This window comes from Scyliorhinus torazame, chromosome 13 (genome assembly GCF_047496885.1).
Source record: "Scyliorhinus torazame isolate Kashiwa2021f chromosome 13, sScyTor2.1, whole genome shotgun sequence".
Taxonomy (NCBI): domain Eukaryota; kingdom Metazoa; phylum Chordata; class Chondrichthyes; order Carcharhiniformes; family Scyliorhinidae; genus Scyliorhinus; species Scyliorhinus torazame.
This window is the reverse complement of record NC_092719.1, coordinates 23,419,950-23,492,038: the sequence shown is the minus strand read 5'-3', so window position 1 is coordinate 23,492,038 and position 72,089 is coordinate 23,419,950. Positions and strand designations below refer to the sequence as shown.

Here is a 72,089-nt window from a genome sequence, read left to right as displayed (position 1 = left end):
TGGCTTCTGCCGTCCGGGGGTCACCCGGTTCTTCCATTTCATCAAGGCCCGCAATCTGCCCTACTCCATTGAGGAGGTCAGGACTGTCACCAGAGACTGCCAGGTCTGCACAGAGTGCAAGCCGCACTTCTACCGGCTAGATCGAGCGCACCTTGTGAAGGCCTCCCGCCCCTTTGAGCGCCTCAGCATGGACTTCAAAGAGCCCCTCCCCTCCACCGACCACAACACGTACTTTCTGAATGTGGTCAATGAGTAGTCTCGGTTCCCTTTCACTATCCCATGCCCCGATATGACTTCTGCCACGGTCATTAAAGCCCTCCACAGTATCTTCACCCTGTTCGGTTTCCCCACCTACGTCCATAGCGAGCGGGGATCCTCCTTTATGAGTGATAAGTTGCGTCAGTTCCTGCTCAGCAAGGGCATTGCCTCGAGCAGGACGACCAGCTACAACCCACGGGGAAACGGGCACGTGGAGAGGGAGAACGGGACGGTCTGGAAGGCCGTCCTGCTGGCCCTGCGGTCTAAAAATCTTCCGGTCTCCCGCTGGCAGGAGGTCCTCCCCAACGCGCTCCACTCCACCCAATCGTTCCTCTGCACCGCGACTAACAAAACCCCCCATGAACGTCTCTTTGCCTTCCCCAGAAAGTCCACCTCCGGGGTCTTGCTCCCAACATGGCTGACGGTTCCTGGACCCGTCCTCCTTCGCAAGCACGTGCGGACCCATAAGTCGGACCCTTTGGTCGAAAGGGTCCATCTCCTACACGCGAACCCGCAGTACGCCTACGTGACGCACCCCGACGGGCGCCAGGACAGTCTCCCTCCGGGACCTGCCACCCGCTGGATCCCCACCCACGGCCCCTGACCCGACATCCCCCCCCCCCAAGCCCCCCCCCTCTGGTTGCCTCATTCACCTCTGCGCCACTCACCCTTCCCCCAGCGAACCTCACCGTAGCCCCCGCCCCAGGAGGATCCGTCCTCCCACTGGTTCCACCCAGGGGTGACGAAGACGAGGACAACACGCTCCTGGAGTCACAGGTGACCAAATCGCCGCCCACATCACCACCAGGACTGAGGCGATCACAGAGGAGGATCAAGGCCTCCGACAGACTGAACTTGTAAATTTTTTCCACTGAACCCCGCCAGACTCTTTTTTTAACAGGGGGTGAATGTGGTAGTCACCACTAGCTTTATTATATGTATTACGGTAAGTCACATATACTAGAGGTACATGGGTAAATCCCTGCCTGCTGGCTCCGCCCAGTAGGTGGCGTATAAATGTGTGTGCTCTCCGGTGCTGCAGCCATTCTGGTTCCAGCTACAGGAGGCACCACATCTTTGCTCAATAAAGCCTTGAATATTCCACTACTCTCGCCTTTGTAGTAATTGATAGTGCATCAGGTCTCACCCTCACAACCCCAAAAATGCATAGGGTAGGTGAATTGGCCATGCTAATTTGCCCCTTAATTGGAAAAAATAACAATTGGATACTCTATGTTTTTACAGAACAAAATGGGCTAGAACCGCCACCACCTGGAACATAATCGATTCCAATGAAAAACGGTGTCCGAGTCACCAGACCCGGGATTGACACCCAAGAGGCTGACAAGCTGCAGCCACATATAAGTACCCTATTCCCCACACACACACTCATCGCAGCCAACAAGATTGCAGCAAGAGCTGCACCCCAGTTCACCGATGCTACACTTGAGACACTGTTGAATGCCATGGAGGAGAGGCGGGCCACACTGTACCCCGCGGTGGGAAAGAGGCTGCCACCCCCTGCCATGCCACGGGCCTGGACACAGGTGGTAGATGGTTGTGACCGTCGTGGACAACACTGCCAGGACATGCCAGCAGTGCAGGCAGAAATTGAACAACCTCGTCGGGGCAGCCAGGGTGAGCAGGCAGATCTGTGCCACTGGCACTAACACCCATCCCAGACACCCATAACGCCCACACCCCCCAACTCGGAAGATGACCTAACCCTGACCCTGGGCCTCATGCCAGCATCCATACCGGCTGCCATGGCCAGGTGTCCTGGCCATGAAGGCGAACAGCAACCCATCCCCTGTGCTGCATGGGTCCGACTATCTAACACTGCATGTTCTTTCTCCCCCTCCCCAACCCCCAGGAGACGATGGCCCGCAATAGCCAGCAGAAGGAAATGACTGAAGGGAGAGCGCTGGACCTGTGGCCCCTCGCTGCAGCAGAACAGCAGGCACTTGATCTGATCAGTGGGCCCTGAGAGAGAGCAGCCACCAAGGCAGACGTCTTCTTCGGTATAGCAAGTGAGACACCGCTGGGTTGCGGTTCCCAAATGGCACGTGTGTCACCACCCCCTCCATCATGGATGTCATGGCTCCGACATGCAAACACCTCAAGGTCAGCAAGGGAAGTTTGGCAACCACCATGGATACCTTGGTCTATCAGATTTTGCTGGATTTGCACTGAGCCCTGGACTCCATGGGCACACGCACTAGTCGGCACCATCAATGTCTGGGTGGGAGAGAACGAGGCACCTTGAACTCCCTCCAGGTGCCCTTCTCAAGGTGTCGGGATGGGGCTCTCGGGCATCTACAGGGAGGATGGACATCAGTTGGACACCCCGGGGGACCCCACTCAGGACACCGAGCTCCTCTTATTCCTGTCTACCTGTGACCCCATCCATTCCAACTGCACAGACCCAGGAGGGTGCATCTGAGCGGAAGGCCATTATCGGGCCAAAGTCCTCCAGGCCTTGGGCCACCTGAGGATGTCCACCAAGGTCATCACAAACATCGGGACGTGGGAGTCAGCAGGCTGTCTCCACCTCTGGTGCGTGTGTTGGGTTGCACCCAGGCACAGTGGTACAGTAGGAAAATTAAGAAATATTGAAATCACTTTTGGGCCAAGGTTGTGCATCCACTGTGTAAATATTGCACTTTCTTTAATACATTAGATGTTTCTGTGAATGGTTTGGACGAGTGGCAGTGTGATTATGTACATAGGCGTCCTTGCATTTCGAGGTATAGCCAACCTCCCTCACAGTGATGGTCTCCCTTTGTGAGATTCACATTCATGTGATATCGACCTCACTGAAGATAATTTCTGCACTATTTTATTAAGTCATTGAGATGTAATAAGACATTTTTGGAAGTCTGTGCTTAATGTGTTTGTAACTCTTTTTCCTCATGACACTATTGAGTTAGGGTAGCCCAGCACCCTGGAGTGATTAGCAGCAGTTGCATCTCCTCAGTGTTAGCACCAAAGGTCAAGACTTGGAAGGGAGGATGAAATCCCAAGCATGACCTCATCTGCCTGGCCGCTGGAGTTTCTCCTTAGTGTGTGGCGACAACTGCATCAAGTAAGTTGCTGCAGCGTTCTCGCAGTCAGTTGTTTCAGCGTTCACTTCCCAGAGCGAGTGCAGACATGTACCGCTGTCCTTCTTAGATAGCCTAGCTGGTCAGCTCAGTCATGTGGCAGAACTGTGTCAGTCTGAATGCTGAACTTGCTTTCGATGTCACTGCTTGGACATCCCTTTTAATGTAATAGAATGGCATGGGGACACGCGAAATGTTGCCATTTCCTGTCGCTTTCACTTTACTTTTCCTGGAATCTGGTCGCAATTAAAGTAGCATGGACATTGTGCATCCTCAATGGCATTGTCCCGTGGAAGCATCACCCTCTTCAGGTTCCTGGCCCTCCTGCTCTTCATTCTCCACTATTCCGTCTCCTGGTAAGTGATCTCCTCTTTGAAGCTCCAAGTTCTGAAGGACACCAAACACAGCAATGATGCGGGAGACCCTATCTGGAGTGTATTGTAATGCCCCACCTGATCCAAACATTGGGAGCACATCTTCTGAATGTTAATGGTTCTGTCGTGTTGTGAGCTGCAGTGTACCTCGTTTCCAAAGCTTTCTGAGGCCAATGCACAGGTACCATGAGCCAATGTTTCAATGGTACCCCTTATCCCCAGGCAGCCATCCCTGTAGATACTCAGGTCCTTTGAATATCTGAGGCACTTGGGAGTAACTCAGGATGTATGAGTCATGGGAACTCAAGGAATACCAGGCACAAATGTACATTGTGTGCTTTTGATAATCACACACCACTTGAATATTGATGGAATGAAACCCTTTACGGTTGATAAACATAAGTTATGTGGGGGCAGCTGGTTGCACCCTGCACTCTTGCATTAACACTGCAATGAGGTTACTGTGAAAAGCCTCTAGTCGCCACACTCCGGCGCCTGTTTGGGTACACTGAGGGAGATTTCAGAATGTCCAATTCACCTAACAGCACACCTTTCAGGACTTGTGGGAGGAAACCAGAGCACTTGGAGGAAACCCATGCAAACAAGGGGAGAACGTATAGATTCCACACAGACAGTGACCCAAGCCGGGAATCGAACCTGGGTCCCTGGCGCTGTGAAGCAACAGTGCTAACCACTGTGCTAACGTGGTAGATGTGATCCACAAGAGCTCAGGAGTGTCAGACAAGGTCAGACGAGTGCAGCATTATCTCTCATTCATCTACAAGTAGTTTTCTGTTCTCGCTGTGACTCTCCTGCACTCAGGACTACAGGCGGCACCTCCTCCTGAAATTGCGCTCATCCTAGCGGCTCCTTCTTCTCCTCCTCCATTCTATTAAAACCCTAAAAAAACCTGCATTGATCCATAATTGCTTTGTCCTCTTCTCTGAAATGACAGATGGAATATATTCATGAATAAAGGGTGAAATGAAGCTCACAATCTTGAACCACAAGCAACTGCAATGTTCCATAGTGGCTTCTGCCCTACTGGCCTTGTTGCTGATACAGCCTTGTATCCGAGACAGCAAGGTGACCAAGATGTCTTCCCTGAGACTTGACATCTGAATATCAAAGAGGCTGGAGAAGGTTTGAATGACATGTGCAATTTGACCTAGCTCAGTGCTCCAGTTTCAAATCTGAAATACTGGTTAACAATAATTTGCTCATGTTGAATGCTTGGATGCCCTTTGGCCCATTGTGAATGCCAATTCTGGAAAGTACATGAAAGTATCCTATTGATGGATGCCATATATGCAGCACCTGTGCCTGTTTAATGGTTGGCTGCATTCTCAAAGTTTACATTCCTCTGTTTTAATGTTGAAATGTAGCGGCTGTGATGGAAAACAGTGACTCCGACATTTCCCTGTTATTGCGTGGCAAAAAGCATGGCCACAATAGCTAATTTCTTGAGGAGTTCTTCCAACTTTCTCTCAGCGCTGACTCCATTTTAATCCAGTGGCACCAACAAGTTCAAGGGCTCCCCCAGAAAGGGTCCCTCAGTCCAGCTGCCTCAGAGCCTTCCATGCAGACTCGCTTCTACTTTTGATTTATAACTGCGTCTTTAGTTCGAGAATGCAAGTTATTGCAAGACCTGTTTCGCTGCTCGCTGTGGTAGCATGGTCCCTTTAAGGAGGCAGACTACACAGACCATGTGACCAGCTTGGGACCAATCGGATGAGAGCATGCGAACTCCGGCCAATGGGGAGTTTGTGGGGCCCTGGGAGCAGGACTCCAGGCAGTGTGGACCAGGGAGCAGAAGTGTAAAGACCTGTTATATAGTGTTCTGTACCTGCTATCTAACTGCCTTTGCTTTCATTGACGAACCCCTTTGTTTATTACTGGAAGCCTCAGTGTATGTCTCGAGCCACCACACTCCCTCTCTCACTATCCGCCTCCCAGACATGGAACCTCATGATGTGCAGGTGGAGCTCCTTCCTGTTATTTCCCAGCCTCCCCCAATAATACTGGATCCCATTGTTTTTATGGTCAACATTCTTACCCTTCCCCCGAAACTTTTGATATGCCCATTTGTCATGTGGACCTCTACCCCCCCCCCCCCCCCCCCCCCCCCCCATCTAGAGGCCGTGGGCACAGTCACCTACAGAGGAGAATATTATTTCCCAAATACAGGTTGCAGATGCCTCTCATAACCATTAACATTCCATCTGTGGACTAGTACAGAGAGAGAAGTTAATGGAGACAGACTGTGAAAACACACTGCACACCCAGCTGTGCATTAGCCCAATTCAGCACTCAGCACTTATCTCTCCCTGGAGCAGAAGTACAATGTGGATGCCATGTCTAACCCATGTAGCATGGATTGTTGAATCCAAGGAATGTCTGTACACCTGGCTGTGAGTCCAAGGGCTGTCTGTACCCTCTGTCTCCGAATGGTGAGAGCAAGGACGATCTGTACTCTCTGGGTGCGATTCAACACCTGCATTGCACCCGATCCGGGTGTGACGGGTGAATCGTGGGAGAGGCCAAAATTGAGATTTTCACCAGGCATGAACCATGTTTTAAAATAATAATCTTTATTGTCACAAGTAGGCTCACATTAATACTGCAATGAAGTTACTATGAAAATCCCCTAGTTGCCACACTCAGGTGCCTGTTCGGGTACGCAGAGGGAGAATTCAGAATGTCCAATTCACTTAACAAGTATGTCTTTGGAGAACGTGCAGACTCTGCACAGACAGTGACCCAAGCCAGGAATTGAACCTGGGACCCTGGCGCTGGGAAGCAACAGTGCTAACCACTGTGCTACCGTGCCAAAGACAGAGATGAGGAGAAATTTCTCACACACACTCTCCCCTTCATGCCTCAGTGGCCTAAGTGGTGAAACCCCAATGTTTATAAACATGGACCAAATCAAAGAGATGTAAGTGTACTAAGTGCATTCCAATAACCCAAGCATGTGATTTCACTGCACTTATCTTTCTTTGATGTGGTCAATGTTTGCAAACACTGGGGTTTCACCACTTAGGCCACTGAAGCGTGACGGGATTTTATTATGGGCCAGGGTTTACAAACTCCAAAGTAGATTATAGAGTTCACCTGACCTATAACTTTTTGTTGAATTTGGCGAGGATGAGCACAAGAGCCTTCCCTTCAGGTGTGATTCAACAGTCTTCCCAGACACTTCATCAAAATGTGGAGATGCCGGCGTTGGACTGGGGTGGGCACAGTAAGAAGTCTTACAACACCAGGTTAAAGTCCAACAGGTTTGTTTCGATATCACTAGCTTTCGGAGCACTGCTCCTTCCTCAGGTGAATGAAGATGTGGGTTCCAGAAACATATATATAGACAAAGTCAAAGATGCAATACAATACTTTGAATGCGAGTCTTTGCAGGTAATTAAGTCTACAGGTCCAGACGGAGCAACTGGAGAGAGGGATAATCACAGGTTAAAGAGGTGTGAATTGTTTCAAGCCAGGACAGTTGGTAGGATTGGCGAGACCATGCAGATGCTGCGACAACGGATGAATGGACATCGCGTGACAATTGCCAGGCAGGAATGTTCCTTCCAGTCGGGGAACACTTCAGCAGTCAAGGGCATTCAGCCTCTGATCTTCGGGTAAGCGTTCTCCAAGGTAGCCTTCAGGATGCCCGAAAACGCAGACTCGCCAAGCAGAAACTCCGGGGACCGATTTCAGCGCGGAAGCTCGGAAAATTCCGCCCATACTCTCTCACCCACTCTCACATACACACTCTCTATCTCTCGCGCACTGTCTCCTTCTAGCACAATCTCTCTCTCTCACACACATTCTCTCACACACATGCTCTCTCACACACTCACACACACACTCTTTATCTCTCTCGCGCACACTCTCTTTTGCACAGTCTCTCTCACACACACTATCCCACACACTCTCACCCACTCTCAGACACACACTCTATCTCTCGCGCACTCGCTCCCTCTAGCATAGTCTCTCTCTCACACACACTCTGTCACACACCTGCTCTCTCTCACACACACACTATCTCTCTAGCACACTCTCTCTTTTGCACAGTCTCTCTCACACACACTATCCCACACACACACTCTCTCACCCACTCTCTCACACACACACACTCTATCTCTCGCGCACTCTCTCCCTCTAGCAGTCTCCCTCTCACACACACACTCTCTATCTCTCTTGCACACTCTCTCTCTTGCATAGTCTCTCTCTCTCTTGCACCCACTCACACACGCACACTATCTGTCTCGCATACTCTGTCTCGCACAGTCTCTCTCTCTCTCACACACTGTCACACACACTCACAAACACACTCTATCACAGTCTCTCTCTTGCACAGACTCTCTCACACACACACATTATCTCACACACACTCAAACATTCTCTCACACACATACACACATTCTCTCACACACCCATACTCTATATCTCTTGCACACTATCTTGCACAGTGTCTCCCAAACATTATCTCAACACACTCTCTCACACACAGTCACTCTCGGATTCCCTCACCCGCACACTCACTCTCTCGCACACTGTCTCATATTATGGTCCTGGACCAGGACCAACAGTTGGTAGGTTTCCGGGCAGAAACCCCAATGTTTTATTTAATTTGTAAGACTGTGAGGAAAGGACATTTCATTCCAGGAATGACTCCACGCACAAAGAGGAATAGGGTAAACTGAAACAAACTTTATTGTGAACACTGTCTTAAAACTAACTGTAACATCATAAAGAAAACAGCTTTTGATTACCAGTTAAACAATGCTTCTTTTTTTTTTATCCCTATTAAGGAGCAATTTGGCATGGTCAATCCACCTACCCTGCACATCTTTGGGTTATGGGAGTGAGACCCATGCAGACACGGGAGAAAATGTGCAAGCTCCACATGTACAGTGACCCGGGGCCCAAGTCGAACTTGGGGCCAGGATCAAACCGTGAGATATCCGTGCTAACCACTGCGCCACCGTGCCGACACCTGTTAAACAATGCTTATCAATGAAATTAAACACTAATTCCTAACTGCTAGCTTTTATCTCCACTCTAGCAAAACCCATCTCAAGTTAAATTCCATTTTTAAATATAGTTAGCAGACCCAGGAATACTTGCTGTAAATAGATGTCTTGGATGAACCACTTTGAGAGAGAGATCCTTCAGGAACCCACTTACAGATTATTGCCTGCGTCAAACTATTGTTTAGCCTGCCAGCATTTTCATAAACTGTTGTTTGTTCAAAGGCAAAATCTTTTCATCTAAGCTTCTTTGAGAGGAACTGCTAATCTGTTCACAGTCACATCTTTAATTGAACTCAAATTCAACACCTGACTGCCACCAATTAAGTACATCATCTTACTAAAGTTAAACACAATGGGCAGGATTCTCCGTCGGCTGACGGCGGAATCACAAAATACGATCGGGCGGAGAATAACACGTCAGTCGAAAATCAAGGTTGGCACCAGCCGCCAAACAGAATGCCATGCTCCGATCCCTCAATGGGCCCCATCAACAGGATGGACATGCTCCAGCACAACCATTGCCATCATCCTGACTGGGATGAGGGTCAGCATGCATTGGAATTGCATGAGTTCTTCGTGGCACTGGTGCTAGCTCATTAATGGGACCTGAATCACTCTGAGACCGGCACTGCTTTTGTCAACATAGAACACTCGTAATTCAGTCCCGGCGTTGGCACGTAGCCTCTGAAATTGAGAATTTAGGCCATGTGTCTAGTTATCTACTCCCCAGCGAATCTTCTTAATATCAACAGAATTCCATTAGTCCAACGTTTACGATGCTTTAATTATCCCTTGTAGAAAAGTGTCCACTTGTCTTGTTGTGAGTGTGTGAGAGAGTATGTGCAAGAGAGTGTGTGTGAGATTGTGTGTGAGAGTGTGCAAGAGAGAATTTGCGTGTGAGAGAGAATGTGCGTGTGAGAGAGAATATGCATGTGAGAATGTGTGTGTGAGAATTTGTGAGCGAGAGTTAGTGCAAGAGAGAGTGTATGTGTGAGATTGTGAGCCCCGAGGGGGTTGGAGGACCAGCGGCAGGCAACAAGGATTCTTTTTAAAAACATGACTGCAGCAGCCACACACACTAACCCAGGCTTTTAACTCTTACTGCACCAAATACATATAATACAATATATCTGCAATTCCTGCATTCATCACACTCACACACTCATACGCTTTCTCTCAGTCTCTCTCTTATACATACTGTCACACACATTTTCTCTCACACACTCTCTCACACACATACACTCTCACACACTTTCTCACACAGACACTTTCCACACACTCTCACACACGCATTCTCTCTCTCACATGCACACTGACTCTCTCACACACAATCTCACACATACACTCCCTTTTGCACACACTCTCTCACAAATTCTCGCACACACATTCTCACACGCACATTCTCTCACACGCACATTCTCTCTCACACGCACGCTCTCTCTTGCACACTCTCACACATAATCTCACACACACTCTTGCACACACCCTCTCACACACTCACACACACATTCTCTTTCTCACGCACATTCTCACATGCACACTCTCTTTTGCACCCACTCTCACACTCACATTCTCTCATAGCACACTCTCTCTTGCACACACTCTCACACGCACATTCTCTCTCTCAAAGCACACTCTCTCTTGCACACTCTCTCACACACATTAGGCGCAATTTAGCAGAAAGATTTCTAAGTGCCATTTTGGCCGTGATTGGCAGAGTGTTTCTCGACGGCTGCATTGGTGAGATCACGGCACGTATTCAACGGCACTTAGTTCTGGAAATGAGCCTCCACGAGCTTCTTGCCATTACTGGCTGTCTCACCATCTGATTCGCCAACTTGCACTTCAGCATCTTGCCGCTAACAAGGGGGACCTGCATTTAAACCACTCACTCCAGTTAACACACGAGCATGGCAGCGCACAGACCTGCTCCTCACTTCATCAATGCTGGTGTGGATGCAAGATGGGGTTGGAGGACCAGCAGCAGGGTCAATAATACCTCCTAGGAGGCAGTGGCAGCGGCTGTCAGCATGGGCAGCATGACCAGGAGGACCACCGTCCAATGAAGGAAGAAGACCAACGGACTCCACCGAGCTGCAAGGGTAAGTTACCACCTCTCTCCTGGCAACAGTACCCCCTGCCACCCCTCAAATTCCCAACCATCACCCCCCCTCCCCGAACCCACCCAATCTGGCACACCCTCTCCACCTAGTCCAGCCCAGCCCATCCTCACACCCTTCAGGTAGAGGACCGAGACAGTTCGAAATGTTGCTGCACAGGTGTTTAACAGTGCAAGACATAAGTATTGTGCACTAGCATCTAATCCTTTCCTGGGTGCTGCACCCTTGTCAACTTAATTGGTGTCTCACTTTCTTGTCTTATGTACCCTACTGCTCCTTCGAGGTGGGTCCCCAGGTGGCATATCAGTCATGGAGCGGCCTGCTGCTTATCTCACCCTATGACCCGGACGTCCTTTGGCAGCCATCCTTTGGAGCACCTGAACCTGGATGGACCAGGCAGTCTTCAGGGTGGTGGGATCTCACCCTGCTCTGCCCACTGCCAATGAGATGTGCCACTGTCAGGTGAGGGGGATTCCGAGGCGCAGCGGTTTTCCAGCAGCTCCCCAGCCTGTCGAGCTCTCCAGTGCCAATTCCAGCCCCAGTGAATCTGATGGCGGCGTTGGTTGGAATTGCAATCGTTTCATGTGGTGAGAGTGCCGCCCCGTTAGCATGTCTAGTATGGCTCCGTGAACGGCGCTGCCATCAGGACTGAGGAACGTCCAGATTCTGTCCTGGCATCAGCACTTTGTCTCTCAAAGGGAGAGTCTCTCCCACACTCTCTCTCTCACACACACATTCTCTCAGCAGTTATCCCTGACACACTGTCTCAGACACACGCCCTCTCTCTAACAGTCTCACGCACACACACCTTCTCTCTCACACTCTATCTCTGACACTCTGTCTCAGATACACGCCCTCTCTCTAACACAGTCTCACGCACACACACCTTCTCTCTCACACTCTATCCCTGACACTCTGTCTCAGACACACCCCTTCTCTCTCACATGGTCTCGCTCACACACATACACTCATACCGTCTCTCTCACACCTTCTCTCGCACACTCTCTATTTCTGACACTCTGTCTCAGACATACATCCTCTCTCTCACATGATCTCGCACACTCACACCTTCTCTCTCTCATGGTCTTGCACACACAGATATACTCAAACTCTCTCTCTCACACCTCCCTCACATGGTCTCACACACACACCTTCTCTCTCACACTCTCTATCCCTGACACTCTGTCTCAGACACACCTTCTCTCACAACGTCTCGCACATACACACACACTCATACACAGACACATATGCACACACTTATTTTTTTAAAAATTATTTCTTCAACTCTCTCTCTCAAAAGGATTCAGGGTCAACTCAGCAGACCATGATAAGAAACTTATGAATTGCAAAGCGAAGGATAAACCCACATGAGATAGAAACATGTGGAGCAGATCTTTACACTTCTGCAAGAACCTAGAACTGGGGTCACTATTTAAAAAGAAGGGGTCGCTCATTTAAGACAGAGTTGAGGAGAGATCTTTGCTCTTAGAGGGCTGTGAGTCTTTGGAACTCTCTTCTTCAAAAGGCAGTGGAGGCAGAGTCCTTGAATACTTTTAAGGCAGAACCAGATAGATTCTTGAGTAACAAGGGGGTGAAAGGTTATAGGGGAGTAGGCAGGAATGTGGGGTTGAGGTTACAATCACATCAGAGATTATCTTATTGAATGGCGGAACAGGCTCGAGGGGCCGAGTGGCCGCCTCCTGCTCCTAATTCATGTGTAACATTGGATCAATAGAGGCACAACAGCAAGGAGAGGAAAAAGGGAACAACTCTGTATCCAGATGGGGGAAGCATCCACTATACATTTGGAAGAGTCAGATGTCGAGATGCAAACTGACAACCCCCCAGGAACTGTAACTCTGACCAGAGGCCAACCAAGTCGAAGCAAAGGAGTCCAAATGGAGACTAAAGGGTTAGAGGAACACAATCAGAGAGCGTGGAACCTCCAAACTGATTGAATCTATGCAGTCAGAAACTTGGGGGGCGGGGGGGGGGGATAGGGTCGTATTTAAATATAAATGTATAATATATTCAGGCCAGGATTTGGGGAAGATGTAGGGTGGGATTTTACGGCCATTTCCGCCAACCTCAAGTAATGATCTTACTTGTCTGGTGGGACAGTGGCTCCTTTGAAATTATCACAACAGCCATTTTTATTTTGTTGTGATGAAGACGGCTGCAAGCCTAAAGTAGGTGAAAGCCATGTGTGCAGAGCACCCAGGGGAACTCTGAGAGACATCATCAGAGGGGGTTCTCAGCCAAGGAAGAGAAAAGAGGAAGGTATCCAGAAAGTAACTACTGTTCTGTTGAAAATAATTAAAACAATCTTCAAGTGTCATAACCAATGAGGGACAAGAACCCTTCTCCCTCTCCCAAAACCTGCTTCAACGACTGAGTACGCTGAAAAGACAAATATCAGCCCATTGACTGCAGAAGCTATCACAGCTGCTGAACACAACTCTTCAACTTCCCCCCTTCACTCCAGAGAGTGAGCCTTCAACTGCAACAATATCCTGAAGGACCAAACTGAATCTCATCTTTATACATATATTCATCTGCATGTATTTAGTTAATAGCTCTTCTACTTTTACTAAATAACTTTCAGCACCTTTTCTGGTTTAAGACTAAAGTCTCGATGAGGGTTATTTTTACGTTGAATAATTCACAATATCACAGCACATGGACCACTTTAAGGAAACATCTTTTATGTGGTCAAGACACTTACAATCTTGATTTGAAAATTCTCATCCTGGTTTTCAATTCCCTCCATGGCCTCAACCCTCCCTATCGCTGTAATCTCCTCCAATCCCCACAGCATTCCAAGATATCCATGGTCCTCTATTTCTGATCTCTTAAGTATTAATTTATGCCATCATATTATTAGCATGTAGCCTCCAGCACATTGTTGGTCTTGAAAGGGTGCGAGTGTAAGCAGCAGAAATGATTCCAATCACCCGGAATTTATTTGAAGTGGAGAGTTTTTTTTAAAGTTGAGATTGTTCTCCTTGGAAGCTTTCTGGGGTGATGAATAGGTTAGACCATGATCATTTAGAATTATAGATTCCCTAAAGTACAGAAGGAGTCCATTTGGTCCATCGAGTCTGCACCGACCGTCCGAAAGAGCACCCTACCCAGGCTCACGCCCCTATCCTTTCCCTGTAACCCCACCTAACCTTTTGGACCCTTAGGGGCAATTTAGCATGGCCAATCCACCTAACATGCACATCTTTGGACTGTGGAAGGAAACCGGAGCACCCGGAAGAAACCCACGCACACACAAGGAAAATGTGCAAACTCCACACAGACAGTGATCCAAAGTCAGAATCAAGCACTGTCCCTGGTGTTAGGAGGCGGCAGTGCTAACCACTGTGCCACCCATTTGTTCCCAGAACATTGTTCAATGGGGAGGATCAGAACTCAGGTGGCAGGACAATGTATAAAAATTGTGCGTTGGGAACAAAAGCATGTTTGCTTTATAACCCATAGGGCAATGATAAATAGTTAAGATATCAGATAAAAGGGCAGCACAGTGGCGCAGTGGTTAGCATTGCTGCCTCAAGGCACCGAGGTCCCAGGTTCGATCCCAGCTCTGGGTTACTGTCCGTGCCGAGTTTGCACATTCTTCCCGTGTTTGCGTACATTTTGCCTCCACAACCCAAAGATGTGCAGGGTAGGTGGATTGGTCACGCTAAATTGCCCCTTAATTGGAAAAAATGAATTGGGTACTCTAAATTTATTTTTTTAAATGATATCAGATAAAGTCATTGATGTGAACTATATGAATGGTATGGTATAAACTCTGTTACCCATGTCTACACTGGAGCTCCACCAAACACCACAGATGATGAACCTAGGAATGCGAATGAATGGAGAGGAAAATGGGATGTGACTTTCTGAGTATGGTGGGAATTGGGGTAAGTGGGGTTGAAATGGGGACTGTTCGATGGCCTCAGACTATTATTCTTTAAAAAATCCTTTAAAAAATGTGACATGTGGAGATGTGATTATCTTGAGCAGTCATAACAATATTTATTATTGTTCCGAATCTAGTTTTCTGAGTACTATTCCATACAGTCTATCTATAAAAGAGTGAAATTATGAGGGTCTGTTTTAGATGTTGTCATATTTCAGAACCAAACACCGTCATAGCAGAAAGTTGCTACAGAAGAGTATCTATGTTACATCGAAATGATAGAATACTCCAGCTCATCATTCAAAATTCACTAACACCAAAGTTTTAATTTTCTGCAGTGTAACCCAAAATTCAAATGTTCATTTTGCAGTGCAAGCAATATATAAATAGTAAGTCGCAAGAGAGGGAGTGGAGAGGGCCTGAAAGAGGAGTATTGAGCCTTTAGATAGGAAAATCGAATCAATGAAAAAGGCGCAGAGGAACCGAGAGCAGTGAGAAAGGGGAAGAAAGAGATGGAGCAAATGGTAAGTGGATGATTGTGATTCGAAGACAGGATGGGCGGCGGCTGAGAGTTAGAATAGCCAATAGAGAGTAAATGAGAGCGGAAAGAAAAGATCAAATGTGAGAGGGATGGGCTAAAGAGGAAAATTGAAAAGGGGCAAAAGGAAGAGAATGATGTCGACAACAGGGAATGAGATTTGTTGGCTCGTGAAAAAGTGGGAGTGAATGAAGGATGAATATTGCAAAGGAAGCCAGAGGTAGCTAACAGTGAGGGAGCAGGGCTGGGGGATAGAGAGACAAATACATCATTGACAGGAGTTTCCAAGATGATGTGAGGGGAGATAAAGGGTCGATTTTTTTTTCTCATAAGACTGTTGATAATTCTCCATGCCGCCCTCTCAAAATAACACTGGTGAAAGCAGGTCTTATCCCATCCGAATGAGACACAGCATTTGGAAATCAGATGACCGGGCGGTCTCTGAAAGTCTAGAATCATTGGAGAGGAAAGAAAACATTGGAAAGAGGGCGAATCCCACAAACCCCAAAGAGCAGGAGCGAACGGGATTCTTCCTGACACAGTTACAGATCGTTAGAGAATTATCACTACCCTTCCTCGTTTCTCACTGTCACTCCAGCTGTAATGCATATCAGAATCATTTGGTTAGAAATGTATCGATATTTAGACACATTAAAAAACAGTAATCGATCAATGGACCACTGCCAATTCTTGCTGCAACTCTTGAAGATGTTGCATTTTCAAAATATTTTGCATTGGTCAGTGAAAATAAACTGCTCAATTATTCTGAGAGGGATAAACGTGGTCTCAACTTTATGCAGCGGGAGAGGAAAGAATGGACTGTTTCTTTTGGGGGGAAGGTGCAGCCTCGCTTTAAGCGCGATGCTGCCTCTGGTACCCAAGCGGAGTTACCAAGGCAAGCTGCTGGCTCGCTTCTCATTCCGCGCGGTCCTACAGCCCTCTGCGTCCCTCCCACACCTTCCACGCCAGGCTGCACTCCAATATCGGGGCAAGGCAGGAGGAGCTTCGGACAACTACCGAAGCAGCAGAAATCTGTCCAAGACACAATTCACTGGCAATGACAAAGTGAGAGAAGGCAGTGTTTCGTTTACAAAACAACTCAGAATGTGATTTGAAGGGAAATAAAGGGAGCCCGATGTGGAAAATGTTGGAAATTTTGCGCACTCAACTCGCTAATTATCTCAAATAACGAATTGAGTGCATTTTATTGCCTGTTTGGGACATTATTGAAGTTGATAAATAGATAGGCACTCATATCATGAAATGAGAGTTGGAGCTTAAACGACATGGTCTCCAAACAATTGGATGTTATGGTGACAGGATGCTATAGCTCCTTCTGGCTCTCACTGGCAGATTGGGCGCAGATGGATATGCTGAAGCCTTGAAGATGAATACGAAACGCAGATCCTCCTGGTTAATGTATAATTTACAACATATGCTATTTAAAATTCAGCCCATGCTTTTGTGAAGAGGGTACGACTCACTAATGATCCCCAATTATTCATTAACAGTCTCCAAGACCAGATCTCTATGGATTTTCATTTGCTAATATTTGCTCTTCAAATATTTTGTGAAACGTTTACAACATATTTTATCTACAGACTCGGCTGAGAACATCTGTGACCCTTTTCACAGCAACATTTTATGAATAGGGAGCTGAATGGCCCATCCGCCATTGGCCATATTTACCTCTCGTGCACACACACACAAAAACCGTAATAAAACAGAATAATAGGAGAGATTTATGATTTGTCCCATGCAGGTTCACGTGAACATATGGCAGGCGTTGCTCCAGAAAGTAATTGGCTCTTTTATCACTGGAGAGGGGAACAGATCCGAGAGTCAGTCAGATACAACCTCACTCTCTGTACCATGGACATATCAGTCACGTGACCAGACCTGGGCATGATGTGAACTCTATAATAAGTATTAAATCCCTGTCCACACAGATACCACCCCCCCCCGCCCCACCCCCCACTCCAAACACTTACCACCCAATACTAAAGCAGAACACCTTTATCGCCTGAGCAACGCCAGGGTGATGGGTACAGATTGCAAAGTGGAGTGCTGAGTGTATAATTTCCAGGCTTTTGGTTTTTCCATATATATATTTAGAAAAAGGCCCCATCAGTATCCTCCCATTCATCACACTTGCTTTTTGATTTGTACCCTGGGAAGATTAGGCTTGTTTTTAGGCGGGTGAATCCTCTCGGGAGATCATTCGCTGCACCTTATCCACTGGGTAGATAGTCTCTCTCTCTCTGTCCCCACCCCCTCCCTCTGTGGCGTTACTGTGACATCTAGACTAATGAGCAGAGATTGAGTGTTTCACCCTTGTGTAACCTGGCTTCTCTATTGGGACACCAGCTCTCTGTGAATCTGTCACAACAACTCCCGTTCATCGGCAAATCTCATTCACCAGCAGACACGTTAAGTGCCTCTTCCCAACGTGGATGTTGAAAGGGAATCCCTTTGCTGATATACTCCAGCCCCAGCATCATTTCACAGCCACCTGCCTCTTCAAATATCCTCGGTGTGCAGAATTATTGTGCTTGAATCTGTCACTTTTACATTCCAAGCTCACACCCTCAAGTCGAAATCAAAGCGTCTCAAAGAAAACCCCAATGGCGCTTACATTGCGTTTGGATACAACCCAGGAGCTGGGGATGTCCTGAATGTTTTCCTATCAAACCTCATTCTTATTGGTCCTGGAACAAACAGCTCGTTGTACTTTCCGCCCGAGAGAACCTGGTTAACACCCCAGGCTGCCCAATAAGGGAACATTTTACTCCTCATCCCTCACCCAGTGTGTTACATTCCCAGCCACAGTCTGCCCGGGAAAGGGGAGCGCGCCACTGCCCAAACGCAAGGCCCGCTTCTCAAATGGCAGCAACCCCGGATCAGAGAGCAACATGCCCACATTTGCTGAGCATCTTTTGAAGGGTCGGCATTAAATCCCCCGCTTTGGTTCGGTAAGGTCCCCCCTCTCCATTGCCAGTTTGAGAGGGATTGGTTGTTTTATTCAACAGTAGCCTCGCTCCCCATGTTGGGAAATCTGAAGACCTTTATTCCCCATGATCCCGAATTCACCGAATAACCTCTTATTTCGGTGCTGGGGTATCTGTGGGGCATTTGTAAATTGGCCAGAAGGCGAGCAGGGGGTGCCCAGGGCATCTGTCAGGAGTAGCACCACTGGGAATCCAAACCACTCCCGTTTGCAAATGCACCCCTACTCACACGCACCAGCCTGTCACCGACAGCCCGGATATTATTGAAGTGAGTCGGTTTATCGATGAAGAACAGGAACTATTATTTGAACAGGACGAACAAAACTTTGATTCAATGGTTGCTTCCTGCATTTAAAGGTGAACTCTCTGTTGGGAAGGTGTGTGAGGCCGTTAACTCTGTTTGAATTCCGCTCTCCCTATCCGGATAACATTGCCACAAGCTGCTCATCGAGCCCCTCTCAGCGGCTGGAGGCGAGGCGGAGCCGGGTCCCGGGAGAGCGCAGCTGGAACCGCAGCTGGAATCGCAATGAAGACGCTTCACTGGAGGCATGGCGCAGTCAGTGGACAGAGGGAGGCACTGTTCTGCTTTAAGTTTAAATCCAATAAATATTCACCGTTACACCGGACAAGAAATTCTTAAACGGCGAAAGGCAAAAGCAAAACGCAGAAAAGATACGTTCGAATAGAAAGCTAGAATATAGGAACAGGAAAAGGACATTCGGCCCTTCAAGCCTGCTCTGCTATTCATTATGATCAGGACTGATCATCCAACTCGCTTTCCCCGTATGCTTTCATCGCTTTATCTCCAAGAGCGATATCTAACACCCTCTCGAAAACAATATATTGGCCTCAACTGCTTCCTGTGGTAACGAATTCCACAGGCCCATCATTCACTGGGTGAAGAAATGTCTCCTCATCTCTGTCCTAAATGGTCCACCCCATATCCTCAGACTGTCAGACTGTGCCCCCTGGTTCTGCCCCCCCCCCCCCCCCCCCCCATCGGGAACATCCTTCCTCCATCTACCCTGTCTAGTCCTGTTAGAATTTCATAGCTTTCTATGAGACCCCCCTCGTTCTTCTGAACTCCAACAGGAACAATTCTAACCTAGTCAATCTCTCCTCAAACATCTGCCCCGCCAGCCCAGGAATCAGTCTGGTAAACCTTCGCTGCACTCCCTCCAGGGCAAGAACATCCTTCCTCAGATAAGGAGACCAAAACTGCTCACAATATTCCAGGTGTGGCCTCACCAAGGCCCTGTATAACTGCAGCAAGACATCCCTGCTCCTGTACTCGAATCCTCTCGCTATGAAGGCCAACATACCATTCACCGCCTGCTACACTTGCATGTTTAGCTTCAGTGACTGGAGACCCAGGTCCCACTACACACTCCCCTCTCTGCATCCAGAACCATTCAGACAATAGTCTGCCTTCCTGTTGTTGCTATCTGGGTGGATGCAGCTTCAAATCCCACCATGGCCACTGGTAAGACCTGAATTCAATGAATAAAACCTGTGATTGAAGGCTGGTCCCAGTACGGCTGACTGTGAAACGATTACATAAAATCCTATTTGGTTCAATAACCCTTTAAAATCCAGGAGGGCATGGGTGGGGGGTGAGGGGGAGGGGGGGGGGGTCTCAGACCTGCATTGGGGGTGGGATTAGTGAGGGTTAACTGTGGGTCTGTCAACCCCGCCCCCCCTCCCCCCGAGCTTTCTATTTTTCTATTTACCATCAGAAATTCTCCCCATCGCAGTCTCCTCCTCCTGAATCTGACCTCAACCGCGTTCCCCTATCACCGCCTCCTTGTTTGAGAGTTAAAATCAACAGGAGGCAGGGACAAAGGGTTAAATAAAGGCAGGAGCAGCCGCGGAAAGGTTGCACGAGTGAGCGGGGGAAAGAGGAAGAGGGACGGAGTTAATAACGCCCCATGCCAAGGTAACGCGCCGCAAAATCCATTCTGTTTATTTTATACACACGGGAGAGTCAGAAATGAGAAACTGCAAATCAGTAGTTATTCAGTGGACAGCCGCCTTGAGCGATTTGAAGTTCTATAGTAACAAAACTTTGGAACTGAGTCAGTTTGCTCCACAGACAGTGGATTTAAATCTTTTCACTTGCACACTGACTGACCCTAAAGGCTCGGACCCTTTTGTACAATATCCAGTCGAGGGGCACCCACATTTTAGGCAAAACACACTCAGTAAATCTATTTTGATGTGTGGGTTCTTTGTGTAAAGACAGATGTTGCCACGGATTTCGGGAGGGAAAGTGAGGGGAATGTTAGGGTGAACTTAAATCAGAATTTCATATCAAAAACGTTTCCTGAGGAGACTGGGTTCATCCTGTGCGCGAGGCAGTCAGTATTAAAAAAAACATCAAATCAATGCCAAACATTAGTGAAACGATGGAGTGGAGTTTGACTTTGTGCAACAGTGGAAAGTAGACGGGAGCCAATGACAATTGAAAGTGGGAGGGGTGTCAAACCTGCTGTCATTAATCTGCTTTTCACCAGTTTGAATCTGGGCGTCTTAACATTCAGGGTATGTTTTAAACAAGTGCTTGTTTTAGCTTTTCCTGCAGCTTATTCTGCCCAGAAGAAACATTTTCTGTCATATTTCGCATTTTAAGACATTTATTGTAACAAACAAATTAAAGTATGCACAATCAAACAATAGGTAACAGCAACTAATACATCAAATTAAAGAAAAGGTATTTTTGTATTAACTAACCAACTCATTAGAAATGTGTCATTTGCTGGCACCATACTTCTGGCAGATATGTAGCATTACAAGAACAAGTCCAAAGTTTCTTCAAGTTCTCCAGCAGGCTTACATCTCCCTGCCATGCTAGGTCAAAACTACGGTGTCATTCCACTTAGCCGTCATCCTCCAGATCCAACTTCCACCACCAACTCCTTGTTCCTTAAATCCCCAAAAGTCCGGTCGGTTTTCTCCCCTTTCTTTCGAACAGAAAACAAACTCTTGCAAGAATGCTGCTTCTCCACAGCTGTAATTTTCTTCCCCTTTCCGTTGCCTTCTCTCGCCCGCATGCCCCACAAAGCAGCTGTCCCTGTATTGAGAGTTACTGTGTACAAGTGTGAAAACTGTCACTTAATTTCAATAGGATACTGTTTGAGTTTCACGTCCATGCCAATCAGACCATATAGACAAGTTTCTTAACTTGGGTGGTTCTGGAATTCACAATTTTATCTTAAGTTAAAGGAGACATTTTAAAACATAACTGTCTTGTAACATCCAGAATGTGTGATAATGTTGAAATTCATGTACCACTACTTTCCCCATTTGTGATCATATTAACTCTGTTTGATCTTTAGTTAGGTTAGATTGCTTACCTACTTTACTAACACCTGAGATTGTTAACTATTTGTATTAAGTTGTTAAATCCAATACCTCGTTATTTTGATGCCTGTGCAGCTTACTGATTGACTTTATATTCTATAGGTTAAAGTTGATGGTACAAAACATCAGACAAGAGTTAGAATTAATTTCAACTAAACCGGCTGATAAGGATGCAGACAATGAGAAATATTGCTGGGACTATCATTAGCAGTGATCATGAGTGTTACAATCCCAGTTGATGTTATAACTGGATGGGAAGGGCAGCGCAGTGGCGCAGTGGTAGCACTGCAGCCTCATGGCGCCGAGGTCCCAGGTTTGATCCTGGCTCTGGGTCACTGTTTGTGTGGAGTTTGCACATTCTCCCTGTGTTTGCGTGGGTTTCGCCCCCACAACCCAAAGATGTGCAAGGTAGGTGGCTTGAACACGCTAAATTGCCCCTTAATTGGAGTAAAATTAATTGGGTACTCTAAAAAAAGTTTTTTTTAATAACTGGATGGGAAGATCCCAGAATGGAACACTGGCTCAAAGGACTATAAATGTGACTTTTTAAAATAAAACCTGGATGAGCAGAGTCAAAGGACTGCTAATAAATGTTAACAACAAAAACATTTTTTTTAATCAAACATGACAAATTGTATTATGATACAGCACGCTTTTGCTCCCCCTTAACTTAATGATTACACACAGGTTTTAGGATTAACATGGATTACAAAGTACATTTTAAGATCCAATGATCCCATTAACACATAAAGCCCCTTTTAAGCACACAAGATAACTGGTCAAATACACGCACTCTGAACCAAGGTTAGTGTCTGGGTATTTCTCCTCAGAATCCCCCCAGATGATTGTCATGAATGAAATGAAAAAATGAAAATCACTTATTGTCACAAGTAAGCTTCAATGAAGTTACTGTGAAAAGCCCCTAGTCACCACATTCCGGCACCTGTTCAGGGAGGCTGTTATGGGAATTGAACCATGCTGCTAGCCTGCCTTGGTCTGCTTTCAAAGCCAGCGATTTAGCCCTATGCTAAACAGCCCCTGTCACGCATGTGAGAGTTTTCAAACTCTACTCCCAAAAGCACGCTTTAAAATCTTATCTCATAAGCAAAATGTGAGGTAATGCATTTTGGTAGAAGAAACAATGGTACAACTTTGAGGGGAGGACAGGAGCAGAAGGACTTTGGAGTTCTACTGCATAATTCTCTGAAGGTGGCCAGGCAAGTTGAAATAGTTGTCAAGAAGGCTTATAGGGTCCCTGGGTTTATAAATAGAGGCATCAAGTATAAAAGCAAGGGAGTGATGCTACACCTCTACAAATCATTGGTCAGACCACATTTGGAGTATTGTTATCAGTCTGGGCACTTTATTTAAGGGAGGACATTAAACCCACAGAGAGTGTGCAGAGGAGATTTACTCGAATTATACCAGGATTGAGGAATTTTAGATACAAGGAAAAGTTGGAGAAATTAGACTTGTTCTCCTTGGAGAAAATTAAGAGGTGACCTCATTGGGGTGTTCACAATTATGAACAATTTGGACAGAGTAAAGAAGGATATTCTGTTTCCACTAGTTGGTATGTCAGTGACTAGGGGTCGCAATTTCAAGATGGTCAGCAAAAGAGCTAGGAGTGAGATGAGGAGAAACTTCTTTACTCAGAGAGTTGTTGGGATTTGGAATGTGCTGCTGGGAGAGGGGTAGAGGCAGATTCCATAGGAGGTTTTAAAAGAGAGCTGGATACATATTTGAAAGTGATGAATTTAGAGGGTTACAGAGGTAGGGCTGGAGAATGAGACTAGCTCTTTTGGCATCCAGTGTGGACATGTTGGGCCGAATAGCCTCCTTCTGTGCTGTAACAAAAAAAGCTATGCTTTCCCTTAGCAGTGTGCTTACAAAATCCAGACCACGTTTCCCAAATGACACTTTTAAACAAAGCTTCCACTCCACTTATAACAGTGAATCCAGTCCAGGATTTTACACCACACACTTTTACGTTTCCTTTTTCTTAACTGCTTTTACACAAACTCAGAGCTCCAACCACTGATTTCCATAGTTATTTCAACTCACGCTCCACAGGCTGTAAAATCTCACAAACCTGAAAATCACTTCTGGTGTTTCAGTCTTCTTCTCAACTCTGTCTGTCTTTACCGAACAATTCTCTGTTCTAGTACACTTAACCTCAAACTTCTTGGAAATTTCTCTTCAGGTCTCTGCACTTGTTTTCTTAACCATTGCTCCATGGGATGGCTTTTCTTCTCGAAAAGCTGAGAGAGATGTTCCATCTCAAGCCTTTTAGTAGAGCTGTGAGAGCTGCCTTCCTTCTCACTACCAAACTTCAACTGCCAAAACATTCAGCTAAATTGTGTTTATTTTTTTTAGATTTAGAGTACCCAATTGTCTTTTCCCAATTAAGGGGCAATTTAGCACGGCCAATCCACCTACCCTGCACATCTTTTGGGTTGTGGGGGCGAAACCCGCGCAGATACGGGGAGAATGTGCAAACTCCACACAGACAGTGACCCAGGGCCGGGATTCAAACCTGGGTCCTCAGCGCCGTAGGCAGCAATGCTAACCACTGTGCCACCGTGCCGCCCACATTCAGCTAAAATTAAAACTTAAAAGCTGTTTTATCCTTACCAGGGCCTTCAGTTGCTAAGCAACTATTGCTGGTTCTATTTATTCTCCAAATATATAACCCTCTCTAAGCACAATAGAATCACAGTTGGAATTGAAACCAACCCACACATACAAACACCTTTACGCGGCAGGAATGTAGCTGTATGTCTTACCCTTCCAGGCACAGGAATATTTAACTTAAACCTATTTAAAACTGTTTACCAATACAAATATAAATTCCATAAAACTACTTTTGTTTTCCTATAACTAAGAAGTACGAAGCATCCTTGCTCAAGGTCAAGTAGGGGATGCTATGCATATGAAATGCCCGAGAGGATGTTCCACGAGAAGATAATTCCAGAAGGTGGTGAACCTATGGAATTCTCTACCACCGAAGGCTGTGGAGGCCAAGCCACTGAATATATTTAAGATGGAAATAGAATTATAGAATCCCTACAGTGTGGAAGGATGCCACAGTGCCATGGACCTGGGTTCAATTCTGACCTTGAGTGGCTGTCTGAGTGGAGTTTGCACGTTCTCCCTGTGTCTGCAGGTGCTCCAGTTTCCTTCCACAATCCAAAGAAAGTGCAGACTCGATGGGCCGAATGGCCTCCTTCTGCACTGTATATTCTATGAATTCTATGAACTCCAACTGGAAGAGCTTGCAATCCAGCTTCTCTGTACTCTATCCTTTAAATTCCCCACCAAAAGGAGAATTAAGTACATAGATAAACCAACAAAGGCCATTAGTTTTGAGTTTTGACAAAAGAATGTGTCGTTATACAGTTCAATCTTTAAAATTCTGGAAAGAATTCCAGAAGACTAATTAAGAAAAAATGGAACTTGATTTATACAGTGCACTACATACCAAAGTCATCCCGGGAAACAATATATCTTGGGAGGGCAGCACAGTGGCGCAGTGGTTAGTACTGCTACCTCACAGCACCAGGGAGCCAGGTTTGATTCTGACCTCAGGTGAGGGTCTGTGTGAAGTTTGCTCTTTCTCCTTGTGTCTGCGTGGGTTTCCTCCAGGAGCCCCGGTTTCCTCCCACAGTCCAAAGATATGCAGGTTAGGTGGATTGACTGTACTAAATTGTTCCTAGGGGGATAGGGTCGGGGATTGGGATAGTTAGGTACTCTTATGGAGGGTCAGTGTGGACTCAATGGGCCGAATGGCTTCTTCTGCATTGTGGGGATTCTATGATTCCATGATTATGATTCATTCTTATGAACATCACAGAGATCTGATAATATTTTGTTATTGTAGCTTATCATCCAGTGCTACACATAGGGAATAAATCCTAGCCTTGGAAATGGACAAGCAATGAATTTTTATGTTTGTTTTCATCTTTTATCATCCATCAATCACTATTTTGTCTGAGTGGCTGGCTTTCTCCTTGAACAGTTAGATAGGTAAATGCATGTTAGCAATGGAATAATGATGGACAGGTGGTGACATGGATCCAAGTCAAGGCCCAAAGGGCAACTTGGGAGGTGATGACAACATTGCTGCTCTCAGTGGTAGGGATCACAGGCAAGGGACCTGCCTCTCCTCCCCCAGATGCTGGTAAAACTACTCCACATCCTCACCGCTCAGTGAAAGCTGAGGTCTGAATTTACTAAAGTCACTATTCATTCCAGAGGTCTGCAGGAATTCCAGGAGAAAAAAAAACTTACATTTATACAGTGTCTTTCACAACCTCAATGTCCCAGAGCTCATAAAGCCAAGAAACTATTTTTTGAAGTGTAGTCACTTTTGTGATCTTTTTAACCAATGTTTTGCTTTTGTGAAGAAGGGTTTTCTGATGTCAGTACCGTCACACCTTAATTTATCAGAATTTGATAGATTCTGGATTCTGTCAAAACTGGTTATTCCTCCACACTTGTCTTGGAATGTGTGACCAGAATGTGCCCCCCCCCCCCCCCCAGGGGGTGATCAAGGTCCATTTACTGCATGATTTCAAAACGTGAAATAAGGTTAGTCAAGCAGGAACTGCCCACCCTGAAACTATATTGTGTGCCCAACATTGGATTTTATTTAATTCCTTTGATTAGTCTGTCGTTACAGTTGTTTGTTTTCTCACCTTTCCTGAAAATAGATAGCACCATGGCTTGTTTCCAGCTCATCTGGGAAAATCCCCGATTGTTAACACGCTGTACCATTCTGTCTCGCTCAGCACGCCTGGGGTTATATTGTCTATTAGTTTAAAGTTTTATTTTAAACATGTCTACGATAGTCTTGTGAAGGATTTTAAGATGATTAAAGTCACTGCAATGTTCACCCCCATTAGGCAGTGTACTGAGACTGGAGTTCATAGAATTTACAGTGCAGAAGGAGGCCATACGGCCCATCGAGTCTGCACCGGCTCTTGGAAAGAGCACCCTACCCACGGTCAACACCTCCACCCTATCCCCATAACCCAGTAACCCCACCCAACACTAAGGGCAATTTTGGACACTCAGGGCAATTTATCATGGCCAATCCACCTAACCTGCACATCTTTGGACTGTGGGAGGAAACCGGAGCACCCGGAGGAAACCCACGCAGACACGGGGAGGATGTGCAGACTCTGCACAGACAGTGACCCAAGCCGGAATCGAACCTGGGACCCTGGAGCTGTGAAGAGCAATTGTGCTATCCACAATGCTACCGTGCAGTCCCTGCCGTAAGGCGGGGTGTGTGGGTATCAGGGCTTGTGACATCTCCAGGATTTTACAGGTCAACAAGCTTTCAATATTGCCTAAGCTCCTTAGGCTTATCAAAATACACAACAGAAAAACTCATATATTCACATCTACAAGGCACCTTAACTGGGAGTACCTGGTACTGATGTAGAAAGCCCCCCCCTCCCCCAATACTAACTTTCCTCAATGGAAGGAGCTCACAAATTCAACCCCAATATTAGTGAGAAGTTGTTCTGACTGTTGACTTTCTTGCAGACCACCGATCCACGGAAACAGTTGGGGAAGTCTGGAGTTCATCCACCTGAGAATATGTCATATAAAGGTATTTAACCCATTTCAAACAGGAAACGTGCTGTAGTGAGCACACTGAACGCTAGAGGGCGAGCGGATCCACGTCTGGGAAATGGTTTCATGTTCCGGGCGGGACTCTTCCCATTTCTCCCTCAGTTCAGATTTTCTGCACTTGCGGCTTCTGATCTGTAAGATTGTTTTCATTAGAACAGAGGACATGACATTGAGAGAATGACTTCACTGCAAAAATCTCGATGCACACGAGATACTAATATTGCCACTGTCTGTTTAACACGCTCGGGGTGAGTTCCTGTGTGCGCTTTTTAAACACGCAGCGTGAACTTTAATAATGCAGGGGTGCGTTAAAGCTGCTCTCAAGGGCAAGATTCCATTCAGTTACATTAACTTTGCAACAGCTGCCGATCCAGGACTGGCAGAATTTTGCGTCCATTGATTTTACAGCCATTTGAGGCGTGCTGCCCCCAGTGGCAACATTGTGTGGAGCTCTGAACTAGGGGCGCTGTCCATTGTGCTGGACAGGGCAATTTTCAGCAGCTGACTGCAGCCTCCTGCAGTACTGAGCTCAGCTTCTCGGCTCGATGTCTGATCTGTGCGGAGCTCGCCAGTCTTAGCTGGGCAGGGGCAGGGCCAGCACATTTGGCCTCAGTATCATTAGGCTAACGGGAAGGGTGGGTGGGAAGAGGATTGGGAGTTCCTCCCAGTCAATGGCTGTAGGATGTGGTTAAACTCAGACACAAAGACTGCCCCGCTGATTACTTGGATGCAAAGAAATGTAATGTTCTCTTATTTAGATTACCTTGCCTCCTTATTTGCAGGTGTGGGCTGCGTGAATCAACTTGGAGGGGTCTTTGTGAATGGACGCCCCTTGCCCACCTGCAAGCGAAAGAGGATCATAGAGATGGCAACCGGTGGTATCAGGGCTTGTGACATCTCCAGGATTTTACAGGTCAACAAGCTTTCAATATTGCCTGAGCTCCTCAGGCTTATCAAAATACACTACAGAAAAACTCATATATTCACATCTACATCTAGGCCAGAATAATGGGATGAACGCCTTCTCTATCTGCCAGATGTAAATGTTCAAGTGAAATTGACAGGATTAATCTCATGTGAATTGCTAGCTGGATCAAGCTCATCTAAAAAAAAAAGCTGCCCACAATTCAAGACCAATTGGTGATCATACTTAAAGGGGAATGGACACAGCACTGCAAACAACTGCCTTAAAACATGAATAAACCAGAACCATCTTTTACTGAACATCGGAAATACCAAATCCCAACTTGGTTCCTGCCAAGAATTCCATCACCTTTCCCGGACTCCATCCCTGCACGCCACTAAAGCTGAACCACTCAAGTGCAACATTGTACTGAATTGTTATCCTTCCCATTGCTAAGCCTACTTACCTCCACAGCATTGTGCAGTTCCTCCACCTTACCACTCCCCCACCACTCAAACCCGTATTCATGCTTTCAGTACATCTATACTTGACTTCTCTTGGCTGTCCACACCAGCTTGTTGAGCACTATGAAATTTTGAATTTGTCCATTTTGGTAGGACGGCTATGAATAAGCATATTTATTATCTAAACAGTGAGAGACTGCAGATATCTGAGATGTAAAGGGGTCTGGGTGTCCTTGTGCATGAATCACATAAAGTTAGTATGTAGGTTGAGCAAGTGATTAGCAAAGCTAATATTATAATCTATTGCAAGAGGAATTGCACACAAGCGTAGGGTGATTATGCTTCAGTTATACAGGGCATTGATTAGACTACATCAGGAGTACTGTGTACAGTATTGATCTCCTTATTTAAGGAAGGATATAAATGTATGAGAAACAGTTAAGGGAAGGTTCATTAGACTAATATCTGGAATGGGTGGACTGTCTTTTGAGGAAAGGTTGAACAGGTTAGACTTGTATTTGCTGGAGTTTAGAAGAATAAGTAGCGACTTGATTGAAACCTATAAGATCCTAGGGTGGATATGGAGAGGATGTTTCCTCTTGTGGGAGAATCTAGAACTATGGGCCACTGTTGGGGGCATGTAAGACAGATGGGGGAAGAAACCTTCTCTCAGAGGGGCATACGTGTTTGAAACTCTCTTCGCCAAATAAAGTAGAGGCAGATCTTTGAATATTTTTAAGACACAAGTAGATAGATTTTCATTAAGCAAGGGGTTAAAGGTTATCGGGATTGGCAGGAATGTGGGGGCACGCTGGCGCAGTGGTTAGCACTGCTGCCTCACGGCGCTGAGAACCCGGGTTCGATCCTGGCCCTGGGTCACTGTCTGTGTGGAGTTTGCACATTCTCCCCATGCCTGCATGGGTCTTACCCCTCCAACCCAAAGATGTGCAGGGTAGGTGGATTGGCCATGCTAAATTGCCCCTTAATTGGAAAAAATAGTTGGGTACTCTAAATTTATTTTTTAAAAAGGCAGGAATGTGGAGTTGGGGTCAAACTCAGATCAGCCATGAATGGCAGAGCAGGCCCGAGGGGCCGAATGGCCTACTCCTGCTACTAATTCATACTTTTGTATGCTTGCATGTATCATCCAACACAAACTCCAACACATCCAAAACTCTGTGGCCATGTTCATTCCATACTAAATCCCATTCACCCCTCACTTCACTGTTTACACTTCATGCCCACCACATTAAATTTGAAATCCTCAACCTAATTTCCAATTCCCTCCATCATCTCTACACACCCAGTCCCTGCAAAGTCCTCTAGTATGATATCCCTGCTTGTGAACTTTAATCCTTGTGGCTCTGATCTCCTGAATTTCCCTCCCCTCTCACTGCTCCATCATCAGTTCCAAAGTTTTCAGATGCCTCAGCCCTATTCTTTGGTATTCCCTCCCTAATCCTTTGTAAGCTCGTTCCTCAATTTTAAAAGCCCCCTTAAAACCTACTTATTTGGCTATGATTTCAGCCAGCTCTTCCAACTCTTCAACTAACATCTTGGCATTTATTTGGCCATCATGAAGAGTTCAGGGTAATTTTGACCTTGGAGTTGCTATGTAAATTCAGGTTGCCATCTGTGCCATCATGATTGGGATCCTGAGCAGAGATTAATGCATCCCAAAGCAGCGTATAGCACCCTACTGCACTTTTTGTCCCTTTATTTTTTCGCGGGTGTGGACATCACTGGCAAGGCCTGTCCCTTATCGTCCTTAAATTGAGGTTTTCAAGGCCATTTCAGAAGGACGTTGAGGAGTCACATGTAGGCCAGGTCAGGTAAGAACAGCAGATTTCCTTCCCGAAGGGGGATTAGTGAACCAGCTGATTTTTACAACAATTGATGATAGTTGCCGCAGTCACCATTACTGACACTAACTTTAGATTCCACATTTATTAATTAAATTTAAATTTCCCCAGCTGCTGTGGTGGGATATGAACCCGTGTCCCCAGAGCATTAATCTGGGACTCTAGATTACTAACCCAGTGATGTTATTACTCTGCCACCATCTCCCCACAGCATGTTACAACTACTTGTCTCCACTGCAGGTCTCCAATGGTTGTGTGAGTAAGATTCTTGGCCGATTCTACCAGACTGGCTCTGTTGGTCCAAAAGCTATTGGAGGGAGTAAACCACGGCTGTCGACCCCAGAGGTAGTGGCTAAGATCACCCAGTTTAAATGGAACAACCCATCAATGTTTGCCTGGGAAATCCGCGGGAAGCTATTGTCAGAGGGAGTTTGCACCAGGGACAAAATTCCCAGTGTGAGTTTGCAATTTAATTCTTTTTTATATTTCTATGAATTTGAACTTCAGATCAGGACCATTGACTGTTAGATGGCTAGGACAGCACCGATCATCAAAATGTCATAGAATCTAAAGCATAGATAGAAGAATGATACTCAGCTTACCGTGCCTGAGTCAGCTGTTTGAGAGAAAAATTGCCTATGTTGATTTCTGTGTTGGTCAGTTGTTAGAACCCAATGTAACAGGGTCGAGTTTGCGGAAGGTTTGGGTTCACAGGATAAGAATGCTCCTAATTTGGTATTATCATTAAAAAAACAAGTTTCACTCAGGTTGTGTACGCAATAATAATAATCTTCATTGTCACAAGTAGGCTTACATTAACACTGCAATGAAGTTTCTGTGAAAAGCCCCTAGGCGCCTGTTCAGGTACACCGAGGGAGAATTCAGAATGTCCAAATTACCTAACAAGCACGTCTTTTGGAACTTGGGGGCGGAAACTGGAGCACCCAGACCAAAGCCATGCAGACACAGGACGAACGTGCAGACTCATAAGAACTAGGAACAGGAGTAGGTCATCTGGCCCCTCGAGCCTGCTCCACCATTTAATGAGATCATGGCTGATCTTTGTGGACTCAGCTCCACTCTCCGGCCCGTACACCATATCCCCGAATCCCCGCACAGACAGTGATCCAAGCTGGGAATCGAACCTGGGAACCGGTCGCTGTGAAGCAATGGTGCTACCCACTGTGCTACCGTGCCGTGTAGTTACCATTAGCGCAGTGAAAGGGCACATCTGATACTGAATTGAGGCACACTGTTGGGCTAGATTAGAGTGAAATCTACTGAGCGCTGCCTGGCTCTATCTGACCTTAGTGCACTGGATGTTGACCTGAGGTAAGTTAAAACCGGCACCAGTTTTTCTTCCAGGTGTACAGGTATTAAATGTACATTGCTCACAGCTCTCGTGTAAGATTTTCTTACTTTTATCTTTGAAGGAAAAGTTGCCCAAGGAAATGGTAACTGGAACAGGCCCATCATCCCTCGAGACTGTTCTGCCATTCTTAATAGAATATGGATGATCTGTACTTTAAAACCACTTAACCGCCATTTCTTTATATCCCTTGATGCGTTTTTCTCACATAGATCGATCGGGCTGTTGAAATTTTCAATTGGCCCACAGCCTTCTGCAGGACAGAGTTTCAGATTTCCACCACACTTTGTGTGAAAAAATTATTCTGAATTTCACTCCTAAATTACCCATTTTAAGACTGGAGGAAATTGTTTCTGTATAGCTACCCTACTGAATTCCTTTATCACTCCAAATGTCTTAATTATATTACCCCTCAACCTTCTAAGCTCAAAGGAATACATAACAAGTTTATATAATGATGCAACAGTTTTGCATCAGTATGATTCTGGTGAATCCCCATCCATGAACAAGACATCCTTCCTGAGGTGTGTTACCCAGACTGAATGCAGAACGGCCAATTGAATGCAGAACTCCAGATGGGGTCCGATCAAGGCTCTGAGTCTGCTTCTGTGAAGCCCCTTGACCCATTTTTCTGAGTTAAAGATGTTATCTAAATTCAAGGTATTGTCGTTGTTGGATCAGGACACTTGAAATGAGTATCAGCAAATCAATATATTCATACTGTTAAAAGAGCCAAGAATCATGATTGGATCTACAAAGAATACATGAATGAACATGTGTTAACCATGCTGTTTGCATCTCTTCTAGGTTTCATCTATTAATCGAGTCCTGCGGAACCTGCACCCTGACCTGCAAATCTCTGCATCTGTGAACACAACAAGAAACCAATGGACAGGAGGTGGGGCTGTTTCTAATGTGAAAACAATAGAAAAGGAGAAGAATAAACTATAACTAAGGTTAAGCAGCTGGATGGAAGGGCATGACTGTAAGACCATAAATATCAGCCTGTGTAAAGCCTGTCTTTGAGGCCATCACAGCAACTCCATTATATTTTAATGAGCTGAGGTGTAAAGACATTGGAACAAGATTAATCCACAGCCCATTAATCTTAACTTTTTTTAAACATGTAGACGGGTTGTTCAAGCTGTTGCCATCTTCCTGCAGCCTAAGTTCAAGGTCTGTATCCCTCTACTCCTTATTGAATCAATGACATTTTCAACTTTTCATCAATTATTTAGGCCAGCTAAGGATGGGTGTTTAAACGCAACCTTTCCAGAATTGTCCACTTTTAAAGAACAAGCTTAAAAAAAAAAATCACACTATATCTGGTCATGTATTCTGCATGTTAGTAGCGGAGGAGGAGGCTATCAGCCCATTGAACCTGTCTGGTCATTCAATTAGATCATGGTTGATCTATACCTCAACGTCATTTACCCATCTTTGTTCCATATCACTTCATAATCTTATCTGACTGAAAGCTATCAATCTCAGTCTTAAAACTTCCAATTATCCCAGACTTTTGATGGCAGCAAGTGGATAGCACTGTGGCTTCACAGCGCCAGGGTCCCAGGTTCGATTCCCTGCTGGGTCACTGTCTGTGCGGAGTCTGCACGTTCTCCCCGTGTTTGCGTGGGTTTCCTCCGGGTGCTCCGGTTTCCTCCCACTGTCCAAAGACCTGCAGGTTAGGTGGATTGGCCATGATAAATTGGCCTTAGTGACCAAAAAGGCTCGGAGGGGTTATTGGGTTACGGGGATGGGGTGGGAGGGCTTGAGTGGGTCGGTGCAGACTCGATGGGCCGAATGGCCTCCTTCTGCACTATATGTTCTATGTTCTAAAGTGTTTCAGATTTCTACAATCCTTTGAGTGAAATAGTATTTTTTGATATCACTTATAAATTAAGATCACATTCCCTGATTCTTGACTCCCACATTAGAGGAAATAATTTTGCTGCATCTACTCTATAAAAGCTCAGGAGATCCGAGAAGGTAAATTCAAACAGCAATTTATTTTAGCCATAAGAAAAGGCTGCCTTGCAGCAGACAGCACAAAGGTCCAAACCAGCGCTATTCTATGAGCCCTAGCTGATAGGCTGATAGTGGGAGAGCTCATATTCCAAGAGCCCCATGGGGAGATCAATCGTGTTGTCCATGTGGGTCATGTGAGGGTCATTACATATACCATTACTTATTCCGCACTAACCTCTTCCACTTGCATTTATTCAGCACTTTCAACATATCTTTCTATTCCGTTCTCCCTTATTCATTTGGCCAGCTTCTCAGTAAATGCATTTATTCATTTAAACTCCTCTTTGTGGTTGCACAAGTTCGAGATTCTCACCCCTCTCCAGATAAAGAAGTGTTTCCTGAATTTCACAATCGGATTTCATTGTAAATACAATTATGGGCCCTAGTTTTCATGTCCCCAACAATTAAAAATAGCTTCTTCACCCATTAAACCTTTTCATTAGATTTTACATTTACCTGACAGGGGAGATAGTTCTTAGTTTAATGTCTCATTGGCAAAATAGCTCTTCTGCCAATGCAGCACTCCTTTAGTGCTGCACTGAAATATCAGTCTCGATCATGTGCCCAGGTCTCTGTGGTGAAACCTGAACCTGTAAACTTCTAACTCATCAGAAAGATGGTTGGCATGAGAAATAAGAACATTTATGCTTCTGTAGTTGGCGGTAGTTCTGAGTTGGATTAAGGACATTGTTGAGATAGTATAGCAAAGGCTTTATTCGGAATCAATCCTCTGCATTACCATCCATTTGATTGCTGGATACTGAATACAAGAGGTGTTCTGTTCCAAACACTGACCTTCTCTTGACTCTTTTTCTGTTTTGCTTACAGATTTTGCAGAGCAGGATACAAATGAAACTCTGAACAACTTGCCATCTGACTTTGTTGAGGATGTTCGGCCAAACTGTCAGCAAAGGAACCGGACAGTTTACACACAGGGGCAGGCAGAGGAATTAGAGAAGGGTATGAGCGGATCGCAGATAGGACTGGGTAATGGCCAGCAGTTGGTCAAAATCTCACAGGTCGTAGAGGAAAGACTTTGGCGAGAATTCTCCCTCTGTTCGGGCCAGCGGGATTCTCCAGCTCCGCTGCAGTGAAGGAAGTTTTGGCTGAGCGCCAGATTCTCCGTTCTCGCGGTGGCGGGGTGAACTCGGGTTGGAGAATCCCGGCCCTTGTGTTGATATGGTGCTTTTCACACCCACAAGACGTCTCAGGGAACGTAACAGCTGATGAAATATGGCTGTTCTGTTTACAAATGCTGTGTTCAAATTGTGCACAGTGCGATCCCACAAACAGCAACAGAATAATGATCAGATAATCTGATTTTGTTGGTTTTGGTTGATGGAAAGCAGGAAAACTCTACTGCGCTTCATTTGTCCCAGGGGACCTCTATGTGGCCTAAGGTGGGAGCCGGGGCCTTGGTTTAATGTCTCAGCTGAAACATGACACCTCCGACACTGCAGCACTGATTATTTGTTTGTGTTTCTGGAGTGGGGCTTGAATCCTCAATGGTTTAACTCAGAGATGAGTGTGTTACCACTTGGGGTTGCTGGAGAACTTATGTTGAAGTTCCTGTAGGGAATAGGGGGGGGGAAGACTGGAGAATATTTATCCTCAATGATTCTGGGGAGGAGGTATATGAGATGGTACAGCAGATGAAATGAAAAAAAAATGAAATGAAAAGCACTTATTGTCACAAGTAGGCTTCAAATGAAGTCACTGTGAACAGCCGCTAGTCGCCACATTCCGGCGCCTGTTCAGGGAGGCTGGTACGGGAATTGAATCCGCGCTGCTGGCCTGCCTTGGTCTGCTTTAAATGCCAGCTATTTAGCCCTGTGCTAAACCAGTCCCGATATCTATCAGATAAACAAATAACAGAGAAGTAAAAAGGCAAATGAGAAGGGCCAAGAGATTTTGAAAGTAGACCAGCAGTCAACAAAGGAGGTAGCAGAAAATGACGTTATAACTTGAAACAAAAGGATGGTCACAAAGGATGGCATCAGTAAAGGACAAAGAGGCAGCTTGAGTACCTGAGGATGAACCATGATAGATATATTAAAAGAACAAACAAGAACAAAGAAATGTACAGCACAGGAACAGGCCCTTCGGCCCTCCAAGCCCGTGCCGACCATGCTGCCTGACTAAACTACAATCTTCTACACTTCCTGGGTCCGTATCTCTCTATTCCCATCCTATTCATGTATTTGTCAAGATGCCCCTTAAATGTCACTATCGTCCCCGCTTCCACCACCTCCTCTGGCAGCGAGTTCCAGGCACCCACTACCCTCTGTGTAAAAAACTTGCCTCGTACATCTACTCTAAACCTTGCCCCTCTCACCTTAAACCTATGCCCCCTAGTAATTGACCCCTCTACCCTGGGGAAAAGCCTCTGACTATCCACTCTGTCTATGCCCCTCATAATTTTGTAGACCTCTATCAGGTCGCCCCTCAACCTCCGTCGTTCCAGTGAGAACAAACCGAGTTTATTCAACCGCTCCTCATAGCTAATGCGCTCCATACCAGGCAACATTCTGGTAAATCTCTTCTGCACCCTCTCTAAAGCCTCCACATCCTTCTGGTAGTGTGGCGACCAGAATTGAACACTATACTCCAAGTGTGGCCTAACTAAGGTTCTATACAGCTGCAACATGACTTGCCAATTCTTATACTCAATGCCACGGCCAATGAAGGCAAGCATGCCGTATGCCTTCTTGACGACCTTCTCCACCTGTGTTGCCCCTTTCAGTGACCTGTGGACCTGTACACCTAGATCTCTCTGACTTTCAATACTCTTGAGGGTTCTACCATTCACTGTATATTCCCTACCTGCATTAGACCTTCCAAAATGCATTACCTCACATTTGTCCGGATTAAACTCCATCTGCCATCTCTCCGCCCAAGTCTCCAAACAATCTAAATCCTGCTGTATCCTCTGACAGTCCTCATCCCTATCCGCAATTCCACTAACCTTTGTGTCGTCTGCAAACTTACTAATCAGACCAGTTACATTTTCCTCCAAATCATTTATATACACTACAAACAGCAAAGGCCCCAGCACTGATCCCTGCGGAACATCTCTGGTCACAGCCCTCTAATTAGAAAAGCATCCTTCCATTGCTACTCTCTGCCTTCTATGACCTAGCCAGTTCTGTATCCACCTTGCCAGCTCACCCCTGATCCCGTGTGACTTCACCTATTGTACTAGTCTACCATGAGGGACCTTGTCAAAGGCCTTACTGAAGTCCATATAGACAACATCCACTGCCCTACCTGCATCAATCATCTTTGTGACCTCCTCAAAAAACTCGATCAAGTTAGTGAGACACGACCTCCCCTTCACAAAACCATGCTGCCTCTCACTAATACGTCCATTTGCTTCCAAATGGGAGTAGATCCTGTCTCAAAGAATTCTCTCCAGTAATTTTCCTACCACTGAAGTAAGGCTCACTGGCTTGTAGTTCCCTGGGTTATCCTTGCTACCCTTCTTAAACAGTGGAACAACATTGGCTATTCTCCAGTCCTCCGGGACATCACCTGAAGACAGTGAGGATCCAAAGATTTCTGTCAAGGCCTCAGCAATTTCCTCTCCAGCCTCCTTCAGTATTCTGGGGTAGATCCCATCAGGCACTGGGGACTTATCTACCTTAATATTTTTTAAGACGCCCAACACCTCGTCTTTTTGGATCTCAATGTGACCCAGGCTATCTACACACCCTTCTCCAGACTCAACATCTACCAATTCCTTCTCTTTGGTGAATACTGATGCAAAGTATTCATTTAGTACCTCGCCCATTTCCTCTGGCTCCACACATAGATTCCCTTGCCTATCCTTCAGTGGGCCAACCCTTTCCCTGGCTACCCTCTTGCTTTTTATGTACGTGTAAAAAGCCTGAGGATTTTCCTTAACCCTATTTGCCAATGACTTTTTGTGACCCTTTCTAGCCCTCCTGACTCCTTGCTTAAGTTCCTTCCTACTTTCCTTATATTCCTCGCAGGCTTTGTCTGTTCCCAGCCTTTTAGCCCTGACAAATGCCTCCTTTTTCTTTTTGACGAGGCCTACAATATCTCGTCATCCAAGGTTCCCGAAAATTGCCGTATTTATCCTTCTTCCTTGCAGGAACATGCCGGTCCTGAATTCCTTTCAACTGACACTTGAAAGCCTCCCACATGTCAGATGTTAATTTGCCCTCAAACATCCGCCCCCAATCTAGGTTCTTCAGTTCCCGCCTAATATTGTAATAATTAGCCTTCCCCCAATTTAGCACATTCACCCTAGGACCACTCTTATCCTTGTCCACCAGCACTTTAAAACTTACTGAATTGTGGTCACTGTTCCCGAAATGCTCCCCTAGTGAAACTTCTACCACCTGGCCGGGCTCATTCCCCAATACCAGGTCCAGTACAGCCCCTTCCCTCGTTGGACTGTCTACATATTGTTTTAAGAAGCCCTCCTGGATGCGCCTTACAAACTCTGCCCCATCTAAGCCCCTGCCACTAAGTGAGTCCCAGTCAATATTGGGGAAGTTGAAGTCTTCCATCACCACAACCCTGTTGTTTTTCCTCTTTTCCAACATCTGTCTACCTATCTGCTCCTCTATCTCCCGCTGGCTGTTGGGAGGCCTGTAGTAAACCCCCAACATTGTGACTGCACCTTTCTTATTCCTGATCTCTACCCACATAGCCTCACTGCCCTCTGAGGCCTCCTCCCGTAGTACAGCTGTGATATCCTCCCTAACCAGTAGCGTAACTCCGCCACCCCTTTTACATCCCCCTCTATCCCGCCTGAAACATCTAAATCCTGGAATGTTTAGCTGCCAATCCTGCCCTTCCCTCAACCAGGTCTCTGTAATGGCAACAACATCATAGTTCCAAGTACTAATCCAAGCTCTAAGTTCATCTGCCTTACCCGTAATAATTCTTGCATTAAAACATATGCACTTCAGGCCACCAGACCCGCTGTGTTCAGCATTATCTCCCTGTCTGCTCTGCCTCAGAGTCACACTGTCCCTATTCCCTAGTTCTCCCTCAATGCTCTCACCTTCTGACCTATTGCTCCCGTGCCCACCCCCCTGCCATACTAGTTTAAACCCTCCCATGTGACACTAGCAAATCTCGCGGCCAGGATATTTATGCCTCTCCAGTTTAGATGCAACATCCTTATATAGGTCACACCTGCCCCAGAAGAGCTCCCAGTGGTCCAGATAACGGAAACCCTCCCTCCTACACCAGCTGTTTAGCCACGTGTTTAGCTGCTCTATCTTCCTATTTCTAGCCTCACTGGCACGTGGCACAGGGAGTAATCCCGAGATTACAACCCTCGAGGTCCTGTCTTTTAACTTTCTGCCAGCTCCCTGAACTCCTGCTGCAGGACCTCATGCCCCTTCCTGCCTATGTCGTTAGTACCAATATGTACAACGACCTCTACCTGTTTGCCCTCCCCCTTCAGGATGCCCTCTACCCGTTCGGAGACATCCTGGACCCTGGCACCAGGGAGGCAACATACCATCCTGGAGTCTCTTTCACGTCCACAGAAGCGCCTATCTGTGCCCCTGACTATAGAGTCCCCTATTATATCCAATTGCTGCTCCAACCGAACCATGCGGTCTGTGAGGAGCTCCAGTTGGGTGCAATTTCTGCAGATGAAGCCATCCGGGACACTGGAAGCCTCCCGGACCTGCCACATCTCACAGTCAGAGCACTGCACCCCTCTAACTGACATTGCGTCAATTAATTAGTAAATTAAAATTAAAAGTTTAAAAATGAAATAACCTTGAAAGATTAAATGGGACTTAAAGTTGATAACCCCAGGGTGGCACATGGTGCAGTGGTTAGCACTGGGACTACAGTACCGAGGACCCGGGTTTGATTCCCAGTGAGGAGTTTGCACGTTTTCCCCGCGTCTGCGTGGGTTTCACCCCCACTACCCAAAGATGTGCTGGTTAGGTGGATTGGCCACGCTAAATTGACCCTTAATTGGAAAAGAAAAATAATTGGGTACTCTAAATTTATTTTAAAAAAGAAAGGAAAACAAAAGTCAATAACCCTGATTTACAATCATGTGCTTGATGGGAATTGGTGGAACATGGGATTGAAAGTCTAATGTAAAACATAATTCCCATCTATTACCAAAACAGTTCGAATGCCACCCTGAAGCTGGCTGCCAGGAGGTTGTGAGAACCAACCTGGGGATAGACTTCTGGAGATTTATTTCCAAATATCCAGTTTTTGTGTGGGATGGTGGTGCAATTCTATATGCACCTCCCTTTGGTGCAAGGCTTGTGATTAGTGGGTTGAACCCAAGTTCACTCACTCCTTAATGCGTTGCGTTTTCAAGCCTATTTCGGACTGAGATACAGAAAGAAACTCTTCACTCAGACAGCTGTGAATCTTTGTAATTCTCCACCACAGAGGCCAGTGGGTGCTCAATCATTGAGTATATTCAAAACTCAGATCAACAGATTTTGGACATTCAGGGAGTCAAGGGAAATGGGGGCAGGAGGAAAGGCGGACTTAATGTCAAAGATTAGCCATGATCACATTGAAGAGTGCAGACTAGGCACGAGGGGCCATGTGGTTACTTCTCCTATTTCCTAGGTTCTTATATACCCTGTTCAATAAAAGGCTTTAAAAATGCTTTTGTCTGATGTTTCTGTTGTGGTTTCAGAATTCAGAAGATCACAATATCCAGACGTGTTTGCACGAGAGAAATTGGCTTCAAAAATATCTCTTCCAGAGGCTAGAATCCGGGTAAGGATTTCATCTCTATTTCTAGCAAACTGTCTCCCAGTCTCTGTTAATTAACTTCTCTCCACAACATTTTCACATGTAAAATTCTTTATACTCATGAAGCAGAAACCCCTTACTGATAAACAGGAACTCTGGGTGGGTAAGTAGTGAGGTGAGCTGGAAACCTACCCTTTGCTCCAGGAATGGGGAGCAGATTACTTTTTTAACTCTTGAGTCTCATTTAAATCTCGTCTTGAACTTCTTTTGCCTCTGGGTCATTCCAGAGAACGCAGTGGGATCACCCAGCCTGAAGCACATCACTGCATTAAAATCTTCACTGCGGCCATTTTAGGTATGCACATCAGTATATTTCTCTTCCAACTAACAATGTCAATCGAGTGGGAAAGGCCAGAGGCTTTGTAGCCGAGGCCTGGTTCCCATGGGTACAAAGGGCGACTTAGCGTAGGGTGGCCCAGGTCTTTCCTAAGCTGAAAGCGAGGGGCTGGTTTCGCACAGGGCTAAATCGCTGGCTTTGAAAGCAGACCAAGGCAGGCCAGCAGCACGGTTCAATTCCCGTACCAGCCTCCCCGAACAGGCACCGGAATGTGGCGACTCGGGGCTTTTCACAGTAACTTCATTTGAAGCCTACTTGTGACAATAAGCAATTTTCATTTCATTTCTTACCGCTCAATAAATTATGCGTGAACACATCGAAGAAACACGTGCACGACACTGACATCCTCACTCACTCCCACGTAGCGGGGATGTTTATCAGCCTGAAAGCTTTGGGTGGATAGCTGATCGGAGACAACGGATACCTCCTGAAAAAATGGCTGATGATTCCAGTGTAAAGTCCATGGACAGGGCCTGTGAGTTGGTCTGATGAAAGCTATGACTAAGGCCATCAAGATAAGATTCTGATGACTAGGTTGACCAGTTGGCTCGTTCCAAATACACCAACCAGGGTCTCACTCTTAGTAGTGGTTTGCTGAGCGCTGCACAACCTGGCCCTCCAGAGAGGGGCAAAACCTGTCAGAGGATGAATTGAGGGAGACCATGTGATCCTTTATTGAGCATTCCGAGCAGGAGGAGGGTGAGGCGCTGCAGGCAGATATTCCAGTTGGTTCACAGGAGCCCATGAGACTAGGGAACTCTGATTATCAGAAGATTCTAGTAACTGAGTATCTCCACCCCAATATCACCTTCATGGCCATTAGCACCTCGTCAACGCAGCCCGCTGATATGAACATCAGATACCCCATACTGCCAATGTGAGTCAGCCAAATAATGTCAGTCGCAAGGGCCCATATAATCACAAACCGATAAAACAGCATCAATTCAATCTATATCCAGACAATCACAAAGAGATAGTGAACAAATGCAGCTGGAAAACAATGTGAAAAGAGCAATTTTGTATGTAGACAATAACTCACAACAACGTATGAATCTCAGGAAGCACCCATGTGAACCCAAGAGTGACTGATGTGGAGGTTTTCTTGATTCTTTTCTGGGTGTTTGCAGTGTGCTGTCCACGCAGATACGGGGAGAATGTGCGAGCTCCATATGGACAGCGACCCAGGGCCGGGATCGAACCCAGGTCCTTGGCGCTGTGAGGTAGCAGTGCTCACCACTTCTGCACCACCATTCTGCCTGACGACAGAGGTTTTTCGACATGTTGGAGAAGGCAGAGGCTCTTATAAAATAACATGGGCTGGGTATAAGTTGATTGTGGTTTATGTGAGGTATTTGGATTTTGGGGTGGGCATGTGGATATGGGGAGTTGTTGGAAATCCTTGTACATGTTCATATTTCTTTGTTCTTGGGTGGGATGATTGTTTCAGAAGTTGGATTTGGGTGGGGGGCTTAATGTTCCGGGGATGTTATTCTTTGTTCTATAATTGTTATGGGAAATATATGGCTTCCTATTGGATTTTGATATTTTAAGGGGTTTTGTTCTACTTTGTGACTTCGGTTTGGTCAATATTTTTCATCACCTCGGATGGAGTCTGCACTGCCAGCCTAAGTGTTAGTTAATGTGAATGGAGTGGTGGAGGTCGCTGCAGCTCATTATATCAGTTTGGTTTTGGATAACGAGCTTAGTGTTTTCGTTCTGTTTGGGGTTAGGGTTAGCAGAAATAGGGTTTAGGGGTTTTTATTCACCTTCCAGCTATTTGTATGTACATTTGGGTGTGGTATTGTTTGGGGCGGGGAGACGGGTTGGGGGTAGGGATAGTTTGCTGAGGGTGAATACAGATTTTTCTTTATTTTGTCTTGCTGGTGGGATTGGCGGCCATCTTGAGTGGGCCTGGGGCCTGTACTCTCTAAGCAGTTGCTGGATAACCCCTCTTGGTGGAAATGGGGGGTGGGAGGCCTCAAATTCAGCTGGTCACCTAGAATGTAAGGGGGTTAATGGCCCAGTGAAAAGGTCACGAGGATTTGCTCACCTGAAAAGATTGAGTGCTGATGTGGCATTTCGGCAGGAGACTCATTTGCGAGTAAGGGAGCAGACTATGTTGCGGAAGGGCTGAGTGAGTCAAGTATTTCACTCGGGTTTGATGTTAGGACCCGGGGGGGGGGGGGGGGGGGGGCGGGGGGGGGGGGGGGGCAGCAATTTGGTCAATAAGAGTGTTCTATTTTCGACTAAGATCATGGCAGATCCTAATGGTAGATTTGTGATTGTTAGTGGGTCCTTGGCGGGACCCTCGGGGGTCCTGGTTAATGTCTCTGCACCAAATTGGGATGATACGGGTTTTGTTAACGGGTTGCTAGTCTCTTTACTGATTTGGACTCTCATCAGCTAACCATGGAAGGTGGGGGGGGGACATAAACTAGATGTTCTAGATGCGAGGATGGATCGATCTAGGCCCAAGTCATTGGGTCCATTAGGGGTGGCAAAGGTGTTGTTGGCTTTTATATAGCAGATGGGATGGGCATATCTGTGTCATTTTTTGTACCCGAGGGATAAAGATTTTTCTTTTTTTCCCCATGTCCGCCATGTTTATTCATGGTTGGACTTCTTTGTGGTGGGTAGGTCTCTCCTCCCCCGGGTGAAGAAGGCAGGGTATTCGGTGATTGTGATTTCGGACCATGCTCCACATTTCGTCGATTTGGCCCTAGAGTAAAGTCCCTGCCAATGCCCGCCTTGGAGATTGGATATGATGTTAGTGGACAAAAGATTTTGCGAACATATGTCCTCTGCCTTTGAGGCTGTGGGAAACCCTTAAGATGGTCATTAGGGGGGGGGGGGGCGATAATGTCCTACAAAGCACACATGGAAAGGACTGCAAGGGTGCAGTGGCAGAGGCTGTGGACTCCATCCTCGAGATGGACCATCAATACTTGCTTACCCATACCCTGGAGTTGTTTGCGAGTAGGGAAAAGCTACAGGCGCAATTTGAATTGCTGTCAGCAGGTAAGGTGGTGAGAAAGCTGCGACACTCGAGGGGGACATTTTATAAACACTGGGAGAAGGCCTTTTAGCTCATCAGCTGAGGTGGCCGGCTGCCTCCTGGGAGATTGTGCAGATAAGGGACTCGGGTGGCAGACTGATTTCCGCCCCGTCTAATGTCAACCCAGCTTTTGAAACATTTTATCAGGATCTCTATAGGTCAGAACCCCTGGAGGAGAGTTCAGCCATGACGGAGTTTTTGGATGGGTTGTCCTTCCAATTGGTGGAGAGGGAGAGGCGGGAGGAGTTGGAATCCCCGTTGGTACCTGGGGAAATTCCGAAATGTATCGAGTTAATGCAAATAATCAAAGACCCCTCCCACCCGGCTTACTCACTCTTCCAACTTCTTCCATTGGGCAGGAGATACAGAAGTCTGAGAACACGCACGACAGACTCAAAAACAGCTTCTTCCCCACTTTTACCAGACTCTTAAACGACCCTCTTATGGACTGATCTGATTAATACTACACTCCTGTATGCTTCACCTAATGCCACAATTTACATTGTGTACGTTGTGTTGCCCTATTATGTATTTTATTTTTCTTTTATTTTATTTTCATGTACTAAATGATCTGTTTGAGCTGCTCGCAGAAAAATACTTTTCACTCTACCTCTGTACACGTGACAATAAACAAATCCAATCCCGCCGGGATGGATTCCCCATTAAGTTTTACAAGACATTTGCAGGTCAGTTGATCCCATTAATATTGTTCAATGACTCCTTGTCCCAAGAATCGTTGTCCATTACACTTGCGTAGTCCTCTATTTCCCTGATGCTGAAGGAGGACAAGACCCCTACGGAATGTGGGTCATTTCGACCATTTCGCTTTTGAATGCAAAGGTGATTGGGGAAGACCAGACAGGCTTCTTTAAGGGTTGGCATCTGTCGGCCAATATGTCCGGCTGTTAAATGTTGTCCTTTCCCCCTCACTAGTGCCCAAATCAGAGGTGATTGTTTCTATGGACGCTGAAAAAGCATTTGATAGAGTGGAGTGGAGATATTTCTTTGAGATTCATGGAAGGTTTGGTTATGGGCAAAAGATCATGGGCAGGATTGTCCGTCGTGCCAGCACGGTTTTCCGGCGCACGCCACCGGCAGCACGATCCTCCGTTCCGGCAGCTGGCCAATGGGGTTTCGCACTGTGGCCATCCCACGCCTGTTTCTATTCCCCTTAGCAATTGAACCACTGGCCATAACGTTAAGATCTTCCAGTATGTGGAAAGGGATAAGTCGGGAAGAGAGGGAACATAGGGTGTCCTTGTACACAGATGATCTGCTTCTTTACATTATGGACCCAGTTTCCACTGTGGATGAGATACTGAAGCTTCAGGAGTTTTGGCCTCCGGCCAGGGATGAGAGGCTGCAGCGGTTCCTGGATGTGTTGGAGTTTCCCAGGGTGGACGCGGAGTTGGTGCAGGGATTGAGAACCCTTTTGGGTTGAGGTGGGTGTTGGACAGTGTGGGGGCGATGCAGGCAGGGAAGGCCCCAGGCCTAGATGGTTTCCCGGTGGAGATCCATAAAAGGGTTGGGGAGGACCTGGGGCCGCTGCTGGTGAGGGAATATAACAAGGCGATGGAGAAGGGGGAGCTCCGCCCCCTACATGATCACAGGCGTCCATCTCCCTGATAATGAAGAAAGATAAGGATCCGGAGCAGTACAGATCCTTCCGTCCGATATCATTGTTAAATGTGGATGCCACGTTGCTGGCGAAGGTGTTGGCTTCACAAATGGAGGACTGTGCCCCGGGGGTGACAGGAAAGGATCAAACAGGGTTTGTGAAGGGAAGGCAGTTGTCGGCAAATGTGAGGAGGATATTGAATGTGATTATGTTGCCCCCGGATGGGCAGGAAGTGGAGATGGCAATGGCGATGGATGCAGAGAAGGCTTTTGATGGGTGGAGTGGGAATATCCATTGGAGGTGTTGGGTCGGCAGCGGTTTGTGGATTGGGTCGGGTTGCTGTATAAGGCGCTGGTAGCAAGTGTGAGGACAAACTGGATGAGCTTGGGATATTTCAAGTTGCACTGTGGGACAAGGGTCGCCCACTCTCCCCGTTGCTTTTTGCCTTGGCAATAGGACCACTGGCAATGGGGCTTAGAGAGTCAAGGGATTGGAAAGGGATTGTGCGAGGGGGGTGGGTTGAGCACAGGGTTTTAGCTGTATGTGGACGATCTGTTGCTATATATTTAGGACATATTGGGGGGCATTGGCAGAATTATGGTGATTTTGGAGGACTTTGGCCGGTTTTTCAGATACAAGCTGAACATGGGAAAATGTGTGGTGCTCCCGATTGAGACCAGAGGGCAGGACAGGAGGTTGGGGGAGCTGCCGTTTAAGATGGTACTTGGGCATGCAGATGGCGCGGGGCTGGGCACAGCTGCGTCAGTTGAATTTGACTCGGTTGAAGAGGGATTTTAGGAGGTGGGATGTGCTGCCACTGTCATTGGCGGGACAGGTGCAGGCAGTGAAGATGACGGTGCTGCCAAGGTTCTTGTTTGTATTTCAGAACCTCCCGATCTTCGTTCCGAAGTAATTTTTTAAAGGGGTCATTGATCTCGGGGGTTGTACGGGGGAGGAAGACACCGCAGGTCAAGAGGGTGTGTTTGGAACTGGGACGAGGAGGGGGAGTGTTGTCGTTGCAGAATATAATGAATTACTACTGGGCAGCTAACATCGCTATGGTTAGGAAATGGGTTGTGAGGGATGGGTCGGTATGGGGGTGGATGGAGGCGGTTTCTTGCGGGGGAACGGGTTTACGGGTATTGTTAACAGCGCCTCTACTGTTCTCGTTGGCCAAGTACTCCATGAGCCCAGTGGTGGGGTCGGCCTTGAGGGTCTGGGGGCAGTGGAGGCAACGCCTGAGACTGGAGGGTGCCTCGGTATGAGCACCGATTTGTAAAATCCATAGGTTTGCACCCGGGGGGGGTGGGGGGGGGGGGGGGGGTTTGCACCGGGGGGGGTCCTTTCCCGGGTTGCTGCCCTTCGGACTGCAGGATGAGGTGCTGTCGGGGGAGGGAGTAGGGGAGGGGAAAGTGTCTGAGAACAACGGTGAAGAGAGGAACCCAGACGGCAGCCTTCAGCCCGAGACACAAGACACCCCGGAGCTCGAGTCCAATGATGACACTGACTTTCCGTCACAGCTGTCTCCAACACCCTCCACCATCCACTCACCTCGGTTGGGCGCTTTAGTGAAGAGGCTGCTGGGGCCCTCTCTGATGCACACCACACTGCTGATTTGGTCATCAGGTGGAGGTAGGAACACCCGGGGGGTAGACAGTCGGGGGGCAGGCCAACTCCAGGAACTAACTGCCGTCCAGATGGGTTTTGGGCTTCTGGAAGGGACAGTCCCATTGATTGTGGAGATGCAGTCGTAGAGCCAGAGGCTAAATGAGGGGTTGTCGGTGAGCATCCAGCACCTGCAGCGGCAGTTGGAGCGGTCCAACAACATGCCGGAGCAGGAGGTGGTGCTGACTATGCATGCCACCCAGGCCAACACCGCACAGGTGACGTCCGAGGTGGAGGCATTGAGGGCGAGGGCTGCGGCTATGGATCAGCATGTCCAAGGCCTGGGGAATTCTGTGCAGGCGCTGGCCAAGGCCCAGGACAGGGTCACCACCTCACAGGCAGCCAAGTGCCAGAGGCACTTCAAAATCGCAGTGGCGCTGCTGAGCATGGCCCAGTCACAGCAGGCTATGGCTGAGAACCTGGCTGGCATTGCCCAGGCACTGGCCGACATGGCGCCGACACAGAGGGAAGTGGCTCAGTCCCAGAGGGAGGTGACCCAGTCACAGAGGGAGATGGCGCAGTTATTGGCTGATGTGACACAGACCCAGAAGGTGGTGGCGCAGTCAATGGGTGATGTGGCGCAGTCCCAGACGGAGATGGTCCACCCCCTGTGCTCCATGACTATGAGCGTGCAGACCCTGGTTGAGACCAGAGTGGGCCTCCAGGACTGACAGCGGCAGGTGAGCCCCAGGGGTTAGCTCCACTCACACCCCCATCCCATGGAGTAGCTCGGGGTCCAGCAGGCACCCCGAGGGAGGAGGTAATGGGGCCTCGGCTGGTGACTCCCACAGGGGAGGTGCCGGTACACGGCAGCACCTTGGATTCCCCTCCCCCCCCTCCTGTTGCTGGTGCATCTGGTGGGCAGCGGGCAGAACAGGGCAGCACCACGCCACCTGGGACACCCGGGTAGCAGCCGGGCCCATCCATGGCCGGTCACTCCAGAAGATGGTTGCCAACGGGAACGCAGGTCGCAGGGCGGGAATCACAGCAGGCCGCCTCCACTCCTGATATACCATCTGGGGATCCACCTTGATGCAACGTCAGGGCCCAACAGGCCAGAAAGTTAGACACCAGTTAAGTTGGCACAGATGCAGAGCACAGTTTAGTTATAGGGGCTAGGGCACAACTCTGTATATATGTTGTCACATTAAACACATATTCACAATGTTACAATGTGCCTCGGTGCTCTGTCAGATGGGTGTGAGAGGTGGGCTGGTCTGGGTTTGTCTGGGCTGGCCAGAGAGGGGTGCGGGGGGGAATGGGCAGATGTTGTGGGTGGCCTGTGCTTCCCCCCTCTTCCACCTCCCCTGCCCCCGTGCGCGTTGGCTCTGGTGCACACGCCATGCGGCCTCCTGTGCCTGGGCCCCATGTCCTGCCATCCTCCCCTCCCCCTCATCCTCCTCCTCGTCGGAGGTCCGGGCTTCATCCTCGTCTTCCAGCACGTCACCCTCTGCTGTGCAAGCAGCAGGCCATCACAATGTGGGTGACCATCTGAACATTATACTGGAGGGCCCCTCGAAGGTGGTCCAGGCACCTGAACTGCATCTTCAGGAGGCCAAAGAACCTCTCAATCACGCCCCTGGTCGCTGCATGGGCGTAGTTGCAGCAGGCCACAGCATCGGTCTGTGGCCTCCAGATAGGTGTCATTAACCACGACTGCAGCGGATAACCCGTCACCCAGGCTACCCCTGGCTTGGGGGGGGGCAGTCTAGACCCAGGAGGCACAGTCTCAGAATAATTAATAGGTCATTTAGGACTGGCATAAGGAGGAATTTCTTCAGTCATAGGGTGGTAAATCTTGGAATTCTCCAACACGAAGGCTCAGACATTGAGTAGCGGTCGAGATATTCCCACATACCAATGACATTAAGGAATATGGGGATAGTGCAGGAAGAGGGCGTTCCCGTTGAAACATCCATAATCTAAATAAATGGGGGAGTAGGCTCCAGGGGCCTAATGGCCGATTCCTGCTCCTATGTTCCTGTGAAATGTTAGGCAGACAGTCAGGAATCATCCAATTAGGCAATGAGAAGTCTATCCCTCTTCTTTTTTAAAAAAAAATAATTTTTATTAAAGGTTTTCATAAAATATCAATAACAAAATGAGAAAGAAAAAGGAACCCAACAGGGTTAAGTACAAAACACAATCTAAAAAAGCAACCCCCCAAACCCCTCCCCCCCGTACCTAAATAATAAATTAACATTAACACCCCGACTTAAGACAACAGGTGGATACACCCCCTCAGGCCCTCCAGTGTAAATAACATAAACAAAAATAAAGTAAAGCCCCCCCCCCCCGAGCTGCTGCTGCCACTGACCAATGTCTAGCGTTCTGCCAGAAAGTCTAAGAACGGTTGCCACCGCCTAAAGAACCCTTGTACCGACCCTCTCAAGGCGAATTTCACCCTCTCCAATTTAATGAACCCTGCCATATCGCTGATCCAGGATTCCAAGCTTGGGGGCCTCGCATCTTTCCACTGAAGGAGAATCCTTCGCCGGGCTACCAGGGACGCAAAGGCCAGAATGTCTATCCCTCTCCTGATTGGCATGGAAAGGTGGTGCCCTGTGAAGATGTCATTATATTTCATCTTTTACAGTGCCACAGATTCAAAATTAAATGTGAGGGATTTAGAATGGAGAGCAAGAGAAATGTCTTCACATCGACTTCTGAAGTTGCAGGATTCACTCTCTGGACTGGTGGTTGAGGCAGAAACTACTCGAACATCCATAATTATCCTGGCTAGAAGGAAAAGTGTCTGAGGGGAATAGGGCAGTAAATATGATCAGACTAATGTAGACTCGTGGAGGCCAAATTCCACCGTGGACTGGTTGAGCCGAGAAAAATACTTCCCGTGCTGTAAGTCCTGTAGAATCATTGAATTATACAGCAGCACGAGGCCATTTGGGCCTTCATTTCTGTATCGACTCTGACTTCTTTACAATCGTCTGCTTTTTCCCTTGTCCCACATTGTTTTTCTTTTTGTTTATCTAATTCCCTTTGGAAAGTTGTCACTGAATCTACTTCCAACCCCCTTTCAAGCTGTGCGAATCATAACAGCTCACTGTTTCTTTCTTTCCCCTCATGTCACCTCTGGTTCTTTTGCCAATAACCTTAATTCCTCTGGTTACTGACCCTTCTGCCACTGGAAACAATTTCTCCTTCGTTACCCTATCAAAATCCATCAAGATTTTGAGCGCAAAATCAAATCTCCCTTCAACCTTCCCTGTTCGAGGTGAGCAACTCCAGTTTCTCTACTCTCATTCTTTTACCCCTTCTAAAACATCTCCTCCGTACCCCCTTTAAGGCTTCACCATTCTTCCCAAAGTGTGGTCCCCGGAATTAGCCGTGTTTCTCCAACTAAGGCTTAATCGGTGTTTTATAGATGTTTAGCATAACTCCCTTACCCTTGTACTCTGTACCTCTATTATTAAAGCCAAATATTCCTTGTGTCCTTTCTACGGATTCTCAACATGTCCAGCCGTCTTCAAAGACCTGCGTTTGTACATTGCCAGGTTTCTATTTCTACATCCATTTAAAAGTGTATCATTTAGTTTATACTGATCTGCCATATTCTTCCTCCAAAATGAATCACTTTATTTTTCTCTGCATTAAATTTGATCTGCCGCGTACCGAGCCATGAATGCTGCAAAATGGGAAACTGTTTTTGAGTGGGGTCTTTTCTGGTGAGAAAGAGCCATCAGGCTTTGGTGTTTCTATCTCTGGGTCACATAATCAGGGCTTAATGCGATGAACTCAAATTAATATTGCCCTACTCCAAACTTCATACTCCTCCACTTTCTGTCCGATTTAATTAACCCAGCTCCTTTTTGAACACTGGAACGAGATCAGTTTTTCCGGCAGCTTATTTATCCGTTTATCTCATACCACGGTGGGAGTCATTAGAGAGTCTAATGTCATCTTTGTGCAATAAGGAGGAGGGGCAGCACGTGGCACAGTGTTAGCACTGCTGCCTCACGGCGCTGAGGACCCAGGTTCAAATCTCAGCCCTTGGTCACTGTCCGTGTGGAGTTTGCACATTCTCCCCGTGTCTGCATGGGTTTCACCCCCACAACCCAAAGATGTGCAGATTAGGTGGATTGGCCACGTGAAACTGGCCCTTAATTGGAAAAGAAATAATTGGGTACTCTAAATTTTAAAAATAAATCTTTCTGCAATAGTGTAACGTGGTTAATATTGGGCCAGACACCCGTTTCCAGCTCTCTCGATTTTTGTTTCCACTGCAGTCAATGGTACAAAGGGACAACAGATCCAATAATATCCATTTTACAGGATCTCCTGGAGTCAGAATGACAGGTGAATGACTTTGGGAGGGTGAGGTTGCTCAGTTACTCACTCACACTTACCTCACCTTCACTTAGGTCTGGTTTTCCAACCGTCGAGCAAAATGGAGACGAGAAGAGAAGGCGAAAAGCAGATCTGGCTTTTTAAATGGTATGTGCAATGGCTCCCCTGTGACTACCTGCAATCTTTGTGAGTTATTTTCAGGATCTGTGCTTTCTCACGTTCGCTGTCACCTCCCCCACCTCTCCCACCCCGAGACTTTGGAACACGGTGTTTCACAGACAGGACCATTTCCATTGGCTGCCAGCAGATCTCTGCTGCTTCACTAAAGTCAATGCTTATCAAATGTGAGGCCATTTGACTGGGAGAATCGTCAGTATGTGTGTGGGTAAATGGTAAAGACAGAAATTGGCCTCAATGTTAATACCCTCTTGACAAAATAAAGACTCTCATTTATATGGCACCTTTCAGGGTGTCCCAAAGTGCTTGTTAGCCAATAAAGAACAAAGAACAAAGAAATGTACAGCACAGGAACAGGCCCTTCGGCCCTCCAAGCCCGTGCCGACCATGCTGCCCGTCCAAACTAAAATCTTCTACACTTCCGGGGTCCGTATCCCTCTATTCCCATCCTATTCATGTATTTGTCAAGGTGCCCCTTAAACATCACTATTGTCCCTGCTTCCACCACCTCCTCTGGCAGCAAGTTCCAGGCACCCACCACCCTTTGTGTAAAACATTTACCGCGTACATCTTCTCTAAACCTTGCCCCTCACACCTTAAACCTATTCCCCCTAGTAATTGACCCGTCTACCCTGGGAAAAAGTCTCTGACTATCCACTCTTGTCTGTGCCCCTCATAATTTTGTAGACCTCTATCAGGTCGCCCCTCAACCTCCTTCGTTCCAGTGAGAACAAACCAAGTTTATTCAACCTCTTCTCATATCTAATGCCCTCCATACCAGGCAGCATCCTGGTAAATCTCTTCTGCGCCCTCTCTAAAGCCTCCACATCCTTCTGGTAATGTGGCAACCAGAATTGAACACTATACTCCAAGTGTGGCCTAACTAAGGTTCTATACAGCTGCAACATGACTTGCCAACTTTTATACTCAATGCCCCAGCCAATGAAGGCAAGCATGCCGTATGCCTTCTTGACGACCTTCTCCACCTGTGTTGCCCCTTTCAGTGACCTGTGGACCTGTACACCAAGATCTCTCTGAAGTATATTTTATAAAGTGTACTCACTGTTTTAGTATAGGGAATGCAGCAGAACATTTGCGTACAGCAAACTCCCACGAATAAAAGGTGACAACGACCAGATAATCTGTTGTAATGATGTTCATTGACTCTGGGGGAAAATTCCTCTGTTTTGAATAGTGCTATGGGATCTCTTACGTTCTCTCAAGAGGGCAGCTATGGCCTCGGTTTAATATTTCAAATGATTCTGTGATTCTATGACTCAGAAACACTGAGCAACCGAGGAACTGTTGGGTAAATAATCTATTTCTTTTCTACGTGGAGATGCCTAGGCTCCAGAATCAGGAGTAGAAATAAGAGAGTCCCTCCAACTGAGCCACATCTGCCAGAACATCCATCAGAATACTGTTATGGTCCTGGCTAACATTTGGCAAATAGTCATGAGGTGATACAGGGCTGTTAATACCTGTGGAACTGTGTCCCAGGTTGTGTAAGTGTATTTACGATATAATCGAGAGAAAATATAGAGGGGAAATCCCATGTTTGTGCAAACGGACAACCGAGAGTGTAATGAACAAGTCATACTCTGATATTTGACTGGGCTTGATATTATTGCACATGCTTTACCTAAACCCCAACTCAAGGCTTTTAGTTCTTTTTCATTACTCCACTCAGCAGGTTTTGGAGACAGCTCATGTCTGAATGGTCACATTCTTACATCAGAGTTCAGGAGGCACAAGGTTCAATCCCCACTCCAGACAACCCCATCGAGAGAATGGTTAGACACAATGTAAAGTTCCATCCAGGCTGCCCCATCAAACACTCCCAGGACAGGTACTGCACAATTCAGAAACAGAATAAAGCTTGAACTATGGGTTGACAGAGTAGGAGCTTAATGTATGGTGGGTGTGAGTGTCCCCACTCTCACATGAGTTGTAGGCAGTCATAAAACCCATTCCTCATATGGGAATTCCAGCTGGCATAACGATAGCTATGGCCAACAAAATAGCATTCATGTTATCCATTCTGTTAATCCACCTGTAAACCTTCTCCTACTTCACACTTTTCCAGGGGAGGAATGTAAAGATATAAAAAACATAACTAAACAGGGTTAAGGTGCTAATTTAGTTAGAAGCAGCTTACTGCGGATGTTGGAATCTGAAACAAAAACACAAAATACTGGACAATCTCAGCCGGTCTGACAACATCTGTGGAGAGAGAAGGGAGCTAACGTTTCCAGTCTGGCTGACTCTTTGTCAAAGCCTAATTTAGTTGCTTGAACAATGTAATGATCTAATTCTCATTGAACACAGGGTCTGGATTTTCGTGATGGGCTCATGAAATGCAAGTTGGGACACTGCCAGAAATCGGAAACTCAAGCCCATCATATTTGCTCTTAGCTGCGATATTTATGTCTCCTGGCTGGTCAGGAGGCTTGCTTCTGTTTGCTGGGATGTTGGCCCACCTCTCCAACATGGGCCGGGATTCTCCAAAATCCCTGCTAAGTGTTGACGCTGGCGTAAACACCGGAGTGTTTCATGCCGGCGTCAACGGGCCTCTTGGCCCAGCGATTCAGTGGCCCACAGGGGGCCAGAACGGCGTCGGAGTGCTCCACATGGCTCCGGCGGTGATACGCGACCTTGCATTGCCGGCACGGGTCCGCGCATGCGCGTGTTGTGCCATTTCCGCACCAGCGCCACGCAACATGGCGTAGCGACACAGCGGGCCCGGGCGGAAGAAGGTAGGCCCACCCCAGATCGCGCTCGCCCGCCGATTGGTAGCACCCGATCACAGGCCTGGTCGTCGTGGGGGGACCCGACCCCCCCCTCCCCCGGAGTCTGATCTCCCTGCCCCCCCCAACCAGGAGGGGGCCGCGGGCCCGAGCTCCCGCCAGGTGGTACCATATGTGAACCACGCCTGCAAAACTCGGCAGGAACTCGGCCGGTCGACCACGGAGAATTGCTGTGGGGGCCGCTTTCAAGGACCCCCGACCGTGCCACGTCGACCGCGCGCCTGCGACTGGCACCGATTCTTCGGCCGCCAGAGAATCGCGTCCCGGCGTCGGGGCTTTTATGGGGCAATTTCCACGAACCCCAGCTGATGGGCCTCCACCCACTAGCGGTGGGGGGGGGTCATATTCCACGAGACCCACGGGGAGATCAATTGGGGTGTTCCCGCGGGTATCGTGAGGAGTATTACAACTTACATCAGCCGCGATCTAACCAAATTGGAACAGGGTCCCGTGACGAGCACATTTAGCCGGGTATTTCCTGGTGCTCGCAGCACTGAGAAACACCACGCTATCCATCGGGACTCTGTTTCAATTTGGGCCTCAGTGAGGAACATCCCGCCAAGGCTGCACTTAGTCCCGTTTCCTGCACTGAGGAACTTGCTCGCCAGAACTCCTCAGTGCAGGAAGAGATCGGGATGCCATTTTTAAATGGCGTCACGAATTCTCGACCCCCCGATGCAACACCCAAACCCCCATCTGACCTATAAGGGGGTCCTCGGGCCCTCCTGTGCCCCACTTCATGCGTTCAGGGCAACCCCAGGCCCCATCCCCACAGCAGGAAAAAATGCCAGCCTGGCAGTGGCACCTTGACAGTGCCAGGCTGGCAACCAGGTGATATCGCCAGGATGCCAGGCTGGCAGTGCCAAGGTGCCCGGGTGGTACCAGCACACAAAAATAATGTTGGAAAGGAAATTTAAACTTCCCATGGCCCTCACAACAGCCAACCTGACCTCAGGAGACATGCACGAGGGGTTCACACATCAGGGCATCTTGACTTCTGAAAAGGCCACATAAAAATAGTGTGAGGTTGAAGAAGCACTGCAAATTGGAAGTTGCAATCAAACATTCTAAATTTTATATTCCTGTGCTCATCCCTGCCTCCTAATTGCCCTGGGATCCATAAATTACGTATTGCAGACATACACTTGTAGTTTGCTTGTTTTTTGTTTGTCTTGATTTCTACTAAGAATATTCTTCATGTCCATCACAGGGAGCACATGTGGTTTGATGTTGAACCAGTTACAAGCCTCACCTCATGGTTTTCCGACTTATCACCCATCACCAATGATTGACAGTATGTCTCTGCAGGTAACCCCTCAACATTATCTCCTCCACATTTTCATCCTCCTCTCTGACGTTACCTCACATTAAAGTCAACTTCCACGAGTGAGGTTGCCGTTGTAACCTTGCAAGAATAGAAGCCTAGAGAATTCGTCCACAGAATATTTTCTCTGGTGATATCACAACCGAGTCCAGTAATGGTTTCAAACAACATCCACTCAACAGGGGGCACTTAGAGCAGGATTTCCCAGCTCCTCGTGGCATATTTTCCATTGGAGAAATCTTCATGACCCACTGATGTCGAAGGGGTTTTTGTGGGCCCCTCACCCTCCGCTGCTGTGGAATGTGCCACGGTGAGGGGGGGTGGGGGGAGGAGGGGGTCACCTTTGACGGGTCTGGAAGATCCCGCCAGTGGGAAGGGCCAGAAAACTTTGGCCTTAAAAATGGGAACTTTACTTTGTATCTAACCCATGCTGCACCTGTTTGGAAGTATTTGATGGGACGGTATAGAGGGAGTCTTACTCTGTAACCAACCCAACGTTTTTAATTCCCCAATGCACTTGTTGGTTCGAGAACATAATTGAAAAATATAATTTTGTTGAAGAACTGCTGACATAGTTATGAATATTAGGATCAGGACAATGGCCATTCAGCCTCTCGAGCCTTTCAATTAGAACATGGCAGACCTGCCCCTCAGCTCCTGGCTTTATATTCCTTGGCTTCCTTACTTAACATCTATTGATCATTGCCCTGAAAACCTCAATTGTTCTCCAGCCCTTTGGGGAGCAAAGTTCAGATTTACACTGCCCTTTGAGTGCAGAAATGCTTCCTGGTGTGTTCCTGATTGGCCTGGCTCTCAGGCTGAGATAGGCTTTTGGACTATCAGGGGATCAAAGAATATGGGGATTGGGCAGGGAAATGGAGTTAAGGTCAATGATTGTATTGAATGGAGGGGGTTTGTTGAGCTATATGGTCTCCTTTCCTTTTTCCTATGTTCCTATGTGCGGTCCCCTTGTATTTCATTCTCCTAACAGAGCAAGTCATTTCTCTGTATATGGCCTATTGAATTATTTTTAATTATTTCAATGATCTCAATCAGCTCACCCTCAATCTGCTTCACTCTGACAGAGTTGGCCAGCAGGCAATGCAACATTGATAATCAAGCTACCTTCCTGTGTCTTGTAGCCTCACCAACCTCAAACCGTACAAACAAACCATGTCTTTCTGATCCCTGAGACACTGAAACCGCATGGGTATGACTTGTGCCGGGTGGCAGAGTCACGACTACGCATGAACCCCACTACAGAGGCTTGGAAGATGCATGGTTTTGATCTGTACAGAACATTGGAGTCACCTCCATGCCTTGGCCCTGGACCAACGTTCACCTCAGAGATGTCTAACGGTAAGTCTGGTTGCACCCAGAAGGGGTTTTGTGATAGGTCAAAATGTTATCTGATATTCATCAATTCTTCATTAAAGGGTGACAATTTCTTGGTCAAATTCAAGTGATCCAACATGTTGAAACTGTCATTGAATATGGGTCGTTTGCCACACATGAATTTAGATCCAGTCCACCTCCATCTGGGAGAGAACAAAACTACCTAGTCAATAGTTTCTGCCATGGCTAATTGGACAACACTCTTGTGTCTGGGTTAGGTGCTTGTTTAGTTCAAGTCCCAATCCAGAGATTTGAGCACATATTGTAGGCTGACAATCCCAGGGTGCTGCACTGTCGGGGTTGCTGTCTTTCAGAGGTGATGTTAAACCAAGGCAATGTTTATCCTCTCAGGTGGATCCCGTAGCACTATTTGAAGAGCAATTATCCCTCATCCAACATCACTAAAGCAAAATGATCTGGTCATTGTTATGCTGCTATTTATGGGCTTGCTGTGTGCAAATTGGCTGCCATGTTTCCTACGTGACAACAATCATTACATTTCAAAGGTACTTTATTAACTATGAAGTGCTTTGGGATGTTTGGTGCTCATTAAAGGTGCTATATGAATGCAAATGATCTCTTCAGCTTATTGCAACTGTAGGTCCTGTAGTTTTAATAATGTTCCTTAGTTCTATAGTGTTGCGACAGCCCTTTCTCCCCATCACGTCCTCTCTCTGGATGGTAAAATGGAGATGGAGCACGATAACTCAGCTTGAATCCAGGTAGGGCTGTCATTGGAAGCCGAGAGACCTCAGGAGCAGCAGAACTGTTGGGAGCCACAGGCGAATTGGACTACAAATGCCTTAAGAGGACCATTGGTCTGTAGTGAAGGGTTGAAGGAACAAAGAATGGAGGAAGATAAGGTTGAATCCCTGGACCAAGTGGTGGCTTGGGAGGTTCAGCTGGACAGTAACATGGTGGGAACCTGGAAGCTGATAGTCATGTGGACAGAGGTGGTGCATCACTCAGTGATGTTTCTGAGCAGCACCTGATTGCGAAGGGAAAAGTGGGTAGCTGCAAAAATAAAGCACTTACATTTCACACCTTCAGGACAACACAATCCACTTCACAGCAGGAGTGCCTTTGTAATTTAGTCACTGTTGTAATGTTGCAATTTGTGCACAGCAAGCTTTACTATTTTACCAGATTTACTATTTAATTGATTGAGGGATAAACGTCGCTGGTGGAACTCCCTCTGCTCGTCTTCCGATAGTGCCATGGGAGGTTATACACAGATGGCAAACTGTGTCCTAAGTATTGAAGACCTGGTGTTGGAAGACTTCTTACTAAGTATTGAATACACTCTGATTACTGGTGAGAGTGTTGACTCCTCTGGGATATGCAGCAGAGCCTAGTCCATGGCTGGCTCTACCACAAGGTCCCTTTGTCATCCTGGGCCCTAGTGGGAACAGTGGCAACTGCCGGCAATGCACTCACCAAAGACCCAGGATCAGTGAGGGGCCCAGGCCATGTTGGGTGAGGGTGAGATGGGGGACATGAGGAGAGGATCACTGGCTAGCTGGGGTCGGGGGTGGGGGAGGGGGGGGGGGGAAGAAAGGGCAGGAAGGTGGCTCGGCGAGTCCCCCCATCACGATGCTGGGTCCCTCGAGTGCCTGACAACAAGGAACTCTTTCTGACTCCCGTGTGCCGTTAGCCCTGCCTGCCATTGGCTGAATACCAGTAGTGGCATGATGATGCCATTAAGTGGATATAAATTGGGCACTTAAGGACCTCAATTAACGTTGGGGTGGGAAGGCTGTCCATGATCTTTCCCACCCTGGATTTAATCGAGGACATGATGGAAAAGCAGCACAGTCCCATCCTGCACCTTCTAGACCATTTAGTTGCTCCCTGCCTTTAAATTAGCCTCTGGGGAGGGTATTAAATAATGCCCAATTAATTTGTGACAAACTTAGCAGTTACTTGGAAGAATGGGGATTAATTAAGAAAAGTCAACACGGATCTATTTAGGGCAAATCATGTGAAACTAAATTGCTTCTGTTGTTTGATGAGGTAACAGAGGGGTGATGCAGGGAATGTGGCTGATGTGGTGTACATGGACTTTCAAGTGATATTTGATTGGGTGCCGCACATCTGGTTTGTCAGCAAAGTTACCTCCCATGGAATTAAAGGCAGTATGGATACAGGATTGACTGAGTGACATGAAGCAGTGAGTAGTAATGGTGAATGGTTGCTTTTCAGACTGTACAAAGGTTTCCAGTGGATTCCTCGGAGTTGGTATTAGGACTTCTGCTTTTCTTGATTAAACTCGGTGTACAGGGCATAACTTCAAAACTGTGGATGACACAGAACTTGAAAGTATTGTGAAATGTGACAAGGATCCTGTTGAATATCAAAAGGACACGGATTGGTGGAATGGGTGGATACATGGCAGTGAAATGTAATGCAGGGACATGTGAAATGATTCATTTTGGGAAGAGAAACAATATAAAACAAAGGGCACATTCCTAAAGGAGCAGCAGCAGTCGGATCCGGGTGTTTAGTGGCAGGGCATGTTAAGGGAGCAGTTAATAAAACATACAGGACTTCCGGGTGCGGCGATGACCAGCTAAGTCGCACGTTTCGGCAGCTCCCGGTGGAACGGACTTTTGGGCTCTTGATAGGAGCCCCAACGGCATTTTAAACGGCCAAAAACACTGTGCGGTAAACCAGAAGGGAATCCCCCCGGACACGTATGGATAAGGGAGAGGATAGCGGCCGGATTGCGGAGGATCCTCTGGAGCAGCGGCAAGGAAGGCAAGCACAAAGCAAGATGGCGTCGGAAGGTGGCCGTTTGTTATGGGGCCCGGACCAACAAGAGTTCCTGCGGCGCTGTGTGGAAGAGCTGAAAAAGGAGTTGAAGAAAGAGCTGTTGGCCCCAATATTACAGGCGATTGATGGGCTAAAGGAGGAGCAGAAGACCCAAGAGCAGGAGCTTTGGGTTGTGAAGGCAAAGGCTGCTGAAAATGAAGATGAAATACAGGGCCTGGTGGTGAAGACAGAGACGCACGAGGCACAGCACAAAAGGTGTGTGGAAAGGCTGGAAGTACTGGAGAATAATTCGAGGAGGAAGAATTTAAGGGTTCTTCCCGAAGGCGCAGAAGGGGCGGACGTCGGGACATATGTGAGCACGATGCTTCACTCGCTAATGGGATCGGAGGCCCCGACGGGCCCTTTGGAGGTGGAGGGAACTTATCGAGTTTTGGCGCGAAGACCGAGGGCTGGAGAAATACCTTGAGCTATAGTGGTGAGGTTTCTCCGCTATAATGACAGAGAGACGGTCCTCAGATGGGCGAAGAAAACTCAGAGCTGTAGGTGGGAGAACGCGGGGATCCGCGTATACCAGGATTGGAGTGCGGAGGTGGCGAGAAGGAGGGCAAGTTTTAATCGGGCTAAGGCGGTGCTTCACAAAAAGAAGACCCAGTTTGGAATGTTACAACCAGCGAGATTGTGGGTCACACACCAAGGGAAGCACCACTACTTTGAGACGGCGGAGGAGGCGTGGGCATTCATTGTGGACGAGAAGCTGGAATAGTCTGGCGAGAGAAAGAACTTTTGGGACAAAGTGGTGGGGTGATTATGTGGGGCGAGGGAAAAAGGGGGGGGGGGGGAATGATTTTTCAATTTGTTAATCTTGCGATCCTGTAACCTTTCTCTCTTCCCCATGTTGGGGGGGGGGGTGGGGGGGGGAGTATGAGGAACTGTGGGCGCCGGCCTTTAGGGGCGGGGCCGAGTGGGAAACGCGGGTTTTGTTCCCGCGCTATGGTAATTATGGCGGGAACAGGGACGCAGGAAGGAGGGGGCCTCGCACAGTGGGGGCCGAGGACAAGGCGGGAAGCCGAGGTCAGCCAGAGTTCGCTGACTTCTGGGAGCAACATGGGGGGTGCAACTACGCTAGAAAGGGATCTAGCGGGGGGGGGGGGGGTTAACTGGGTTGCTGCTGCTAAGGAGAAGGGGGAGCTGTTATGGGATGGGGTGGTCGAGGCAGGAGGGCGCCGTCGGGGGGATACACGGGTGCGTGGGAACCGGGTGAGGAGCTGGGTTAAAAAAAGGGATGGCTAGTCGACAAGGGGGGGGGGGGGGTGAAGAGCCCCCCAACCCGGCTGATCACGTGGAACGTGAGAGGGCTGAACGGGCCGATTAAAAGGGCACGGGTACTCGCACACCTAAAGAAATTAAAGGCAGATGTAGTTATGTTGCAGGAGACGCATCTGAAACTGATAGACCAGGTCAGACTACGTAAAGGGTGGGTGGGGCAGGTGTTTCATTCGGGTTTGGATGCGAAGAACAGGGGGGTGGCTATCTTAGTGGGGAAACGGGTACTGTTTGAGGCAAAGACCATAGTGGCGGATAGTGGGGGTAGATATGTGATGGTGAGTGGCAGATTGCAAGGGGAGGCGGTGGTTCTGGTGAACGTATACGCCCCGAACTGGGATGATGCAAATTTTATGAGGCGTATGTTGGGACGTATCCCGGACCTGGAGGCAGGAAAGTTGGTAATGGGGGGAGACTTCAATACGGTGCTTGATCCAGGGCTGGACCGATCGAGGTCCAGGACCGGGAGGAGGCCGGCAGCGGCCAGGGTGCTCAAGGACTTCATGGAGCAGATGGGAGGGGTAGACCCCTGGAGATTTAGTAGGCCTAGGAGTAAGGAGTTCTCATTTTTCTCCCATGTCCACAAAGTATACTCACGGATAGACTTTTTTGTCTTGGGAAGGGCACTGATTTCGAAGGTGACAGGGACGGAATATACGGCCATAGCTATTTTGGACCACGCTCCACATTGGGTAGACCTGGAGGTAGGAGAGGAAAAAGAACAGCACCCACTTTGGAGAATGGATATGGGCTTATTGGCGGATGAGGGGGTATGTTTAAGGGTGAGGGGGTGCATCGAAAGGTACTTGGAGCTTAATGACAATGGAGAGGTTCAGGTGGGAGTGGTCTGGGAGGCGCTGAAGCCGGTGGTTAGAGGGGAACTGATATCCATAAGGGCACATAAAGGGAAGCAAGAGGGTAAAGAAAGGGAGCAATTGCTGAAAGAACTTTTGAGGGTGGACAGGCAATATGCGGAGGCACCGGAGGAGGGACTGTACAGGGAAAGACAAAGGCTACATGTGGAATTTGACCTTCTGACCACGGGTAAGGCAGAGGCACAGTGGAGGAGGGCACAGGGTGTACAGTATTAGTATGGAGAGAAGGCGAGTCGGCTACTGGCCCACCAATTGAGGAAGAGGGGAGCAGCGAGGGAGATAGGTGGGGTGAGAGATGAGGAGGGAGAGATGGAACGGGGAGCGGAGAGAGTGAACGGGGTGTTCAAGGCATTTTATGAGAGGTTATATAAGGCTCAGCCCCCGGAAGGGAAGGAGGGAATGATGTGTTTCTTGGATCAGCTGGAATTCCCTAAGGTGGAGGAGCAGGAGAGGGCGGGACTGGGAGCACAGATTGAGATGGAGGAGGTGGTAAAATGGATTGGGAGCATGCAGGCGGGGAAGGCCCCGGGACCGGACGGATTCCCGGTGGAATTTTATAGGAGGTATATGGACTTACTGGCCCCGCTTTTGACGAGAACCTTTAATGAGGCTAGGGAAAGGGGGCAGCTGCCCCCGACTATGTCGGAGGCAATGATATCGCTCCTTTTGAAGAAGGAAAAAGACCCGCTGCAGTGTGGGTCCTACAGGCCCATTTCCCTTTTAAATGTAGATGCTAAGCTCCTGGCCAAGGTGATGGCGACGAGGATAGAGGACTGTGTCCCAGGGGTGGTCCACGAGGATCAAACTGGGTTCGTTAAGGGGAGACAGCTGAACACGAACATACGGAGGTTGCTAGGGGTAATGATGATGCCCCCACCAGAGGGGGAGGCGGTGGTAGTGGTGGCGATGGACGCCGAGAAAGCATTCGACAGAGTGGAGTGGGATTATCTGTGGGAGGTGCTGAGATTTGGTTTTGGAGAAGGATATATCGGATGGGTACAGCTGCTGTATAGGGCCCCGGTGGCGAGCGTGGTCACGAACAGACAGAGGTCTGATTACTTCCGTCTTCATAGAGGGACGAGGCAGCGGTGTCCCCTGTCTCCGTTACTGTTTGCATTGGCGATTGAGCCCCTGGCCATAGCACTGAGGAGCTCCAGGAAGTGGAGGGGAGTGCTCAGGGGAGGAGAAGAACACCGGGTATCCTTGTATGCAGATTATTTATTGTTGTATGTTGCGGACCCAGTGGAGGGGATGCCTGAGATAATGCAGACACTCAGGGAGTTTGGGGAATTTTCGGGGTACAAATTGAATATGGGTAAGAGTGAGTTGTTTGTGGTGCATCCGGGGGAGCAGAGCAGGGGAATAGATGACTTACCGCTGAGGAAGGTAACAAGAGATTTCCGGTACTTAGGGATTCAGATAGCCAGGAGTTGGGGAACCTTACACCGGCTTAATTTAACAAGATTGGTGGAACAGATGGAGGAGGATTTCAAGAGATGGGACATGGTGTCCCTGTCACTGGTGGGTAGGGTGCAGGCGGTCAAAATGGTAGTCCTCCCGAGATTCCTCTTTGTGTTTCAGTGCCTTCCGGTGATGGTCACGAAGGCTTTTTTCAAGAGAATTGAGAAAGGTGTCATGAGTTTTGTGTGGGCCGGGAAGACCCCGAGAGTGAGGAGGGGGTTCTTGCAGCGTAGTAGGGATAGGGGGGGGGGGGCTGGCACTACCGAGCCTAAGTGAATACTACTGGGCCGCCAATATCTCAATGGTGTGTAAGTGGATGGGAGAAGGGGAGGGAGCGGCGTGGAAGAGATTGGAGATGGCGTCCTGCAAGGGTACCAGCCTACAAGCAATGGTGACGGCGCCGTTGCCGTTCTCCCCGAAGAAATACACCACAAGTCCAGTGGTGGTGGCAACACTAAAAATTTGGGGGCAGTGGAGACGACATAGGGGAAGGACGGGAGCCTCGGTGTGGTCCCCGATAAGAAATAATCATAGGTATGTCCCGGGGAGAATAGATGGGGGATTTGGAGCATGGCAGAGAGCTGGGGTTGTGCAACTGAGAGATCTGTTCGTAGACGGGACGTTTGCGAGTCTGGGAGCGCTGACGGAAAAATATGGGTTGCCCCAAGGGAATGCATTTCGGTACATGCAACTGAGGGCTTTTGCGAGGTAACAGGTGAGGGAATTCCCGCAGCTCCCGACGCAGGAGGTTCAGGGTAGAGTGATCTCAGGGACATGGGTGGGGGATGGTAGGGTGTCGGATATATACAGGGAAATGAGGGACGAGGGGGAGATCATGGTGGATGAGCTGAAGGGGAAATGGGAAGAAGAGCTGGGGGAAGAGATTGAGGAGGGGCTGTGGGCTGATGCCCTACGTAGGGTAAACTCGTCATCCTCGTGCGCAAGGCTAAGCCTGATACAATTCAAGGTTTTACACAGGGCGCATATGACCGGAGCACGGCTCAGTAAATTTTTCGGGGTAGAGGATAGGTGTGGGAGATGCTCGAGAAGCCCAGCAAACCACACCCACATGTTTTGGTCATGTCCGGCACTACAGGGGTTCTGGGTGGGGGTGGCAAAGGTGCTTTCGAAGGTGGTGGGGGTCCGGGTCGAGCCAGGCTGGGGGTTGGCTATATTCGGGGTTGCAGAAGAGCCGGGAGTGCAGGAGGCGAAAGAGGCTGATGTCTTGGCCTTTGCGTCCCTAGTAGCCCGGCGAAGGATATTGCTTATGTGGAAGGAAGCCAAAACCCCGGGCGTGGAGACCTGGATAAACGACATGGCAGCGTTTATAAAACTGGAACGGATAAAGTTCGCATTAAGGGGTTCGGCTCAAGGGTTCACCAGGCGGTGGCAACCGTTCATTGACTACCTCGCAGAACGATAAAGGAAATGGGAAGGTAACAGCAGCAACCCAGGGGGGTGGGGGGGAGGGGGTGGGGGGGGGGTGGGGGGGAGGGGGTGGGGGTGGGGGGAGGGGGGCGTGGGGGGAGGGCCCGGGTGGGTCCTCAGGGGTGTTTTTGTATAGATATTTGTATTCGGCTATGTATATTGGATTGTTTGATTTTATTTTTGGAGAGTTCTTATTTTTGATATGGCAGTTGCCATTTAGTTTATATATTATTTATTTATTTGTTAAAAACGGCCACTGTTATTTATACTGCTTTACTGTTGTAAAAAGGAAAACCTTTGTATTGTTTTGTTTGGCCAAAAAATTTGAATAAAATATATTATTAAAAAAAAATAAAACATACAGAATCCAGGGCTTTGTGAATGGGAGCATAGAGTACAAGAACAAGAAGTTACGATCAACGGTGGTTCGGCTTCAACTGGAAAGTTATGCCCAGTTCTGGGCACCAAACCTTAGGAAGGATGTGAAGGCGTTAGAGATGGTGCAGAAAAGATAAACGTTTCACAAAAATTATTCCAGGGATGAAGAGCTTCAGCTGTATGGACAGATTAGAGAAGCTGGGACTGTTCTGCTTGGATCACGGGTGGCACGGTAGCACAGTGGTTAGCACTGTTGCTAAACAGCGCCAGGGTCCCAGGTTCGATCCCAGGCTTGGGTCACTGTCTGTGCGGAGTCTGCACATTCTCGTGTCTGCGTGGGTTTCCTCCGAGTGCTCCGGTTTCCTCCCACAAGTCCCGAAAGATGCGCTGTTACGTAATTTGGACATTCTGAATTCTCCCTCTGTGTACTCGAACAGGCGCCCGAGTGTGGCGACTGGGGACTTTTCACAGTAACTTCATTGCAATGTTAATGTCAGCCTACTTGTGACACTAATAAAGATTATTATTAGAAGAGGATTAAGAGGAGATTTGGTAGAGTTGTTCAAAATCACAGGGGGGTCTAGATAGAGAATGTAGGGAGAAACTGCTCCCATTGTTGGAAGGTTTGAAAACCTGAAGTTGCCAATTTAAGGTGATTGTCAAAAGAAGCTACGATGACATAAAGGAACATGCACAGCGAGTGGTTAGGGTCTGGAATGCACTGCTGAGGCAGATTGAGTCTCGACCCTCAAAGGAGAATTGGATAATTAACTGAAGTGAAAATATTTGCTAAGCTGAAGGAAAAAGGTGGGGAATGGGACCGGGTGAGTTGCACCTGTAGAGAGCCAGCATGGGCGCGATGGGCCGAATGACATTCTATGATTCTATCTGAAAGGTGGCACCTCTGACAATGCGGCACTCCCTCAATGCCACGTTGGGACTCCATACACTGAAGATGGATGGGAAGGAGCTTGATCCATTGGAATTGTATATCATTATTTCAGTTCGAGTGAAGTGCTGCTTGTTATATACTTGCTGAGCTCAACCCCTTGCACCAGGTTGCTTTAGTGTTTTGGAATGGACGCACCCTGCTGTATAATTGTATAATTGCTGTGCATGATTTGTGCCAATAGATGCCAGTGTTTCACTTAATAGAAGAAATTGCATTCTGAAAAGCAAAGCTAGTTTTAATTTTGAAGTCCTACCATTCTCTCTTTGTCGGCCTCAGCTGCTATTTAATAGCTTGTTATTGATTGTTTTTTCTTAATTGCAGTGTGTATGTTTATCCAGAGGAGCCTCTATGCTTGTTGAGGGTACTGTCTGAATTAAGGCTCTCCCGGGAAGTATTGAGAATAACACAGCTCAGAAGGAGACTATTTGCCTCATCAAGCTAACCAGTTCACCTCTTTTCCCTGCTCTTTCTCCATAGCCCAGCAATTTTTCATCCTTAAGTGTTGATCCAATAAGTTATTAATCCTCCACCTTTTCTGACAGTGCATTCCAGGCCATAACAACTAAGTTAAAAAAATCCTCATCTCGGCTCCAGTCTTCTGCTTAATTACCTTAAATTTGTGTTCTCTGGTTACTGACCCTCCCGCCAGTAGCAAAAGTTCCTCTTTAATTACTGTCAAAACCCCAAATAATTTTGAAGACCTCTAGCAAACCTCCCTCAACCTTCTCTCCATTGAGGAGAGCAGCCCCAGCTTCTCAAGTCTCTCCACTGCATTGAACTCGACCGTGTGTCTTGACCTGGCCATTGAGTTGAGTATTCCCATCTCTTTGTCTCATTTAATGTCAAGACGCTTTTGGAGCCAGGGCAGGTACAATCAATTGACCCAGAAAGCCCCATTTGCTAAATACACTGCCCAGCGAGGTTCTTAAACATACAGGCTCAGATGGCCCTGGGTCTCCGTTATGTCACTGATCTCAACTGAGGCAGAAATGGGCTAAGATCATTGGCTTCAGTGATTCACTCGGGTAGCTTTCCATAAATGTGCCTTAGCAGAGGACCGGATCATAGAAATATAGAAAATAGGTGCAGTAGTAGGCCATTTGGCCCTTCGAGCCTGCACCACCATTCAATATGATCATGGCTGATCATGCAAATTCAGTATCTGGGTCATGCTCTGTTGTAATGGCCCTGGATAAATAATCCAAGATTTTCCGTCCGGGATTATACCTGATGAGTGGCCAATTGAGAGATGGATACACTTACCCTGCATGAGTCATTGTTGAGTATTGGTGCTGAATGAGAGTTGGACTATTCCTTATTACCCTAACTGAGCACTGTTTACAGGATTGTTTGGGTTTCAAGGGTGCTGCTGCGGGGAAGATGTTGCAAAGTTTGATTGGCCCTTTTATGGTTTCTCTTCATCACCTTGGAGGGTAGGGGTGGGAGGGGGGGGGGGGGGGGCAATTTCAGAGTATTACATCCCTACAGTTATTGCCCGTCATCAAAACTTAGAAAGTAAGAAGTTGTATGAGAGGAGCAGGCATGCTGGATAAATCAAATAGCTTTATCTCATTATGTTGCTGTGACATTTCAGGATATTAAATGTGAGAATTAAGTGTATGCTATATTTTTTCTGGGTATTGGGGAAGGGTGGAGCTAGTCCAAACATGATCTTTGCTCGCAGCCTCCACGTAACCATTGCCAAATAAGTTTTGTCTTATGTCATGCTCACATGTCGGATGTTAATTTAAGCTAATTGCATTAAATTTTCAAAGTCAGTCAGACGTGATATTCAGAATGATCATTTTTTAAAATGCTTTTCTAGGACAGATTCACACTGGGATTCCACTTCCTGTTCCAGATCACACATCATTGGCTATTTCTTCTGGTGCAGTGATGTCACTACCTGTCCATGGTGCAGACTATCCATCACTTCCTCTTCCTTCCAGAGACTGCACATCCTTTCCTGTTTCCATGGGGAATCATGCGTCCCATTCTGTTACAGACGATGTCTCAGTGCCATTTCCAGTTTCCAGTGCTGGATATTTGTTGGATAATGCACAGCAGTACTTTAATACATCGAGTTATAATCCTTTATTGTAGCAACCCCCTCCTCCCCTGTATTTCACCCTCTTGTAATTTTGTACTTGCAAATGGATACCATTCGCTGGAATTTCTGAGCATTCTGTTGTATTAATGACATTGTCATGGATTAGTGATAACAAGCATCTCTGACTGTTCTAATATTTACTTGCCTCCCTTTTCTCCCTCCCTTTCTGGAACGTGTTGGCAGAACCCACAACTTGTTTACTTTGTCAGATTGACCATTCGTCATGTGAGAACTCAAACGGTCAATTATTCATACTGATTATTCACACTGGAGCCCTCAACCAGCATCCAAATGGCTCCATTTCCAATACTGGTAAAAACCAAAGCAAGGACCTAAATGCTGAAGGTGACACTTTTCCTGTGCTTTTCAAAATAGATTGCACCTAAAATTACGACTGACAGTTTAATATGTTCATGTCATTTCTCTCTATTACTTATTGTTGCTGATAGAATAGTGGAGGTATGTTACATGCAATACAGCGCTTCAAAGTGTTGGTATTACAAATACTAATTTCCAACTCTATCAAAAGCAATTTAATTAAATGCACATTGCAGACATGAAACCAGTGTGTTTAAGAGGCATTGTTTGACACTGAATTAAAGCACAAATCCTGATTAAACTATTCATGTATTAACAGTCTAGGTATTTGGTGTAAATTAACCAACAACTGGTTGGATGATGGAGGTGGTATTAAACAAGAGGGTATCATACAGTGATCCCAGTAATCACTGATTCTTACACGTATATTACTCACTCATGGTGCTACTAAGCTATGGTAAGACTATTAATCAAAGTCAGAAATCAATGGGGTTACGCTGTGGTACAGATCAGCTCTGATCTCACTGAATGGTAGGACAAGTTTGAAGAGCCGTATGGCCTGTTCCTCTTCCTATCTCCTATGCCACTACCATTGCTGTTGTTCTTCAACTTTTTCTTTACTGTAACTGGATAATGGTCAAGAGTTTAAACATTGGGTAATGTCCCAACTGACAGAAACTGGTCTCAACTATATCAACCAACCTGCTACATTAGTAGAAATTAATTCAGTATGGACCAATGATATGTTAATTCAGCATGGACCAATGATATGTTAATTCAGCATGGACCAATGATGTGTTAACTCAGCATGGACCAATGACATGTTAATTCAGCATGGACATATGATGTGTTAACTCAGCGTGGACCTATGATGTGTTAACTCAGCATGGACCAATGATGTGTTAACTCAGCATGGACCAATGATGTGTTAACTCAGCATGGACCTATGATGTGTTAACTCAGCATGGACCCATGATGTGTTAACTCACCATGGACCAATGATGTGTTAAATTAGCATGGACCAATGATGTGTTAATTCAGCATGGACCAATGATGTGTTAACTCAGCATGGACCTATGATGTGTTAATTCAGCATGGACCTATGATGTGTTAACTCAGCATGGACCTATGATGTGTTAATTCAGCATGGACCTATGATGTGTTAACTCAGCATGGACCTATGATGTGTTACCTCAGCATGGACCAATGATATGTTAACTCAGCATGGACCTATGATATGTTAACTCAGCATGGACCTATGATGTGTTAACTCAGCATGGACCTATGATGTGTTAGCTCAACATGGACCAATGATGTGTTAATTCAGCATGGGCCAATGATGTGTTAACTCAGCATGGACCTATGATGTGTTAATTCAGCATGGACCTATGATGTGTTAACTCAGCATGGACCAATGATGTGCTAATTCAGCATGGACCAAAGATGTGTTAACACAGCATGGACCTATGATGTGTTAATTCAGCATGGACCTATGATATGTTAACTCAGCATGGACCTATGATGTGTTAACTCAGCATGGACCAATGATGTGTTAACTCAGCATGGACCAATGATGTGTTAATTCAGCATGGACCAATAGTGTGTTAACTCAGCATGGACCTATGATGTGTTAATTCAGCAAGGACCTAAGATGTGTTAACTCAGCTTGGACCTATGATGTGTTAATACAGCATGGACCTATGATGTGTTAACTCAGCATGCACCAATGATATGTTAACTCAGCATGGACCAATGATATGTTAACTCAGCATGGACCAATGATGTGTTAATTCAGCATGGACCAATGATATGTTAACTCAGCATGGACCAATGATATGTTAACTCAGCATGGACCAATGATATGTTAACTCAGCATGGACCAATGATGTGTTAATTCAGCATGGACCAATGATGTGTTAACGCAGCATGGACCTATGATGTGTTACCTCAGCGTGGACCTATGATGTGTTAATTCAGCATGGACCAATGATGTGTTAACTCAGCATGGACCTATGATATGTTAACTCAGCATGGACCAATGTTGTGTTAAATCAGCATGGACCAATGATGTGTTAATTCAGCATGGACCAATGATGTGTTAACTCAGCATGGACCAATGCTGTGTTAACTCAGCGTGGACCTATGATGTGTTAATTCAGCATGGACCAATGATGTGTTAACTCAGCATGGACCAATGATGTGTTAATTCAGCATGGACCAATGATGTGTTAACTCAGCATGGACCAATGATGTGTTAATTCAGCGTGCACCAATGATATGTTAACTCAGCATGGACCAATGATATGTTAACTCAGCATGGACCAAAGATGTGTTAATTCAGCATGGACCAATGATATGTTAACTCAGCATGGACCAATGATGTGTTAATTCAGCATGGACCAATGTTGTGTTAACTCAGCATGGACCTAAGATGTGTTAATTCAGCATGGACCAATGATGTGTTAACTCAGCATGGACCTAAGATGTGTTAATTCAGCATGGACCTATGATGTGTTAACTCAGCATGGACCTAAGATGTGTTAATTCAGCATGGACCAATGATGTGTTAACTCAGCATGGACCTAAGACGTGTTAACTCAGCATGGACCTATGATGTGTTAACTCAGCGTGGACCTATGTGTTAATTCAGCATGGACCAATGATGTGTTAACTCAGCATGGACCTATGATGTAACTCAGCATGGACCTATGATGTGTTAACTCAGCATGGACCTAAGATGTGTTAATTCAGCATGAACCTATGATGTGTTAATTCAGCATGGACCAATGATATGTTAATTCAGCATGGACGAATGATGTGTTAACTCAGCATGGACCTATGATGTGTTAATTCAGCATGGACCTATGATGTGTTAACTCAGCATGGACCTATGATGTGTTAACTCAGCATGGACCAAAGATATGTTAACTCAGCATGGACCTATGATATGTTAACTCAGCATGGACCTATGATGTGTTAACTCAGCCTGGACCTAAGATGTGTTAATTCAGCATGGACCAATGATGTGTTAACTCAG

At 47.1% G+C, this 72,089-nt stretch overlaps 1 protein-coding gene across 1 annotated transcript; it reads left to right on the top strand.

Moving 5' to 3' along the window:
- Window positions 1-28,135: 28,135 nt before the first annotated feature.
- LOC140387667 (paired box protein Pax-4-like) lies at window positions 28,136-69,308 on the top strand. Its single transcript, XM_072470860.1, has 9 exons — window positions 28,136-28,261; window positions 30,819-31,034; window positions 32,755-32,845; window positions 34,801-34,932; window positions 40,634-40,716; window positions 51,807-51,879; window positions 55,927-56,024; window positions 57,183-57,399; window positions 68,450-69,308. The coding sequence occupies exons 1-9, from the start codon at window positions 28,214-28,216 to the stop codon at window positions 68,725-68,727; spliced, it is 1,236 nt and encodes a 411-aa protein (XP_072326961.1). The 5' UTR covers window positions 28,136-28,213; the 3' UTR covers window positions 68,728-69,308.
- Window positions 69,309-72,089: the final 2,781 nt, after the last annotated feature.

Excerpts from the sequence above, each read along its gene's own strand:
- LOC140387667 (XM_072470860.1), top strand. The coding sequence starts at position 28,214 with ATGGCAACCGGTGGTATCAGGGCTTGTGACATCTCCAGGATTTTACAG. Across the intron at positions 51,880-55,926 it reads CAGATCTGGCTTTTTAAATG|GGAGCACATGTGGTTTGATG; the intron begins GTATGTGCAATG and ends TGTCCATCACAG. Across the intron at positions 57,400-68,449 it reads CACCTCAGAGATGTCTAACG|GACAGATTCACACTGGGATT; the intron begins GTAAGTCTGGTT and ends ATGCTTTTCTAG.